This window comes from Tasmannia lanceolata, unplaced genomic scaffold (assembly GCF_043159265.1).
Source record: "Tasmannia lanceolata isolate RefF3 unplaced genomic scaffold, GAP_Taslan_0.1 ptg000018l, whole genome shotgun sequence".
NCBI classification, from domain to species: Eukaryota; Viridiplantae; Streptophyta; class Magnoliopsida; order Canellales; family Winteraceae; genus Tasmannia; species Tasmannia lanceolata.
Window position 1 is genome coordinate 30,707,051 of NW_027518695.1, and position 72,089 is coordinate 30,779,139.

Below are 72,089 nucleotides of genomic sequence, written 5' to 3' on the forward strand. Positions count from 1 at the left end.
GATAGGCTGTGATGATCGTGAGACTTGTTCGATCTTTAGCGGATCAGGATTGCTGAGCTTGATTCTTTAGAATTCCTTCCTGAGCCTATCGTATGTCCCATTTTCTTTTTCCTGGCATTTTTTGTTCTCGCATACCGTTGATTTTTCGATTCCTTTCTTTCCTTACTTCTTTTAGCTTATCACTTGTTTGTCTTTGGTTCCTTGTGTGTTTACTCTCAGCTTGCTTATTCCTCGTGTGTTTAGTTTCACATGCTTATTTATATGCTTAGCTGTAACATTTATCTGCTTACTTATCATGATCATATGCTTAGCTGTAGATATTTACTACTTTCCTGCTTATCAGATCTGCTATATTACTTGCTTAGCTGTAGCTGTGCATGCGGATGTTAGTGCTTTCCTAGATGTGGTGGGTTAGGAGTAGATGCGGTGAGTTAGGATTTGGATGTTTATTTTCTTTTGCCCATCCCCGGGTTGTGCATGCTTAGATAGACATTTTGTCGGGGATACTCGTTCCCATTTCATCTTATTTTCACCCAAAACTCTTCAAACTTAATAATAAATGGCATAAGAGACCAGGTGGTCGCACTTGGGCGAATTGGGGGTGCTCTTCGGATGTTCCTCATTCGTCACCAGACACAGACTTTTGTATCTCTGGTTATCCATTGCGACAGAGTATTGTATGGGATCCAGGGCCCATTTCCTTGGATGGTGACTCTTGTTTGTTATAGGTACATCTTAGTTCCTGGCTAGTCCCTGAATCAAGAAGTATCTCATTTTTATCGCCACCCATGCTGTGAGTGGCACCATTTCAAGAGTTCCATGGTAGAGCTCTCCTTCACATTGTGGAGATCTTAGAGGATTGACGGGGATCTTGTATCCTTCGCTCACTGTCCTTGGGATCGGGGTCCACACTCGGTTCAGCCCCGGTTGACCGGCCTGCTATTGGATAGCAAGTGCTGGATTTTCAGCACTGCTTCCACGGTCGCCAGGGACGCCCCGGTCGACTAGGCCTGTTTTAAAGTTCTTTTTAACATATAAAAATCAGGGGCTTTGGGCCATGGTCTTTGGGCTTTAGTCTTAGGTTTTCAAACACATTTTTGAGTGTATGTATAGTTTTCACATATGTGAAACCTTAAGTATGAAAACCATTTGAAAACCTTTGAAAGTGCAATTTATAAAATATCAAGAGGACTCTAAATACATTCTAAAATGATACCATTGAGTCTTCTTAGAATCTATTCGCTCCTTTGCACATCCTTGGACTTCTTCGGCTTGAGTGAACATCTTGAACTTGACTCGCCTCTTATGACTTCTCCTCCAATCTTCAATACATGTTGAAAGGTGCATGAGGTGTCACCATGGCATGTTCAACTCCAAGCTCTTTCTTGACAACTAGGGGAACTTATGGGATCTTCATCTCGAGCTTCTTGACTTGATCATCTCCAAATGGTTATGTCTTTACTATAGGTGCAAGCTCTTGGTTCCTTTGCTTCTTGATCCACAACCCATGTACTGAGAAGAGTTGTGAAATGGCGATTATGACATGAAATTCCTGTATACAACACAACACCTCAAAGCAACACATTAGTCCACAAATGTTAATCAATTTGGTTTGCTAGCATCAAAACAAGAAGGTAAGGTGAATGATTAACCCATGGGACCCCTTGGGCTTACACTACCGAAGGAGTAGGAATTGAAGAACTGGGTGGTTCCGAAGTCCTTTCTAAACAGGCATGGGTACGGGCCCAGGCTTTTGACTTCTTTGATGCAATGGTTTCAAGTGTAAAAACCTTCTACCACTAGATTGGAAAGTATTCTAGTTTTAGTTTTTATCCATGCAAGGTGGAAGAGTTGTGCAAATTGGAAGAGTACAAACAAAATTTTTATTTATTCATATGTCTGACCAATATTTTACAACTTTTGATACAACAAGGCCTGTGCTAGCCTCACTTCTAACCACCATTTTTACAAGATTTTGCAAAACAAGAAAGAATCTTTGTTATTTTCTGTACAAGAGTAGTCCATAGTCTAGCAGTCCTGAGCTGAACGGGTAGTAGCACGGAACTATACATCTTTTGAGGAGTCCACCGACTCAGTCTCCGGAGGGATGTGCACGATCAGTGTTGAGTAGTAATCAGGATGTATCATTTATGTACAAGGACATAGATGTCGCGCAAGGGGACCACTGTGTGATTTTCCCATGCTGAGTAAAGTGTCCTGCCGAGATTTGAGCTGATTTCCCTTGGTAGGTAGAAACGCATGAGAGGTTCCCAAGGTTGTTGTTTCGCTCCGAATTGACGCATAATCTGGTGAGGGACTTAAAAAGACGTGTGCTCTAAGCCGAGGAGACAAACATATTCAGTTATGGCAGTTTTCAAAGTGAAAAAGTTAGAACCTGGTGCTCTCCAAGCGATATCATAGCTGCCACGGGTTACTAACCATTCAAGCCAATCAGATTCACTACCACAATGGACTTATGTTTTCCATGACCCAAAATTAGAGATACATGGGGTTGTCCGGGGACGGGGGTTTGCTATGTGCAGCTTTAGACATAACCAAATATACAGGAGAGTCAGGCATCCTAAAAGGGAAGGTGAGGATATTTAGAGCTCACTCTAAACGGTCGTATTTTTAAAAACCGTCGGCGAGAGGTTTCCACTCAATGACCTGACAACAAGGTTCCTCGGTGAGGGCCACACGCCCTAGGATCCGATTTAAGTCTTGAAAGCCTATCATTAGTCTCCAGTGACAAAATTTTGCTGTCTCCTTACTTTGGCATTCAAGTGCCTTGCACCCTCTACCAAAGAGGGACATCTGTAGACACCCAATTTTGTCAAGGTAGTATTAGTGATAGGTGTCGCGAGGAAGAACCTTATGATGAGTCCCAAAGCACTAGTTGTGTTTCTCTCAATCCCTCTTTAAGGTATTTACAAAAGGGAATGGTTTCCAGAAAACCTTGTTATCCTGTAGAAAACAACCGGAAATATTGTTTTTATAACACCCACCTTTTTCGGCAACCAGAACGCCTGTTTCTACACAGTACCCGCCTTTTTTCCTGTAGCTTCCAGTAGCCTTCAACTGTAATTACTTTTGCCAGTGATCAAGACGCTGCTTTGAAACTCGCTTTCTTCTCCCTGTTTATTATACCTTCCATTTCGACATCGATCTATTGGTGTGGTCTCCAATCTCAAAACAGCCCCAGCACCACAGCTAGAAAGACCCAGAACTCTCTCTCTCTCTCTCTCTCTCTCTAGATAATGGACTACCCAGCTCCAGCCTCCAAAATAGGATTTGGCTTTCAACGGATTCAAATTTCAGAAACTGTAGATAGGGGATTCAAGGGGCGAAGACACTCCTCGGGATTGGCATAGAAATAGTCCTCTTCCTTTGGTCGATCTGGTATGACTTTTATTCAATGACTACAAGAAATCATTGGTCATAACTCATGCAATTGAAACAATAATTTCAGACATTGCAATAGTCACACTACACTCATCATGTTTCAGGAATTATATAAGGAGGAACTTTGGGACAGTAACTATGGAAAACCCACTTGTAAGCCCAGGCTTCCTCGACTTGCGGGGCTTGCACGTGCTGTAATACCTCTGGGCAAGATTGCCGCCCCACTAAGCAGTGTTGCCACAGGATTGCTTGCAATCTCCCAGGACAGCCCTTAGGCAAGTGCTCCCTAGTGCCCAAGGAATGCAACTGCGATTCATGCAGCTTATGAACGTCCACTGGGCCTTCTCTACTGCAAACATAGATTGGGAATTGACTACCGATAAAAAAAAGATAGGGAATTGAAATAAATTTGAGTCTGTTGAGACCCATATGGATTATTTTTTTTGAAGAAAAAATCATGGATGAATTAGTATACTGTGTTGGCAACTTGGGCTAAAATTAGAAAAGTTTACTAGTTTTGCTCTTGTTCTTAATTGATTTTCATTCATATATCTTTCGTAATATGTGTTGCATGCATTGCATTGAGAGAGTGGTTAAAATCAAAGGCTTACAAATTAATCTCTGCCCTTGACATTAAAATGAAAGGCTGATTTCTGGGCGACTTAAGTGGCACGGAGGTGAAACAACCTCTTTATTATTTAGCAGAGCAGACAAATTACAGAGGGTAATGAATGATAGAATGAAGGACGCTCTTGCAAAAAGTAGCTACTATTAGAAAACTGATGTTCAAATCTGTAATTTAGGATTCGAGAATACCTTATAACAAATTAATCTCACAACTTGAAGACAGAGATCAATAATACTATTTTCTGCAATAATAATCTGTAAAGGAAAAAAGAAATCGTTAGATCACTTATCGAGTTGAGGCACGAAGAATCTTCGTTGTCCTTAAGGCAAATCTCGCCCCCACTATGACGAATCAACGGTGCAGATGGGCGTCTCGGCGTATGCCTCCAGGATACAACAACTCTCGCTCCAGGGGTGTGCACTCACGCAGCCCGGATGCTCAAGAACTCGCTTATATTTGCCAAAAGCCTTGAGCAGAAAACCAGAGAGAAAGCCAGAGAAGAGAAAGAGCAGAAGAAGAATCCGTCAAGGATATCTTTCTGTTTTCTCTAAAAACCGATTTTATAGAAAGGTAATCGATACGTTAGGATGAAACGTCGCACTCTTTAAGTGTGTGAGAGACGTTTTCCAAATGGTCACTAAACCACGATTAAGGAATCTTAAACGGTAAAAAAGAGTTAAAACAAAATAAATAAATTCTTGACCGTTAAAAGAAAAAATAAATAATGAGAAAAGAAAAGCCTTAGGTCCACGCACGCGGCCGGCCGAGCCGAACCGGGCGGCGCGCGTGTGTGGTAAGATCAAAAGCCCACCGGACCCAAGTGGACGATCCGTGCGCGTAGGATCCCCATGACCTCTTGCTCATTCACAAGGCTAAGAGAGTGAAAGAATATATATGGCCATTCTCATCGTCTCACACTTCCCATCTAGGACTAAAGTTTTCTCATGACTTTAGTCTTTTTGGAGGGAAGCCCAAAAGCATACATATAATGACTAAAAACACCCCATTGTAAATTTGAATTACAAAAAGACTTTTTTCACATAAAAAGTCCACAGTCCCCCACTAATTCGAAATTACAAGAAATAAATAAATCATAAATGTAAATAGATTTGATTAAGGCAAGATGTGTTATGCATCAGTAGAGGTGTCTTTTGGACTTGAACCTTTACTTAGTGTAGGTATATCAAGTTTATCAAGTACTCGGTGAACATACATCTTGAACCAAGCACTTTTAGTAATAAACTGAGACAACATACCACACACACAACACAGAAGGCATAAGCAAGTTCATACGGTGTCGCACTTTTCGGCCATGTGCTATGTCCTATTTTTATGAGCGCTCTAGAAAAATTAGCCCATTCTCATAGGAAGCGGCCACACTTCCACACTCATATAGGTGTATCTATCAGGAGTGTCCTGTAACTACGCACCCCACTGACAATCAGCTAGTCAGCTATAGATAACATTAAGAGTCCTACAACTTATCCTCTTTTTTTATTACAGGTTGCACCTACATCATAGGGATAAGCTTAGTGAACTTAATTCACATACAACTTGGTGCAAGACAGATCACTCAAATAACTTATTTTTCCCATTGAACCTACTTCTTGGAATCTCTAGTCAGATAGGTTGGGTTCCTGTTATAGGTGATCTAAACAGTGGGCTTCAGCCCCATCCCCCTCGATGTGCTCATGACTAAATTTTTATTTAGTCCTTTTGTAAGACAATCTGATATATTATCACTTGATCTTACATAATCAATGGTTATCACTCCATTCTTCAACAACTGTCTTATGGAGTTATGCCTCCGACGAATGTGTCGGGATTTACCATTATATACATTATTACCTGCTCTTCCAATAGCAGCTTGACAATCACAGTGGATTGTAATACCCGGTACTGGCTTATTCCAAAATGGAATATCAGTCAGAAGGTTTCTAAGCCATTCAGCTTCCTCACTTACTTTCTCTAAAGCAATAAACTCAGACTCCATAGTCGATCTGGCTATACACGTTTGCTTGGTTGATTTCCAAGAAACTGCTGCACTTCCTAGAGTGAAAACATATCCACTCATTGATTTGGTCTCAAATCCAGATACCCAATTTGCATCGCTATACCCTTCTAGTACAACAGAATATTTAGTGAAATGCAAACCATAGTCTATGGTTCCTTTAAGATATTTCAATACTCTAATTAGAGCTTCCCAGTGATCACTACCAGGATTACTGGTATAGCTGCTGAGTCTTCCTACTGCATAGGCTATATGGCTGGCCTAGTGCAGTTCATCAAATACATTAGACTCCCTATAACTCTAGAGTATTCAAGTGGATTTACTCCACTTCCTTTATTCTTACATAATCTTATACTAGAATCATATGGAGTAGCCACAGGTTTACAATCAAATTGATTAAACCTTCTAAGAATTTTTTCTACATAATGAGACTGAGATAGAATTATTTCTTCTGGGTTTATTTTAATTTTGATACCCAGGATTACATCTGCCATTCCCAGATCTTTCATATCAAAATTATTTGATAAAAATTTTTTAGTGCCTTTAATTACACTAATGTCTGTTCCGATGATTAACATATCAGCTACATACAGACAAACAATAACACCACTATCCCCACTAAATTTGCTGTATACACACTTATCTGATTCATTTATTATGAATCCATTTGATAGCATCACACTATCAAACTTCTCATGCCATTGTTTTGGGGCTTGTTTCAAACCATATAGAGATTTTATAAGTTTACACACCTTTTGCTCTTGGCCTTGGATTACAAAGCCTTCAGGTTTATCCATATAGATCTCCTCATCTAATTCACCATTCAAAAATGCAGTTTTGACATCCATTTGATGGATTTCCAGGTTATAGATTGCAGCTATGGCAATTAAAATTCTTATTGTAGTTATTCTGGTTACAGGTGACTAGGTGTCAAAGAAGTCCATTCCTTCTTTTTGCTTGAACCCTTTAGCTACTAATCTAGATTTATATTTATCTATAGTTCCATCAGTTTTTAATTTCTTCCTAAAGATCCACTTGCAACCAATAGGTTTGCAACCAGGAGGCAGATCTGTCAAGATCCATGTCCCATTACTCAAAATGGAGTCTATTTCACTCTTGACAGCTTCTTTCCAGAATGAAGAATCTGGAAGGGACATTGCCTCTTTATATGTCTTTGGATCTCCTTCTAGAAGATAGGCAATGAACTCTGGACCAAAGTTTTTCTCTACTCTTGCCCTTTTACTTCTTCTAGGCTCTACTGATTCTTCAAACACTAGATGGTCTTTATCTATAGATTCAAAGGGTCTTTTAATTGTGTTCTCACTTAGACTAGTCTTATAAGGGAATAAGATTTCAAAGAATTCAGCATCTCTGGATTCTATTATGCATATCAACATGATCTGACCTATAAATCAAGAACCTATATGCACTACTGTTTTGTGCATATCCAATGAATGCACAATCAATAGTCTTAGGACCTAGCTTAGTACTCTTAGGATCTGGAATCCTAACTTTAGCTAAGCACCCCCACACTTTAAGATATTTAAAATATGGTTTTCTATTCTTCCATAACTCGTAAGGAGTTTTGTCAGAATCTTTAAAAGATATCTTGTTCAGAATATAACAAGAAGAGAGAAGAGCCTCTCCCCATAAATTTTGAGGTAATCCTGAACTTCCTAACATAGAATTTACCATGTTCATTAGAGTTCTGTTTTTACGTTCAGCAACTCCATTTTGCTGTGGACAGTATGGTGCAGTAACTTGATGTATTATGCCTTGGTTTTCACAAAATTCACTAAAAGCATTAGAAGTGTATTCACCACCTTTATCAGATCTTAAAATTTTGATCTTCTTTTCTAACTGATTTTCTACTTCAGTTTTATATGTAATGAATTTATCAAAAGATTCATCTTTATTTCTAATAAGATAAACAGTACAATATCTAGAGAAATCATCTATAAATGTAATAAAATACCTTTTACCTCCTCTAGTTAAAACATTGTTTAAGTCACATACATCACTGTGAATTAAATTTAATAGTTCTGTTTTTCTTTCTTCTACTTTGTGAAAAGGCTTCTTAGAGTACTTTGATTGCACACATACTTCACATTTCTCTACTACTTGATCACTTTTATGAATTAAACCTATGGTTATCATTTTCTTTAAAGATGCATAGTTAACATGACCTAGTCTACTATGCCATAAACAAGAAGAATCAGTAATATAAGCAGAAGAAGATGAAGCTTTATTCATAATGTTCTCAGTTACATTCAGTTTGAATAAGCCCTCACTAGAGTAACCCTTTCCCACAAATTCACCACTTTTAGTGATTACAAATTTATCAGCTTCAAAAACCAGTTTAAAACCTTTCTTGATCAGAAGTGACCCAGACACCAGATTCTTTCTTATATCTGGTATATGAAGGACATCACAGAGCTTTAGAACTTTTTATGATGTAAGTTTCAACAGCACTGTTCCTTTACCCGTCACAACAGATGATGACGAGTTTCCCATGAAAAGCTGCTCTCCATCCCCTACAAGCTCGTAGGAAGAAAATACACTTCTGTCACTACAGATGTGTCTGGTGGCACCAGTGTCCACCCACCAGTCCTTCACGTTACTAACCAGGTTCATTTCAGATACTACGGCCGACAGATATTGATCTTCAGCCACATTAGCCTGAGGCGCATTGTTTCCTTGAGGGTTTTTCTTCTTATCATTTTACCGACAATTTTTAGCATAGTGACCTGCTTTCCCACACACAAAGCAGTTACCCTTCTTTTTTTTGAAATCCTTATTATTTTTCTTGAAATGACCTTTTCCTGATCCAAATGCAGGTTTAGAAGAAGTTTTCTTTCCAGATGAAGATTCAGTGAGATTTGCCTTAGAGTTAAACTCATAGGCCTTAGATTTCTATTTTCTGAAACGATTTTCATCTTCAGTTCTAAGATGAACAAACAAGTCTTGAAGAGAAAAATCATTTCTGTCATGCAATAATGTGTCTTGGAATTTCTCCCATGAAGGTGGTAGTTTTTCAATAATTGCACCAATTTGGATATGCTCTTCTATTTTGATCCCTCTAGCAAGAATGTCAGAAATAATCAATTGGATCTCATTCACTTGATCCATAATGGATTTTCCATCTACCATCTGATATCAAAAATATTTTCCAATTAGATGTTTCTTAGAACCCGCTGCTTCGACTAGGTATTTCTTCTCTAGAGTTTCCCACAACACTTTTGCAGACTCAATTCTGAAAAATACATCAAACGATTGATTACTGAGACAACTCAGTATATGACCTTTACAGAGATAGTTATCTCTTTTTCTTTTCTCAGTGAGATGAGTTCTAGCAGGTTCTTCCTCATCAGGTAATGAGTCAGGATCATTCAAGATATAGTCTAGGTTTAGAAAAGTCAGAAAGAATCGCATTTTTTTCTGCCATCTACCTAAATCCGATCCGTCAAATTTGTCAGGTCTTTCGGTTTGGGAAGCCATGATGATTAATTTCCAATAATCAAAATCCAAAAAATTACAGATCACGGATCGAAGATTTGCCTTAAGATTGTTAGAAAACTGATGTGCAAATCTGTAATTTAGGATTCGAGAATACCTTATAACAAATTAATCTCACAACTTGAAGACAGAGATCAATAATACTATTTTCTGCAATAATAATCTGTAAAGGAAGAAAGAAATCATTAGATCACTTATCGAGTTGAGGCACAAAGAATCTTCATTGTCCTTAAGCCAAATCTCGCCCCCACTATGACGAATCAACGATGTAGATGGGCGTCTCGGCGTATGCCTCCAGGATACAACAACTCTCGCTCCAGGGGTGTGCACTCACGCAGCCCGGATGCCTAAGAACTCGCTTATATTTGCCAAAAGCCTTGAGCAGAAAACCAGAGAGAAAGCCAGAGAAGAGAAAGAGCAGAAGAAGAATCCGTCAAGGATATCTTTCTGTTTTCTCTGAAAACCGATTTTATAGAAAGGTAATCGATACGTTAGGATGAAACGTCACACTCTTTAAGTTCGTGAGAGCCGTTTTTCAAACGGTCACTAAACCACGATTAAGGAATCTCAAACGGTAAAAAAGAGTTAAAACAAAATAAATAAATTCTTGACCGTTAAAAGAAAAAAATAAATAATGAGAAAAGAAAAGCCTTAGGTCCACGCGCGCGGCCGGCCGAGCAGAGCCGGACGGCGCGCGTATGTGGTAAGATCAAAAGCCCACCGGACCCAAGTGGGCGATCCGTGCGCGTAGGATCCCCATGACCTCTTGCTCATTCACAAGGCTAAGAGAGTGAAAGAATATATATGGCCATTCTCATCCTATCACACTTTCCATCTAGGACTAAAGTTTTCTCATGACTTTAGTCTTTTTGGAGGGAAGCCCAAAAGCATACATATAATTACTAAAAACACCCCATTGTAAGTTTGAATTACAAAAAGACTTTTTTCACATAAAAAGTCAACAGCTACAAGGGTGATGATAAGTTCTCTCTCTGAACAAGATAGGCAGGCGTGTATTTTTTTTAAATACATGAGAAATTATATGTTGGGTGCCCGTACAAACCCGTATTTTTAAAAAAATGTGTGGTACAGCCCACGTCTTGGCAAAACTTTACCGTCAAGGAAGTTTAGAAGATGGACCAGATTTTCCTCCTGTATCTGTAATAAAAATGAAGCGAAAAAAAGGGACATGCCCAATGACATTTTTTTTCCAGGATTGTTAGAGATTGGGAGCAACTCACACCATCGTGGTTCCTAAGCCACTCCCGGTCTGTTCCGATTAGGGGTGTCAATGGATCTAGACAGATCGATGGATCCAAATGGTTCGAACTTAATTGGCAGGACTTGGACACATCGACCAGATTTGTTGGCCGGGTACAATTCGGATCCATATGTTAAGGTTTGAAATTGTGCCTGATGGACCCAAACATAGCTACAGAATCCATAGGAGTGCCTAAGATCCGATCCAAGCTTGCTAATATATGAAATTACCCTTCATATTATAGATGTAACAATATTTATGAAGGGTATTAAGGTTTGAAATTGTGCCCGATGGACCCAAACATAGCTAAGTATCTCTTACGTAGTCGTATCCATGTTGGTGTGTTTACTTTCTTGTTTCGATTGCTTACATCTTAGCATTATCTCTTATGTAGTTATGCATACTTGTGTGTTTACTTACCTACTTACTACTTGTCATTATTTATTGTGTAGTCATTTGCATGCTAGCAAGTTTACCTTCCTGCCTTGTACACAATCCATAGGAGTGCCTGAGATCTGATCAAAGCTTGCTAATATATGAAAAATGCCCTTCATATTATAGATGTAAGAGTATTTATGAAGGGCATCTTCAACATGAGAAATTATATGATGAAAGGCCATGAACATGTAAAGGTGTGGTACGATAAAGGTACCACCCTCGATATTTGATTCAACAGTAGCTCCTCAAAAAGCGCACTGCTGTTGGATCAAATATCAAGGATGGGATGATGAGTATGTGTTCATACGGCCTTTCATAATATAATTTCTCTTTCAACATAAAAAAGTCTTAAGTTAATTATCTCTCTAGTTTCTTGCTTTCTCTCGGCTCTTTTTCTAATCTAAACTCTTTACCAATTAGGCATTAACCTTACCGTATAGGATAGATGATTGCATACAATTCATATTAATTTTCTTGTTTATAAATAGTATTTTATTTATTTAGAAGTTTAGATTAGTAGCATATGAGGGGCTGGCACGATTGAATGAACTGTGTAGTTTTTATGTTTCTTTTTTTTTTCTAAAAAAAATTCTTTGTACAATGTTGCTAGAACTAGGACACTATGATTGACTGATAGGATTGAATAAGTGCGATGTTGCCGAAACCTGCATTTGAGTGTGAACGGCCCTGATCGGCTGATACTTCTTCCGAGGGGTATCCGTCCGACCTGTATCCTGCACCCAGAGTCAGAACTCCGGGGGACCCTTTGATACTCAAGTTAGATCGGAATGGAGAGGGTGGTGGCGTACCTGGAGGGGTTTCTTACCCTGACCATGGAATACTAAGGGTTTTTTGTTTGTGATCGAGTTCTTTTGTGTTTTTCCTTGTTGTTGTGTTGAATGGGGGTTCCCCCTTTGTGTAGGCAGGAGTTCCGGTATCCTGAGGGCAATGTTATGATGATATGGATCATGTGTATCACTGGCGAGGTCAGTATGGTAGTGCATGCGTGTACGATCCTGGAAGGCTATTCGATAGGATTGGAGATCAGGTAGTGACAGATTGGCGGCTGGCTAATGCAGCCTTTAGTGCGGCGAAACTGAGATCTGGGGCAAGTCCTGGTGATGTCAGTTCATGATGATGGAGCGTTGTCGGGGGACTTCCTCACGGACGACGCAATGCTGCTCGGGCGGGAGAAGTGGAGGCCAACTGGAGTCGAAATCGGTCATAGAGAGGGCTAGGGGACTCGGCCGGGACGGTAGCACCACGTGTTGTGATCTTGGGCTACGTGGCGTGATAGAATTTTGTCCCCAACAAGCTGTGTGGTTTTATCTTCTTCTTATGTTTTTTGTCTAAACATATTCTTTGTACAATGTTGATAGGCCTAGGACACTCCGATGGATGGTCTGATTCGAAATAGATTATGACCCGGATGCTATAAATGGGATCCGAAATTATGCTGAAAACGATCCGATCAGTAAGGGATCCGAACAGATTCTCAGCTAAGCACAGGTGGGTTTGATCCGAATTGGATCTGTTGACGCCCAGACCATTAGTGGCGATATTTCTAGTGGTGACCTACATTTCGCCACTAATAACAAGGTTTTAGTGACGACAAATAAAAGTCGCCACTAAAATTAAAACAATAATGGCGACTTCATATCTTGTCGCTAATTAAAAAGTTTTTGCCACAAAAGCTTATAAGTTAGTGGCGACTTTATATCTCGTCACTAATCCTACGTAATTGGCTAAGTATAGCGACAACATTTATCTTGTCACTAAACATCTCGTCACTTTATCCGTTGGCGTTTTTCGCTGGAAATGTTGGCGGGAATACTATCAGTGACGACTTTTCAAAAGTCGCCACTATAATGGTATTTCTTCAGTGGCGAAATATAAGTCGTCACTAATAATTAGATTTTAGTAACAAGAGTTTTTAGTCGCCGCTAAAGATTTAATTTAGTGGCGACGTTGTATTTGCCACTAATAACAAGTTGTAGTGATGACAAATAAAAGTCGCCACTAAAATTAACACATTAGTGGCGACTTCCTATCTTGTCGCTGGCGGGGAATTTCTTTCATGGGAAATGTTGGCATGTTTAGTATCAGTGACGACTTTTCATAAGTTGCCACTAAAATGGTCTAATGAAAAATCTTTCTTCAGTGGGGAAATGTAGGTTGCCACTAATAATTAGATTTTAGTGACAAGACATTTTAGTCGCCACTAAAGATTTAATTTAGTGGCCAGTTTATACAGCGTCACTAATCCTATGCAATAGCCTGCAATTTTGATTAAATAATATGATAGACCCCACCCCGGATATCACACAATCCCAAAATCTCATAAGTTGGAAAATTCTAGCCATCATCAAATTGCCTATGAATGGACGGTTAAGACAAGAATCACCAATTGATTACATTCAATAATGTCACTGGGGTAGTGTGTTCAATTACAAGAGAATGACTATGACTTTAATGTCTCAGACCAGGGCATGTATGTACAAACAAGAACGTTGGTCGTGTAGACCCTCACTAGACGACATGTATGGTCTTGATTCCATTCCAAATGGACATCCTATAAGAAAAAAAAGAAGAAAAGGTACAAGATCTATTAGGAGAGACTGATCTTCGTTTGCAAACTTCGTGTATATTTGTAGATCAGTAGACTAAGTAGATCTTAGATAGACCTGGCAAACGGGCGGGCCGGGCAGAGTTTCACCCAACCTGTACGGGGTCTGGGTAAAAAATGACCCAGAATTCTAGGGGTCACAATTTGGTGAACCCAGACCTCACCTGTACGGGCCGTTTGGACCTGCGGTTCACCCATTTTTTTGGCTGTTTTTATTTGTAATTTTTTGTCCACACCATAGGATGATCCAAACCTTCCATTTGATGGGCCACAACGTAAATAGGTTGTGCCCCAAAAATCATTACCATAGGATGATTCTAACCCTCCGATCTAAAGACTGAAGAGTGACTCACTTTATGGAAACTTCTGTAGACCATATCATCCTATGGTACGGCTGTACTACCCATTTTGAAATATACAGAGTGAATTCATCATAGAAGGCGGTGAATTTATCACTGCCCTTTGTAAAATCATGTTAAGGTGTTTTAAAATGCTTGTCAATGTTTGTTAAAAAAGTCAATACATGATCAATATAAACTAATAGGAAAACTAGTATAATGGTTGAAAATATCATTCATGATTTTTGGAATTCAGGGGGTGCATCGTTAAACTAAATAGCCTGGCAGTCCATTCATAAGGCCACACCACAACAAAACTACCTATTAGCAGTGGACATTTAGCGATGGTCTTCAAAACCGCTCCTAAATATGGCGCATTAGATGCGGTAAAATATAGACCGCTGTTATATGACTATAAAAAATAGGGAAATGATGAGATTTTATATGGTGTAAGCCCTTATAGACTATAGTCCCTTATTTTTCAAAAAGTACTTTACCGACCACACCATAGGGCATAGGATGATCCAAACCATCCTGTGATGGGCCATGAAAGAAAATAGTTTTGGCCCAAAAAATCATTTCCATTGGTGTTGATCTGATCTATAGATAAACTGCATATTATGGAAACTTCAATAGATCGGAAGGCTAGGATCATCCTATGGAAATGATTTTTTGGGCACAACATATTTACGTCATGGCCCATCATATGGACGGTTTGGATCATCTGATGGTGTGGTCCTTACGGTACTTTTTGAAAAATTAGGGACCCCGTGTGCGGGATTACATTTTCCACTCCCGCGCGGTTTCATGTTTCCCTCCCGTGCGAAATCTGGTCCCATTTCTTCTCTCAAAATGCTCAAATATTCGAGGGTTTCTTTTCCTTTTATTAACCCAAATCGATCTGCTTTCTTCTCCTAAGAATCTAGGGTTTCTTCTTGGTCCTCTATCTCTCTATCCATCCTATTATCATCTCAGAACTATTTTCCCTTTCTCTCACTTTTGCCCTTTCCCTAAATATTTCGCTCAAGAAATCCCTCGATTTCGGACAAGGTAATCATCTCTGTGGGGTTTCCATCTTTGTTTTCTAGGGTTTCGTTCAGGTTTGGGATGTATATAGTGAGATTTTTGATGGTTTGTGTCAGACCTAAAATCGGTAACAGGTACAGCAGTGATGTAAGAGCTGAGCTGGATGGCTAGGGGAGCTGAGTCCTGAAGGACCGGAGTGAACGAGGAGTGAGGTGGTCGAGAGAGAGAGTCCTGCTATGAGGGCTGAGTCCTGCACAAGGCAAGCGAGGTCAGAAGACCAGACCGGGTTTTACTCCGGACAGGCCCTTCGACACTCAAGTCAGTATGAGCAGGAGTGAAGGGGAGATGTCTAAGAGTTTAGGGAGAGAAGGGATTTTCGCATTACCCATTGGTTTGAGCTTTGAATCCCTTTTTATAGGGAAAACCTGGTGAGGTGTCCTGGACAGGTGTCCAGGACAGATGGCGGCCTGTAAGAGGCTGGAGTTCACCTACCCCAGGACAGGTGGCAGGCTGTGAGTGGCTGGAGTTCACCTACTCTGGGACAGGTGGCAGCCTGTGAGTGGCTGGAGTTCACCTACTCTGGGACAGGTGGCAGCCTATGAGTGGCTGGAGTTCACCTGCTTTGGGGCAGGTGGCAGCCTGTGAGTGGCTGGAGTTTTTACACCCCATCAGTTGCCCCCAATTTTCCAAGTCATTGAGTGACTTGGGAAAGTGTGGTTGATCGCTTATCTGGATGGACAGGTGTTGTGTGGAAGTAAATCGGAGGATTCAGTCTGGAGGTCCAGTCCGGAGTCCAGCTGGAAGTGGAGTCCGGCTGGAAGTGGAGTCCGGAGTCCGGCTGGAAGTGGAGTCCGGCTGGAAGTTGAGTCCGGAGTCCGGCTGGAAGTGGAGTCCGGAGGTCCAGTCCGGAGTCCGGCTGGAAGTGGAGTCCGGCTGGAAGTTGAGTCCGGAGTCCGGCTGGAAGTGGAGTCCGGAGGTCCAGTCCGGAGTCCGGCTGGAAGTGGAGTCCGGCTGGAAGTTGAGTCCGGAGTCCGGCTGGAAGTGGAGTCCGGAGGTCCAGTCCGGAGTCCGGCTGGAAGTGGAGTCCGGCTGGAAGTTGAGTCCGGAGTCCGGCTGGAAGTTGAGTCCGGAGTCCGGCTGGAAGTGGAGTCCGGAGGTCCAGTCCGGGGTCCGGCTGGAAGTGGAGTCCGGCTGGAAGTTGAGTCCGGAGTCCGGCTGGAAGTGGAGTCCGGCTGGAAGTTGAGTCCGGCTGGAAGTTGAGTCCGGAGTCCGGCTGGAAGTGGAGTCCGGCTGGAAGTTGAGTCCGGAGTCCGGCTGGAAGTGGAATCCGGAGGTCCAGTCCGGGGTCCGGCTGGAAGTGGAGTCCGGCTGGAAGTTGAGTCCGGAGTCCGGCTGGAAGTTGAGTCCGGAGTCCGGCTGGAAGTGGAGTCCGGCTGGAAGTTGAGTCCGGATGTGGACTGAATTTTGTCGTCTTGCGGCCAGTCCGGTTCGGACCGGACTGGTTTTTGTCGTTTTGTTGAAACGCGTTATATCCAGTTCGGATTTTCCCGGACTGATTTTTGTCGTCTTGCGGCCAGTCCGGTTCGTACCGGACTGGTTTTTGTCGTTTTGTTGAAACGCGTTATATCCAGTTCGGATTTTCCCGGACTGATTTTTGTCGTCTTGCGGCCAGTCCGGTTCGGACCGGACTGGTTTTTGTCGTTTTGTTGAAACGCGTTATATCCAGTTCGGATTTAAAAATCCAGTACGGAGTGCGGAGCGCGAAGCACGGAGTACGGAGCACGGAGTACGGAGCACGGAGTGGAGCGCAGATGTGAATTTTCATGCACGTAGGAACACGCGCGTGCTTGATCGTATTTTTGAGTGGGAGAATGTGTTCGTCATAAATATGGGACACGTGGCGCCATTTGAGTGTCCTCGAGATGCGTGCATCGTATTTAATGCCCCACCGCCTCTGAAAAGCTATAAAAGGAGGTTTTACCCCCTTTCATTCTTTACTTTTTACTTTTCATCTTTTCTTCTTTTTCTTGCTCTGGGAGCTTCGACTTCTCAGTTCTCAGTTCGCAGTTCGCAGTTCTCAGTTCGCAGTTCGCAGTTCTCAGTTCGCAGTTCCCAGTTCGCAGTCCGCAGTTCGAGTTGCGCAAGGACTTAACGAGCTCCACTCACCGGTATTCCTCTCAGCCCTTCTCTTTACTACATGTCTGATAGTAATTCGAGTTCCGATTCCGGTACAGAGTCCTCCACTAGCAGTAGTTCAGAATTTAGGCCGCCGCAGGAGCCTGTAATGGCTAGGACGTCCGCTAGAGTAGATCTTGTAGATAGTGACGACGAAGGGGACAAGGAGGAGGTGTTTTAAGACTTGAACGCCACTCCACTCCCCACTGTTAGTCTCTCCCGAGCAGAAGGGAGTGTTGAAAGCGACGTTGCTGAGGCGTCTACAACATTCCCTCCTGGTCAGGCGGTGGAGGTAGTCGCTAGAGCGCGGATGGATGCCAACCCAAAATACAACCTGCGAGCTCTAGTCGAAGAGAACTACCTCACCAGGTCCATGCTAGGCGACATTAGGAATAAGTACTGTGTGCCTCCAAGATTTGAACTGAAGGCAGCTATAGAGGGAGACAGAGCCTGTAACGAGAGTCGAGATCTCTGTATTTATGAGGAGTCGATGAGGGCGGGATTCCGGTTTCCTCTGCACCCATTCTTCGCAGCGGTGCTTCGATACTACGGACTGGCCCCAGCTCAAGTAGCTCCGAACTCATGGAGACTACTGACTGGGTTCTTGTATCTTGTCCACGGCCGGTTAGAGAGGAGCGTGAGCTTGTCGCTATTCCGTGCTTGTGCACATCTGAAGAGGCATAAGGAAGGGGGCTGGATCTACATCAGCCAGCGCCCTGAACTCAAAATCATCACCGGTATCCCCTCGTCAATACATTCATGGAAGAATAGGTTCTTCTACGTCGAGGATAAGGAGGTCAGTGAGCCCTGGCCTGTCCCTCTAGTGTGGGACACTCCGGACACTTCCAAATTAAGTCGAAAGCCGCTCCTCGAGAGTGAGGACAAAGAGACTTTCGCCTTGATGCGGAAGGAGATTGAGCAATCAGGCCTTATCCGCTGTGCAGAGTTCGCAAGAGAGGAGGTGCTAGTTGGGCTGGGCGTGAGTGCCGCGACTCCAGAACGTATGTAGCTAGACTTGTCTTTTAAAATATGTTTACTTTTATATGCTTGCTTCTGACTGCTTGCTTGTCTGGCAGAAATGAAGAAACAATCGACTGTCGAGAAGATAAGACAGGGAGCCCAGCCACGGGCACAGGAGGGTGCTGCACAGGCACAACAGGAGCGCCAGAAGAGAAAGGCGACTGTACTGGGGAGTCCGGCCCCGTCACAGGGCACTCCACCCCCATCCCAGAGGCCCAAGACTACGGTGAAGCTAATAGGCCCCTTTGCTCAGGGCGGTGGCTCTTCAAAGTCCGGTGGTGCTTCTACCGGAACCGGTTCTGGGGCTCGTCCTCCTACGGGGCCTAGTGAGCACGTCTTTCGACCCAATTGGGCCGTTATGAAGGATGACACTGCCCTAGGCGAGACCCGAGTAGCAGCAGAGCTCATGAGCAAGTGTTTGCTGCGGAAGGACAAGCAACAGATCCTTTATGAGCCGCCAGCTACAGGAGAGGAGGCTGTGCTATCCTCAGCTTACCAGGTAAGGAAGTGGTGATCCGTTTGCTAACTTTCTACCCATTTCTTCCTTTCGCCATACTGATGCCTGTTTCTTTCTTCAGATCTTGCTCTACTATAATGACCTCAAGGAGAAGAGTAAGAAGTTCTCCCAAGCCATTACTGCATCTGAAGAGGTGAACGGAAAGTTGGCCGCTGAGGTGCAGGAGCTTCAAACGAGCATCGGGCGAATAGAGGAGGAGAGGAGGTTGTTGAAGGAGGATCTGGCCACAGAGAAGAAAAAACTGGCGAAGGCTGCTGAAGCCATGGAGGCTCAAAGAGGAAGAGCCACTGAGAGGCAGGAGAAGGCAGTGAAGGAGGCCACCGAGGCGAAGGAGGCTGAACTTTTCAGCCTGTCGAGCGAGGCTTACAGTCTTGGATACTACGACTGCCTCCAGGAGCTCCAGGCCTGCAATCCAAACTTATTGATGCAGAACATGACTCTCCCTGCCAGGCCGAAGATTACTGATGAGGAGCCAGATACTCCTGCTGATGCTCCTGCTGACATCACCTCTCTTCCAGATGCTTAGTATTATTTTATTTATTTTTGTTTGTTTTGACCTCTTTTTGTAATGGTCCTTGAGACCCTACAGCTCAGCCTTTTTAAGGTGAATTTTGTAATGGCCCTCGAGGCCACACATATTCTGATCAATGAAATCACATGTCTGTCACTGATACTTCTCAACTGAGTGATTTGCTTGACTGTGTCTTTTTAGACTGTCTTTAATTTTGATAACCTGGGACTGAGGCTGTTGATAGTCGAATTGTGACGAACTGGTCTTTTAACAAGTACCCAAGTTCAGGAACAACAAGCACCCAAGTTTTGTGAACTGGGTTTCCAGAAAGTACCCAAGTTTGAGAACTGGGTTTCCAGCGAGTACCCAAGTTTTGTGAACTGGGTTTCCAATGAGTACCCAAGTTTTGTGAACTGGGTTTCCAGTGAGTACCCAAGTTTAAGAACTGGGTTTCCAGTGAGTACCCAAGTTTAAGAACTGGGTTTCCAGTGAGTACCCAAGTTTTGTGAACTGGGTTTCCAGTGAGTACCCAAGTTTTGTGAACTGGGTTTCCAGTGAGTACCCAAGTTTTGTGAACTGGGTTTCCAGAGAGTAAGAGTGAAACAAAGTCTGCAAAAAGATCATTTATTTATAACAACAAATTGACAAATTTACAAAGTCACCTTTTTACGCTGTACATTTTGTCTATTGATAATATCTCCTGAGATTTTTGGAGTTCCATGCGTGAGGTAACAAGTGCTCCTCCAGTGTCTCCAGTTTATAGCTTCCTGGCCGGATAACTTCTTTCACTCGATATGGCCCTTCCCAAGTCGGGGAGAGTTTCCCGACTTTCGTCGGTTGGGAGACGGCTGCCTTTCTCAGGACTAAATCTCCTGTCCTGAATTCTCTGGGGCGAATCTTGGAGTTGTGATAATTTGATACCCTCTGCTTATAAGCGGCGACCCGGATTCGAGATTCTTCCCGGACTTCTTCTAGTAAGTCGAGATTGGCACGGAGCCCATCGCCGTTAAGCTGCTCGTTGAAACTGGTGATTCGGGGAGACGGAGCGCCTATATCGACTGGTATCACAGCCTCAGTACCAAAGGAAAGGTTGAATGGCGATTCACCAGTCGTCGTGCGAGGAGTAGTGCGGTAAGCCCACAGAACGTGATAGAGCTCATCTGCCCAACGGCCAGCTTTTTCGTCCAGCCTCTTCTTTATCCCCTGGAGCAGGATTCTATTAGTTACTTCCGTTTGCCCATTGGTCTGGGGGTGAGCAACCGAAGTGAATCTCTGTTCAATTTTTAGGTCCGAGCAGAACTTTCGAAAGTTCCGGCAGTCGAACTGTTTGCCGTTGTCTGTGATCAAGATACGGGGAATCCCAAATCTACAGACTACTGCCTTCCAGAAGAAGTTCTGCACATTCTGCTCAGTGATCTGGGCCAGAGGTTCTGCCTCCACCCACTTAGTGAAATAGTCGATCGCCACTACCACGAACATGCGCTTTCCAGAGGCCGGTGGGAAAGGGCCTAGGATGTCCATCCCTCATATTGCAAAGGGAAGCGGACTAATAATTGGAGCCATTGCTACGGCAGGCTGGTGGATGGTAGGAGAGAACTTCTGACACTTCTCACACCTTTTAACCAGATCCAGGGCATTCTGCCTGATAGTAGGCCAATATAGTCCTCTGAGCAGCACCTTTATCGCCAGGGCTTTGCCCCCAGATGTTCTCCGCAAATTCCTTCATGAGTCTCTTGTAGTGCATACGCGGCGTCGCTCGGCCTCAGACACTTCAGATATGGGAGAGTATATGACCTTTTGTATAGATTGTCGCCACTGAGGGAGAATCGGGCAGCTCTCTGTATCACCTTACGAGCTTCTTTCTTATCCTCCGGGAGTCTAGCATCGCGCAGATAACCCACGATCTCATCCATCCAGCACGGCTCATCTTCCACCTGCATGACTTCCATGGCTTTACTGTCGATGCTGGACTTCTGTAGAAACTCCATGTGTATGCTTCCGAGAGTGGTATATCCAGAGGCAGCCAGTTTTGACAGCACGTCAGCTTTGGCATTCTCCGTTCTTGGCACTCTGATGACCTCGAAACTTGCAAACCGGCTGGAAAGTTGGCGAACCTTGGCGAGGTACTTAATCATACGCTCGTCTCGGGCTTCGTAGACACCTTGGATCTGATTTGCTACCAGCTGCGAGTCGCAGTATGCTTTCAATTTTTGGGCGCCGGTCTGAATTGTTAGGCTCATTCCGGCAAGGAGGGCCTCATATTCCGCCTCATTATTTGATGCACGGAACCCGAATCTCAGGGCGTAATCCGCAGTGAACTCATCAGGCCCAGTGAGGATGAGGCCAGCTCCACAGCCGTTTTTATTTGAAGATCCGTCGACATATACTTCCCAAGTTGGTGTGCTGGTTATGGAGTCCTGTCCGGCTGAAGGTGGCCTGATTTCTGTCCGAATTTCCTCTGTCATACGCTCTTCAGGGACAACTTTCTCTATAACTGGGAGATGCAATGCTCCAGGGTCGACGACCTGCTGGGGGATAGTGCACTCTGCTACAAAATCTGCCAGTACTTGGGCCTTGATAGCTGGCCTGGGTGCGTACTGAATATCGAACTCGCTTAGCTCCACAGCCCACTTCACAAGTCGCCCGGAGATATCTGGTCGATGGAGAACTTGTCGAAGTGGCTGATCAGTCAAGACCTTTACAGTGTGAGCTTGGAAGTACGGCCTTAACTTCCTGGCGGCCATTACCAGCGCGTAAGCCAATTTCTCGACCCGCTGGTACCTTGTTTCTGCGTCGTGAAGAACCTTGCTAACATAATAAATTGGTTTTTGCTGACGGTGCTCTTCACGGACGAGTACAGCTGCTAGAGCCGTGGAGCTGATGGAGAGATACAAAAATAGCTCCTCGCCCGGCTCCGGCTTTGTTAATAATGGCGGAGAGGACAAATATCTTTTCAGTTCTTCGAATGCGACCTGGCATTCTTCCGTCCAGGGCGCGGTCTTGAGTCCCTTGACCGCGCTGAAAAAGGGGAGGCACCTTTCCGCTGATTTGGAGATAAAGCGACCCAACGCCGCTATCATTCCTGTGAGCCGCTGGACTTCCCTGATGGTTTTTGGGGCAGTAAGCTCCATGACGGCTCTGATCTTTTCTGGATTTGCTTCTATCCCTCGCTGGCTCACCATGAATCCTAAGAACTTCCCCGAGCTGACACCAAATGTGCACTTGGTGGGGTTAAGTTTCATGTTGTGCTTCTTCAGGACCTGGAATGTTTCTCTGAGATCAGACGCATGATCCTGCGCACTTCGACTTTTGACCAGCATATCGTCTACATAGACTTCCATGTTACGACCGATCTGGTTCTGAAAAAGTTTGTTCACAAGCCTTTGATAAGTGGCTCCGGCATTTTTGAGGCCGAAGGGCATAACTCGGTAGCAGTAAGTCCCTTGATCTGTGACGAAGGAGGTCTTTGGTATATCCGACTCATACATCCTGATCTGATTGTATCCGGAGAAGGCGTCCATGAAGCTCAACAGTTCATGACCCGCTGTGGCGTCAATGAGTTGGTCGATCTTCGGGAGTGGATAGCTGTCCTTAGGACAAGCCTTATTTAGATCGGTGAAGTCGACGCAGGTCCTCCATTTCCCATTAGTCTTTTTGACTAAGACTACGTTTGCCAACCAGTCCGGGTATCGAATCTCGCCTTCTTCTTTTATTGCCTGCCGCCTTTCGAAGGCGAAATGTCGTCTCTTTTGCTTCACCGGTCTGCAGGTTGAATCAACACCAAGCCTGTGTGTGCTGATCTCTGGATCAATGCCGGGCATATCGGCGGGAACCCATGCAAAGACATCTGCATTGTCCTGGAGAAAAGTGGTGAGCTGGTGCTGAATGTCGGTGCTGAGGGAGGAACCGATCAGAGCGACTTTCTCACTGTCCTCTGGGCACAGTGGGATGGAGAGGAGGTCTTCAGCAGGTTGAGTCCCTCTGAGCTCGTCCCTTACATCGAGCAGTTCAATTGGCAGTGACTCCACTGCATTTTTGCCTTTAAGTGCCGTTGCGTAGCACTCTCTGGATTGAGGCTGATCTCCTCGAACTTCCCCCACACCATTGGGGGTTATGAACTTCATTTTTTGGTGGTAGGCCGAGGCTACTGCACGGATGAGGTTCTGGCCAGGCCGTCCCAAGATAGCATTATAGACCGAAGTGGCCCTTACTACTAGAAAGTTGACCATGGCGAAAGCTTGACAAGGTGGATCTCCGACAAGAACAGGGAGCTCGATCTGCCCCACCACTTTCACGACCTCTCCGGAGAAGCCAAATAAATCTGAGTTTGCCGGCTTCAGACGGTCGTCGCCTATCATCATTTTCTCAAAGGCGTGGTAGTATAGAATGTCCGCCGAACTCCCATTGTCTACGAGGATTTTCTTCACCTCCCAGTTGGCGACGAGCATGGTTAAAACCAGTGCATCGTCGTGGGGCAGGATAAGATTATCCAGATCTGCATCTGAGAAGGAGATCTCATTCTCCGTTCTCGTCTTTTTGCTGGTTGTGTGCACGGCGTTAACTCGCCGTGCATATGCTTTGCGGGCGGTAGAAGAGGTGCCCCCAGCTGCAGGCCCACCCATAATTGTACCGATGACCCCCCTTGGCTGAGGTTGGGGTGCCTCAGGCTGCGCATTGCCCAGCTGAGGAGTTTTGTCCCGAGCAGGGGGTTGCTGTGATCTTCGAGGGCTGCGGCCCTGAGGGCTCTTTCCTCTGCGCTCTTGGTTGCGGCCGTCAGTTCGAATATATTTTTTCAAATAGCCCCGGCTGATGAGTTGTTCAATTTCCTGCTGGAGTTGCCAACAATCATCTGTGTCGTGGCCGTGGTCCTTGTGGAACCGGCAGTACTTTGAGGGATCTCGCCTGTTTCCCTTGGAGATCATTCTAGCAGGCCACTTCACGAACTCTTCTTCGCTGATCGCCGCCAGTATGTGCTTTCTGGAGGTGTTGAGAGGCGTGAAGTTTTCTTCTCTTCTTTGAGGAGGCGGAGACTTCTCTCTCCTGGGAGGTTTATCCTCCCTGCGCTGCTTAGGGAGATTCTTCTCTTCAGAGGTTATCCTCCGATTTGAATTAAGAGCTGCCAGTGTTTCTTCCACCGTGATGTACTCTTCTGCTCCGGCCATAAGATCCGCTAGTGAGCGCGGATTTTGTCGAGCCACCGCTCGACGGAATTCATTAGACCTGGCGCCTGCGAGGAGCGCATTCATTGCTGCTGAGGGATCTAGATTTGGCACTTGAAGTGCCTCCCTGTTGAATCGGCGGACGAACACCTTCAGAGGCTCGTTGTCGTCCGCCGCAAGGCCATCAGGGAAGCTGTTGTTTTCCTTGGCCTGCGGCTGCTCATAAAGTGGCGGACAAGATCCTCTCCAAAATCATCAAAATTGTTGATGGAGTTCGGTTTGATCCTGGAATACCAGTCTCTTGCTGCGCCAGCTAGCGTCGTTGGAAACGCTCTGCAAAGAAAGCCATCGGAAGCTCCGTGGAGGAGCATAATTGTTCTGAACGTCTCCAAGTGATCCACGGGGTCTGTAGTGCCGTCATACTGAGGGACGGCGGGCATTTTAAACCCTCTGGGTGCTGGGGCACCCAGAACATCATCAGTGAACGGCGTCCTGCTTGAGAACGCCCTGGAGACGGGCCGGCTCTGGTCCTTCGCCAGTTCCTCTATCCGATGATCCATCTCCTCCATTCTCTGTAGTAGCGGATCCGTCCTGTGGTCCAAGGACCTGATCCTTTCCACAGACTGGCTCGCCGTAGAGCCGGACTGGCTCTCCCGACTCATACGGCGAGGTCGGCGCTTCGCTGGTGGCGCGCGATCTTCATGAGCTCGGCGCCTCTGTGCGGAGGGGGAACGCGACCTTTCACGGCGGTGAGGCTCTGTTTGGGCATGCCTCGTCGCGGGGTGAGGGACTTGTCTAGTGGAATGATGAGTTCGGCCCTCACCATGGTGTGATGACTCTCCCCTATGGACGTCTGACCTTCCTTGGACAGATCGCGGAGCCTCTGGGGGAGGTTGAGGGGGTGCTTGGAGTAGTTGCTGGTACTGCCCAACGAGGGCTGTCATCTGCTGAAATAGAGCTCGAACCTGCTCCGGGGTGGGCAAGGGATTCAGATGTTCTGAGCGAGCCGGGCTCTGATCTGCAGTAGCAGAAGCTGCTACTACTAGTGATGCAATTCGCTCGCTCCGGGTCCTGCGGGGTAGCGCGGTTTGGGTAGTCCGCGCCCGCGCAGTAGGCATCCGCGTACTCTTGCGTCCTGCCATTTTTGTGAGTGGGATGTAAAGACAGCTTTTAGTTCTGGGGTCCCACGGATGGCGCCAATCTGTTAGACCTAAAATCGGTAACAGGTACAGCAGTGATGTAAGAGCTGAGCTGGATGGCTAGGGGAGCTGAGTCCTGAAGGACCGGAGTGAACGAGGAGTGAGGTGGTCGAGAGAGAGAGTCCTGCTATGAGGGCTGAGTCCTGCACAAGGCAAGCGAGGTCAGAAGACCAGACCGGGTTTTACTCCGGACAGGCCCTTCGACACTCAAGTCAGTATGAGCAGGAGTGAAGGGGAGATGTCTAAGAGTTTAGGGAGAGAAGGGATTTTCGCATTACCCATTGGTTTGAGCTTTGAATCCCTTTTTATAGGGAAAACCTGGTGAGGTGTCCTGGACAGGTGTCCAGGACAGATGGCGGCCTGTAAGAGGCTGGAGTTCACCTACCCCAGGACAGGTGGCAGGCTGTGAGTGGCTGGAGTTCACCTACTCTGGGACAGGTGGCAGCCTGTGAGTGGCTGGAGTTCACCTACTCTGGGACAGGTGGCAGCCTATGAGTGGCTGGAGTTCACCTGCTTTGGGGCAGGTGGCAGCCTGTGAGTGGCTGGAGTTTTTACACCCCATCAGTTTGGGATGTATATAGTGAGATTTTCGATGATTTTGTTGTTTCCTCTATTGGTTATGCTCTTCTTCTAGGGGGTTTTTATTGGAGGTTTTGATTGTTCTTTTGAGTACAGTAAATATGCCATTAATAGTTTTCCATTTAGTTTTTCTTTTTCTTTTTCTTTTTCCGTTTATCTCTCTCTTTTTCTTTTTTTTGAAGATTGGCTGATATTTTTTTTATAGATATCTGGTTGCTAAGATAAACTTTAGTAGATTGTGATATTAATGTCTATCTTAGGTTTCTGGTTCGATCTATATATTTTTTTTTAACTTTAGGTGTTTTTTCATAGTTGAAGGATTAAGAAAATAGAGGAATAGTAATAAGAAAAAGAGATTACAAATGCCCATGTAGGGTGGATTTTATATATGTTTATGCCTTTCTTTGTTCGTTTCTTGGAAAACAGTTTTTTAGTTTCTGGGTCACGGTCTCCGTGATCTTACATTTCTTTTGCACATCTGTTAAGAACTTGTGTATGGTTACTTTTTTTCTTTTTTTCTCAGCTAATAATTTATGTTTTGTCTCTTTCTTTCCATATAATGGATATGAAATCTATTGAGCCGTAGTTCTTGACTAGCATGATCTTTCATTAGGTGAGCTGCATGTTCATGTTCGTTCTTGAAAATTGATTTCGAGTAAAAAAAAACTGATTATTGGACTCAAAATTGTGTTGATTAAGCTGCTTTTTTGGGTGCTCTCTTCAACTCTTCTTATTGATCATGGTCCTAATTAAGATAGCTGGTTTTCTCGCATACCTTACTCTCGGGGGAAGGAGATGAGAGAAGGATTCGAGCCATGTGAATTTACGTGAAGTTGGTTTGATTTTCTTGCTGAGATATCAACTTCAAAAATCGTAGTCAAAATACATGTTGCATCACAGAAGCTAAGATGTTGATATCTCATTGATTTTGGCATAATTTTAAAACCCTCCTCCATTTACAATGTTAGACCTCTTACAGAAACCTTTAAACATTGATAAAAACCATTTCCCTCTTCGTCAATGAGGATTGATCATCACGCCATTGAAACTTGTGACTGTTTTACTCAGCTCTGTTTTATTTCAAAATGGCCAAAGACTGTTTGTTTTAAGGTCTAAAATATTATTAGGTTTGTGTCTTCTACCTTGGACATGCGCATTAACATATAATGCTCAATAGAGTTTGATAAAGTACATCGTCCTCATTTGATCTATTTCAAGGTGGGTTTCTATTGTTTAGACCTTCATTTCTATTTTCAGGTAGATAGCAGTTGAAAATATAGGGCAGCAAATTCCAACCGTATACTTTGCTGCCATATTCTTGGTTGAATGAGTTCTGCCTTGTTTGTTTTAGCTCAAGTTCCAATCAATCTGTTAGGAGAATGCTCAGATTTTGTTCATGGAAGTAACTTTGGCTCATCTAGGATGTCTTTTGTTGAAACAATCTTCATCAATTGAAAGAGACCATGAGCTTTACATGTTCAACAATAGATGAACCGTAAGTTGTGCCTCTCTCTGAATGGTTGATTGGGATTTCTAATTCTGATTTAGGTTGGAAATTCAGTTTGAAATCTCTGTTTGCATGTTGTATTGGTGATGTGTGCTTGCTTTAATGCTTGTGAGAACTGGATGTCTGGGTGACTTATTGAACAACAACAGAGACCTGTTGGCATGTTAGTGCTGAAATTGATGACCGATACAGCTTAGGTTTGGCCCTCATTCATTGAATTTCTGGGTCACATCTTCACTCACAAACAGGAATAGCAACTACTACCAGCAAAGGGGGTTCCAAGAGCTTAAGTTGATCGAGAAGGCCTCTACTAATGAAATAATATTAGTTCTAAAAGACCAGTTGTAATAACACTTTGAGTTGTTGGAATGGATCAGATATTGCTCTTGTAAGGAAGTCCATGTGCAACTGAATTTTCTAAAAGTTGTTGGTATTATTAAGGTGTCAACACAAAGCCAGTGGTTTGTAAAGTCACAATTTCATCCTATTGTTGCTGCTACTATGGTTGGGATAAATGAGCAAATTTGAGTGACTGTTTGTCAAATAATTCTAAGATTGAACTACACTATTTGAAAGGGGACTAAATTCTTCAAGCATACCCATGCTTGAATACATTTGGGAGATTATAGGAGATGCATTTGCTTTGATGCTAGTTCAGACATCCCACAACCTCTTCACTTGGGTAACACTGATCCTCTCTTATGCAGTTGGCTATTGCACTGGTGTATTTTTGTTGCTCAAATTTGCCTATTGTTACAATTGTTTCGTGTCTTCCTTGTTGCTGTTAGTGCTTGAAATCTTGGAAGCTTGACTACTAGTGCCCAAATCGTGCTACTCAAGCTGAATTGACAGAGTTTTGCTTGAGTAGCCTAGATTGAGTTTTCAGGTTCTTGAGCTATTAATAGCACATCCAACTTGGTCATCTAAAAGGTTACAACACCGTTTCAAGCCCTTGTCAAATTTGTAATTTCTACTCCCGGCTGCATCACCACCCCACTGGAAAGTTAATAATCATAGGGGGTATCTATTGCACTCCATTCAACATTGTTTGTTTGGAGGAACATGCCCGTCAATATCTAATATTTTATTGAAATGGATCACATATTCAGCATTGAATTTCCTTCATTGAAGTTAATTTTGTGATAAAAGTGATAAGTCTACATTTTTTGTCCAATGTTATAACCATGGTTTAAAATTTCGGTTTCAGTAACTGTTTCCGACATTCGGAAAACCGAAATTTCGACCGAAATTTGGTACTCCCGTTCGAAATTCAGGACCGAAATTCTGAAATTTCGGCCAAAATTTTGTAACGTTTTTTTTTTAAAAAAATAAAAAATGCCTTTTCTCGAAATTACTGAAATTACCGAAATTTGGTAAATGGCGAAATATTTAATTTCGCCAAATACCAGTTTCGGTCCCCACTGAAATTTCGGTCTGAAATTTTGGATTTCGGTCGAAATTTTAAACCATGGTTATAACTAATGCTGTAGGCAAATCTCCATTATATTTACTTTATGCCCTATTTAGATTGCAGGAATTTTTTGGAAAAGTTTGGTAAGGAAAAATGTGTCCAAATTTTCCTACTTTTTTCATACTTTTTGTACACTTGAAAAAATGACAACTTGAAACTCATGATTCAATTTTTCTTCAACTCTTGTTTTTATCACTTGCTTCTAGATGGTCGGACCAGGAACACGTGCAGCGGCTCAACGAAGTGGAGGGGACTCATTATTGCAACCTCTGGTTTTAGCATGACCACATGAGCACCGCACGGATACTAGTGCTGGTGGTTGGACACCACCACTTACAGATGAGTCTCTTGTGTCAACAAGTACGGGGAGTGTTCCGACGCCCAAAGGTCATGGCATCTGTAGTGTTGGTACGAATATTTATTGATTTTATTAATCATTTAAGCGATCTGAATTTGTGGTGTTTGCTGCCACTATTGTTATCTTTAATATCGTAATGTGTTTAATTAGATCCAATATTGCTTATGAATTTGTGGTGTTTGCTGCCGCTATTGTTATCTATAATGCATGATATTTTGCAGATGCATCGATATCGAGGAAAAAATGAGGAGCGACCTGAAATGTTGCACTCGCAAAGAAGAAGCAAGTAGGAGAGAGGCTTTCAATTGAGATGCCTGTGGATGGTGGGCGAATAGTTGAGTTGGACTTCCAGCCTCTTATCATTGAGTTATGGTGTCTTGTTCGGAAGCATGCAGATTTTCAAGTCAAAAACTGGTCCAAGATTGACGAGAGAGATCGCAAGAGTATTTCAAATGCTCAGGGTAAGTATTAGTTTTATTGGAAAATGAAAGAAAACAAGACTTGATTCATCAAAAATCTGATTTTGAAGTATTTGTGAAATGAAGTGTGACAACCCAAGAGGGGGGGGGGGTGAATTTGTTAATTAAAAATTTTGGCTTAATTAGTTGGAAGATTAAAATCAATTTTCCAATTTTAAGTTGATTAAATCAAACCCTTGTTCAAATGATGAGATAGTAAAGCTAGGGTTTAGATATAACAATCATTTACCTTTACTAACCCTAGTTCAATGAAACATAAACAAAAGTTAGGGTTAGAATTTACCAATCACTAATGTGCAAAGAGAAGGAGAAGAAGAAGCAACTACAAGGCACAAGATTTATAGTGGTTCGGTCTATCATAAGACCTACTCCACTCTTCCAAGTTTACCTCCTTGGTGACTCCACTAAAAGATGAGATTCTTCAATAGCGAATCTCCAAGCCGTACACCACATCCTCCAACTGCAAAGGGGACATACCCTTTCTGCACAAAGCCGTGTGAGGGGACACTCCCTCTTACAATGGATTCACCTTTGTTATCCGGCCGAATCGAAGACCCTCAATACAAATGAAGAAACTATACATAGTAATTCTTTCTTTGCCTCTTGATAGGCGGATTACAAACAATGTAGCTCACAAACTCTCCAAAGATAGAAAATGTAAAAGTCTAATGGAGATCCTCTTGATAGAATATAAAAATACAAGTTCAAAAAGGTTAAACTTTTGATATGAAAGTTTCAGCTCAAAATGATGGGATTTAATCCTTCAAAAGCTTCTTTAGATAGGTTTAGATGATGAATATATAGCCCATTTGAAAGTATGACCATTTGGGTGTAAAACTGTAAAAAACTAGGTTGAAAAAGTCAACCTGCGCAAGCCCCAACGACTCTCTTGCCAGACTGGAACAGTCGACCGAGCCACCGCGGTCGTCCGCCCCCTATCGGGCTACCTTTTTTATTTTCAAATTTTATACCGTCGCGGTCAACCGGCCCATGGCGGTTGCCCGGTGAGGGCTACCTGTTTGTTCAAAAATTTAGGCTTAAAAACCTATCCGCGGTCGACCGGCCCATGGCGGTCGCCCTCCTAAATCAAGCTGGAATGAAACAGAACCATTTCCGCGGTCGCCCGGCTTACCCCGGTCGACCTGCCCGTTATTGGAATGCAAGTGCTGGATTTCCAGTCTTGCTTCCGCGGTTGCCCGGCACACCCCCGGTCGATCGGCCTTGATTGAAAATCCATTTTAACATATAAAAATCAGGGATTTTGGGCCATGGTCTTTGGGCTTTTAGTCCTAGGTTTTCAAACACATTTTTGGATGTGTGTATGGTTTTCAAAGATATAAAAATTAAGTATGAAAGTCATTTGAAAACCTATTGAAAGTGCAATCTACATAAAATCAAGAGGACTCCAAAATTCAATCTAAAGATGTATACCATTGAGTCTTCTTGGAATGTATCGGCTCTTTCGCACTTCCTTGGATTTCTTCAACTTGCGAGTGAACATCTTCAACTGATATGTCTCTTGTGACGTCCTCCAATCTTCAAGACATGTTGAGAGGTACATGAGGTGTCACCATGTTTGGTTTATCTCCAGGCTTCTACTTGACACTTCCTAGGTAACTTGTGGGATCTTCATCTCGAGCTTCTTGACTTGAAGATCCTCCAAAGGTTGATGTCTTCACTATCAGTGCAAGCTCTTTGATCATGGTGTGTGGATCCGCAAGTCATGTGTTGAGATGGGTTGTGTAATAGCGATTATGACATGAAATTCCTGTATAGAACACAACACCTCAAGGCAACACATTAGTCTATAAATGCTAATCAATTTGGGTTTGCTAGTATCAAAACAAGAAGGTAAGGTATTCACTTTAGAATGTATTTTGGAGTCATCTTGATTTTATGTTTAAATGCATTTTCAATAGGTTTCAAATGGTTTTCATACCTAAGCTTTTATATCTTTGAAAACCATACACACACCCAATTCTGTATTTGAAAACCTATAACTAAAGCCCAAAGACCAAAGCCCAAAGCCCAAAGCCCCTAGATCTTAAAGTTAAAAATGGAATTTTACTCAGGGCCGGTCGACCGGGCTATGCCGGGCAACCGCGGAATGATACTTGGAATTCCAGGGCATCTCGAAAATTATCGGGCCGGTCGACCGGGGTGATCCGAGCGACTGTGGATTTGTTTTTTGAAAATCCAGAAAACATCCAGGTTGGGCTTGGCGGACGATCGCGATGTGTCCAGTCGACCACGATAGTCTTTTTGAGCCGAATTTTTATTTAAACAGATTGCCCTCGCTGGGCGACCGCCATAGGGCCGGTCAATCGCGCCGGTTTGAAGTTTGAAATTTAAAAAGAGAGCCCAATAAGGGCGGGTGACCGCCATGCCTCGGTCGACTGCCGCGACCTGGAAATAGAGCCGTTGAAGCTTCCGCAAGTTGACTTTTTCAACCTTGTATTTTATGATTTTACCCCCAAACGGTCATATTTCCTTGTGGGCTATATATACACTATCTAAACAACCTTTCGAACCTTTTGCAAGATCAAATCCTATCTTCTTGAACTTAAACTTTTACATGAAAGGTTAAACCTCTTTGAACTTGTATTTTTACATTCTTTCAAGAGGAACTCCATAGGCTTTACATTTTATCTTCCTTGGAGTGTTTGTGAGCTATCAAATTTGTAATCCGCCTAATCTAGAGGCATTGCGAGTTCTTATCTTTTTATTCTTCATGGTATTTGAGGGTTTTCTCTTTAGCCCGTTAAGAAAGGTGAAGACATTGTGAGGGTCTACTGTTCGCCCCGTTAAGAAAGGAGAAGACATTGTAAGAGGGTGTGATCCCTCATCAAGGCTTCGTGCGAAAAAGGGTGTGTCCCCTTTGGAGTTGGAGAAGTTGGTGTACGGCTTGGAGATTCGCCCGTTGAAGAATCTCATATTTTAGTGGAGATTCCAAGGAGGTAAACTTGGAAGAGTGGAGTAGGTCTTGTGATAGACCGAACCACTATAATCGTGTGTTCCTTGTGGTTGCTTCTCTTCTCCTTCTTCTCTTGCACATTGGTGATTGGTAATCTCTAACCTTATTTGTGTTTATGTTTTAACTTAACAAGGGTTAGTGAATATATTCTAAAGTAAGATCTAAACCCTAGCTTCCATCATATTGAATATTTGAACAAGGGTTAAACCATATATGCTTAATTAATAACTTAATTTAATAATCCATTTAATTAAGCCCAAAATTTTTAATTGACCAATTCACCCCCCCCTCTTGGGTTGTCACAACTGTTTTTCAGATTCTTAAGTCATTCTTTTAGTGGCGACTATATGACATTTAATGATGATTGCTTCATAATTTGTGGTGACCATTCTTGTCACTAATAATAAATAATTAGTGACAACAATTGTCGCCACTAAAAGCTAGTTTTAGATTCTTCAATCACATTTGTAGTGGCGACTAAAGGCCTTTTAGTGACAACTTCTTCACAAGTTTGTGGCGATAAATCTTGTGACTATTGTATAGTCTTTTAGTGACGACAATCACTAAAAGATATCTATTTAGTGGCGATATGTTAAAGTCATCACTATTATCTTTAGTGACACATCTATAGTGGCGACTCAGTGACGACGAATTTGTCGCCACTAAAACCTTTTAGTGACGACATCAAGATATTTAGTGACGACTATTTTTGCCACTAAAGAGCTTATTTCTTGTCAGGAAGAACATCGAATTTCTTCAATTGATAAGCTAAGATCCTGTATTGCCAACCACACTTTGATGTTCATATAACTTAATAAACTCGTATCCAAGAAGCCAAATCTATAGTCATTTTTATTTTTTTGAGTTTACATCGACTTTCAAATGCTCCATTGATTTTTCTCAGTACCTTTTTTGACAATATGACTTGAAAAGGCTAAGACCCATTTCAACCCCAGGACGTTTATAGTACAAAATACAACACATGTTATAATGCATCAAAGCACCTTTTTAAAGTAGAAGCTTCATTTTAATTATAAATCAATTTTTTTTAGTGATTAGGAGGGATTTATTTCCATACAAAGTGTTTTTTAAATGAGTAAATTTAGAAGAAAAGGGAAAGCCCCACCACCAAGGTGGTTGTAACCATGGTTTTAAATTTCGACCGAAATCCAAAATTTCGGGTTTTGGTCAAGACCGAAACCGAAATTGGGTAAACCCGAAATGTTACAAAATTTTGACCGAAATTTCAAAAATTCGTTTTCCCTAAAATTTAAGGAATATCACCTTAAAATTTGGATTTTAATCATTATTTAATATTTTCCTGAAATTTCAAGCCGAAATTTTAAACTAGATAAAATATTACTTTTTTGATTTCGTCCAAAATTTTGAAATTTCGGTTTCGATGAGGACTGAAACGCATTCCGAAACCTAAATTTGAAACAAAATTTAGGCAAAAATTTCGGTAATTTTGGCTTAAATTTCGGGAAAATATTAAATAATGAATAAAATCCAGAATTTTTGGTGCTATTCCTTAAATTTCGATTGAAATTTTGTAACGTTTTGGGTTTACCCAATTTCAGTTTTCGTCTCGGCCGAAACATGTTTTTGACCGAAATTTCGGATTTCGGTCGAAATTTAAAACCTTGGTTGGAACAACAAAAGAGCACATAACAAAGTAAGCTAAAGTAGAATAAACAAGAAAAATCAAGAGGAAGTGCATAAGAAATCTCCAATCTCATCCTATCAATTCCAAATCGGGCCAGTTGATCCTCCTCGCCATTAGCCAATCTCCAAAATTAGCTGTCGTTTCTGCAATAAGTTTGCGAACCTCTATGCGCGAGGGGTCCGCTTCCATTAATCCACCTAATGACATTGAGGAAATTAATCTCCCTTCACAATTAGCTGCCATGGAAGCGTGCTTACTTGAAGGGATTTGCTAGGGACCATCGTAAAAGGTATTTCGCAAACCGGCTGTTGCTTGAGGAGCAACCACATAGGCTCACTTTTTAACAAATTTGTCTTATTCATGAGGTGCCTGCTTTCGCATGCAACACCCGGCCCTTGAATGCCTTCTGCTATGGTCCCTAGCAAATCCCTTAAATATTTATACCATTAAATCTTTATTAAAACACCTATTTGATAGTTTCCATCTTGTCATCACCTTGTCATCAGCTAAGTATCTTGTAAATAAGGAAAGAGAACATCTTCGTTGGCATTTCTTGTCATCTTATTTTCCTAAATTGAGTGCAATATGGAGGTTTAATTTCCTTAAAGATTTATACCATTTATATTTTTAAACACCCATTTTCATATTTTCCAAATATCAGCTAATTAGCTTGTTGAAAAGGAAAGACTATATCTTCATATATTAAAACTAGTGAACAACCCGTGCGATGTACTATATCTTCCAAGTTTACCTCCTTGGGATCTCCACTAAAGTTAGAAGAAACTAACTTTTATAAACATATGACAGTGAAAACATGCATTCATGGACAGATATTTCATGGCATATACCCATATCTTTCAATGACATATATGGGTCCAGTGTGAGGTTCTCTTTTAATCATTTACTGCAATTATTTGATCTTTTTGATGGGTTTTAAGTAATCAATTCAGTTCTTGATCGTTTGGGTATGATTGAATTGGTACTCACATTCACTGTATTGAAGATTTAATTAGTTCATGGAACATGTAGCAGGATACACAGAAGGCATCCCTTGATACCCTTGTACTCTTGCCTTGTGATTGTTATGAACCATAGGTCCAATAATATTGCATTTATTTGTTGTATAGCTTAACAATGTACACTAGCAACAATCTAGTTTCTTCCTAATCTTGCTACATTATTCTATTGAACATATTTAGATGATAAATATATGTTTTGTTCTTTATCGTTCTCTTGCATGATCTGATCGGATTGTAAAACACATACCAATGCTCCACCCATTTATCTTGTTCTTTAATTAATTTTTAATTTTTTACCATCTTACTCAGCTTGTCGCATCTCATCATCAGGACCATGTGGCGACTCAGCAGGCTTTGACTGCCCTACGGAGCGAGGTCTCCATCCTCCGCCAGGAGTATGGCACAACATTCACCTCTCTCTCAGAGCAGGTTTATGCACTCACCGAGTTGGTCCGCCGCCTGCTGCCCCCTGATAATTAGGCGGCCGTTGCTGCTGTTCAGAGCTGTACATTTTCCCTTTGCTGTTATTTACTTATTGCTTTACGCTATATGGCATGTATATGACCCAGTTATGTTTTGGTTGCTTTTTGGCTTGGAGAGCCTTGTGACTCTCGTATGGTTTGTTTGGTTGTTGCTATTTGTCTGACTTGGATGGATGGTATGTGTAGACACCCCATTTTGACTGGGCCCTATACCCCTTTGTTCGAGTACAAACCCCATCAAATCATTGAATTGGAATCCCAAATTCCACCCTCGGGCAGCTTATGGTCTCATTTAGGTCTCTTCAAAATTTTGTTGAAATTCGTAAAGGTTTGCCTAGCAAACGAGCATAGTTTGTGAGATAGTGTATATATAGTGTAGCAGAAGGGGAGTGGATTATCCAGTCTGGGGGTGGTCCAGTTAGTGTATTTTGCAGTAGGGGGTTGTCCCTGATAACTAAAAGAGCATGAATTTATTCCCTAATTTTTCATTAAACATTTTCCTATAGACCACCCTCATTTGGGTAATCAAAAGCTAGAATACACACATGGAGGTTGTCTCATCAACTTAAGGGGGTAATTAATTAAACAAATTTTCTATAAATAGAGGATCAAGGCCTCATTTTTGCTGATCTAGGATTTTCTTTTGCAATCTTAGAGAGAGAGAGAGAGAGAGAGAGAGAGAGAGAGAGAGAAATCCTCAAAACCCTTATATTTCCCTTTTCTTCTCCGGGATACCTTGCTGGATTTCGGCAATTTTTTCGGCAACTGCTCCAACTAGCCTTCGTCTTTCCTTGCACCTTGTTTGTTTTCTTATTCTCCGTCCTTAGATTTCTTTTAAACTCTAGAGAGAAACCTAAATCCTAGCTTTTCCCTTTTCTTTATACTTTCATCTTCTCTGGCAAAAGCTTCGGCTGATCTCCGTTATTGACAAAAAATCGGTGAGTTCTTTGCTTTCTCCGGTAGATTGCACGATTTTTGTGCTGCATCATCATTTTGTGACAGTCAAATTGAGAATAAAGGGAATAAAAGATCAGATTCAAGGTATTTTGCAATCTCATATTCATTAAATGTTCAAGTATGGTGTTTGATTAGTATTTTTGTTTGAATCGGTATGGTAAGTTAGTGATGAGAGTTCAGATCTGTGTTTTTTTTTTAGTGCTGAACGTTTACACTTTATCTCCTTGTATTGTGTGCTTTAGCTCTTGCAATTGGTTTGATCATCCTGATGTAGTGGATACAAGTAGTGTTAATTAGTAAAAATAAAAGAAAAGAAAAGAAAGAGAAGTATTGATCTTTATCTTTGCTTTGGCCTTGATGCTTAAATTTTGGTATAATATTCGATTTTTTTATTTTAGCTTTGGTCTAGTTTCATGTTCTGATTTTTTGCAATTGCAAATAAGCATGGTAGTACTTTATGTTTATGAACTGATGGCAATTTAATACTCTATGATTATTTGCACTAGGCTAGTCTCTATGTGTTTCTGTCAAAATTCAAGTTGAGAATGTTCCAACAGTTGTCTTCTTTTACTCTGAAAAATTCTGCAACTAAATCTATTTGATGCTACATGTGTGGAGCTGATTTTGATGAGCGTGAAGTAATAATTGTATTGACATGGTCATAGGACTCTCACTGTGTATTGAATTCTATTGGGTGAATTACCTAGTTCTTGTTCAGATCCTTCTCCACCTTCATCTCATCTCCACCTCATTTAAACTCCATCCCTTTTACCTTCAACTGAGCCCTATTCCTACTACCCTTTTGCAACTGGATCCATCCACCTTGATCTCCATTTCACTATCTGACTTCTCCTGTTTCAGTGAGAATAGGATCTGAGTGGGGACTTCAGCCCAAGTTGACCTACAAATTCTGAGTTAATGCCTAAGTGATTGTAATCGCATCTCAAACAATTTTAGAGGTAATCCTTCCATAATCTTTAAATTCATGGTCAATTTGGACAGAAATCATGTTAGAATGGGGTCTGTGAATTACATCTATTGTTTATGGTTTGCGTTCCCATGTCATTAGATTGCTAATCAAGCTTATGGTAGCTTAGGGGTTGGGCTATACCCGTGATCAAAGTCTTTAAGCTTCATTTATTAATAATCAGAGAATCCTGTCATTTCTATCATCTTGAGGATTTTACCCAACCATGTTTTGCCACTTACCTCATTTTAGCTGATCTTTACATATTGGTGGAGAATGATACTAGTTCAATCATGTTTTGATGAATGCACAACCCAATTTCTTCTTTTCTCTTTAATGGGCTTGTGAACTTTTGGGAAATTGTAACAACATTTAATGGTAAACTCATGAATGCTGATGTGGATATTATATTTGCACACTAATTTGGATTTAGATCCCTGATGCTGATGGCGGCATTGAATCATTCATTTTTTTAGCACTAGAAATGATTGATGTTCTGAGAGTAATCTCCATTTGGTTAACTCCTCCTATTTGCAAGTACTTTGGAAAGAAACATGGCTGAGGGCTAACATAATTTTTTTATTATTAATTGCTCCTGTTTGTTCACACGAAATAGTATTAGTTTAGCCACGTTTCAGATAATTGTGTTAAGAATTACTATATAGAGTGCAGATAATAATGTAATACGAGAGGTTATTATGATCATGTTCTATGCAATATATATTTAAATAGTGTACAATAGCTTTATGTGGCTATAAAATCTTATTTTATGCAAATATTATCTCTATCATTCAGTTTGGAATGGATAGAAGCCCTTATTTTGTTGTGTAAACATAGTAATGTCAAATAGCAGTCCTCATTTTACGGAGTAGACATAGTGATGCCCGTTAAGATTCTCTACTGTTAGCAATGGGTGTCATCAAGTCTTGTAAATTATACAGGTTCAGGTTACCTCTTTGGTCTCGTTGTTCAATTAACTGTCATTGTTTTAATAGTTGCTTATCTCTAACTAGCTTTATTCCTTTTGATAAATCGTATCAATTTGAATTAAATTTTAGTAGGTTTTGTGAAATACCTTGAGTATAATTTTAAAATCAACTCATAAAAGTTTTGAAAAATGTCATGTTTCTATAGTAGTGCATTGAAGGTTAGGCGATAAGGTACCTGTGTGTTTTCTCTCAAGACATGATAATATTGATATGTGACACTATTTAGCTTGATCATTGATGGTGTGTAAAAACACCAGCCTCTAGCAGGCCGCCACCTGTCCCGCCACCTGTCCTGGGAGTAGGTGAGCTCCAGCCTCTAGCATGCCGCCACCTGTCCTGGGAGTAGGTGAGCTCCAACCTCTAGCAGGTCACCACCTGTCCTGGGAGTAGGTGAGCTCCAGCCTCTAGCAGGCCGCCACCTGTCCCACCACCTGTCCTGGGAGTAGGTGAGCTCCAGCCTCTAGTAGGTCACCACCTGTCCTGGACACCTGTCCTGGAAGTCGGTGAGCTCCAGCCTCTAGCAGGTCATCCCACGTCATCACGTTTCCCTCTATAAAAGGGAGTTCGAAGTTCAAACCAAGGGTAATGAAAAACCTTCTCTCCACCTTAAACTCTGAGAACTAGCCCCGCACTTCTGCTCATAGTGACTTGAGTGTCAAAGGGCCTGTCCGGAGTAAAACCCGGGTTGGTCTTCTGACCTCGTTTGCTTCTGTGCAGAGCACAGTTCCATCACTTCACTCTAGCTGAACTCAGCTCCCTCACTTCGATTCCTCAGGACTCAGCTCCTCGGGTCATCCAACTCAGCTCTTACATCACTGTCGTACCTGTTACCGATTTTCGGTCTAACAGATTGACGCCATCCGTGGGACCCCAGAACTAAAAGCTGTTCAGATCTCTCACAAAAATGGCAGGGCGCAAGAATGCGCGGGTACCAGCTGCACGGACTGATCAAGCCGTGCTGCCTCGCAGGACTCGAAGTGAGCGAATTGCCTTACTGGTGGTGGCAGCCTCAGCTACAGCTGAACAGAGCCCTGCTCGCTCAGAACACCTCAATCCTGCACCTACTCTAGACCAAGTTCAAGCCCTTTTCCAGCAAATGACGGCTCTGGTTGGTCAATATCAGCAGCTACTCCAAGCGCCTCCCCAACCTCCTCCTAAAGCTTCCCAACCCATACAAGAAAGGTCAAATGTTCACGGGGGAGAGTCAGCTCACCAAGGAGAAGACCAGACTCACCACTCAAGGCAAGTCCATCCCCCCAGGGCCAGGCATGCTCATACAGAGCCACACCGCCGCCACAGGCCGCGGTCCCGCTCTGCACAAAGGCACCGAGCTCATGAAGGCCGCGCACAGCAAGAGAAGCTCCGGCCTCGTCAAAAGAGTCTGGAAAGCCAGTTCGGCTCTGCAGCGAGCCCGTCAGTGGAAAGAAACAGATCACCGGAGAAGCCGGACCGCAGATCTGATCCGATGCTACGGAGGATGGAAGAAATGGATCACAGGATAGAAGAGCTGGCGAAGGACCAGAGCCAGCCTACTGTGCGGGTGTTCTCAAGTAGAACGCCATTCACCGACGACGTCATAGGTGCCCCAGCACCCAGAGGATTCAAAATGCCAACCGTCCCGCAGTACGACGGGACCACTGACCCAGTGGACCACTTGGAGACCTTCAGAACAATGATGCTCCTCCACGGCGCGTCAGACGACTTCCTTTGTAGAGCATTCCCGACGACACTGACTGGCGCGGCCCGGGACTGGTACTCCAGAATCAAGCCGAACTCCATCAGCAACTTTGAAGATTTTGGGGACGATCTGGTCCGCCATTTCATGAGCAGCAGGAGGCCAAGGAAAACAACAGCATCCTTGATGGCCCTGGACCAGGAGGACAATGAGCCTCTGAAAATGTTCGTCCGCCGCTTCAACAGGGAGGCACTCCAAGTGCCAAATCTAGATCCCTCAGCGGCCATGAATTCGCTTCTCGCGGGCGCCAGATCCAACGACTTCCGCCGGTCAATAGCACGCCAACACCCACATTCATTGGCAGATCTGATGACCAGTGCTGAGGAATATATAACAGTGGAAGAGACACTGGCCGCCCTCGATTCAAATCGGAGGAGAACCTCTGAGGACAAGAACCCTACCAAGCAGCGTAGGGATGATAAGGTCCCCGCTCCCAGAAGAGAGAAGTCCCCCCAGAGGAGAGAAGAGAGCTTCATGCCTCTCAACACCTCCTAGAAACACATATTGGCCGCCATCAGCGGAGAAGAATTCGTGAGATGGCCGGCTAGAATGATCTCCAAAGGAAATAGGAGGGACCCATCAAAGTACTGTCGGTTCCACAGGGACCACGGCCACGACACGGACGAATGCTGTCGAGCAGTTGATTGGCCGGGGCTATTTGAAAAAATACGTCCGAAGTGACGGCTGCAAAACAGAGCGCAGAGAAAAGAGTCCTCAGGGCCGCAGCCCTCGACGATCACAGCCGCCACCTACCCGAAAAAAGTCCCCGCTGCCATCCAGTTCGCAACAAGAGGCACCGCGATCCCAGCCAAGGGGGGTCATCAGTACGATCATGGGTGGACCTGCCACCGGGGGCACATCCTCCGCTGCTCGCAAAGCTTATGCGCAGCGAGTTAATGCCGTGCACACAAGCAGTAAGAAGACCAAGACGGAGAATGAAATCTCCTTTTCAGACGCAGACCTGGACAACCTGATACTACCTCACGACGATGCACTGGTCTTAACCATGCTCGTCGCCAACTGGGAAGTGAAGAAAATCCTTATAGACAACGGGAGTTCGGCGGACATCTTGTACTATCACGCCTTTCAGAAAATGATGATAGGCGACGACCGCTTGAAGCTGGGGAACTCAGATCTGTTTGGTTTTTCAGGAGAGGTTGTGAAAGTGGAGGGGCAGATTGAACTCCCAGTCCTTGTCGGAGAACCGCCCTGTCAAGCGCTCACCATGGTCAATTTCCTGGTAGTGAGGGCCACTTCGGTCTATAACGCTATCTTAGGACGGCCTGGCCAGAACCTGATTCGCGCGGTGGCTTCAACTTATCACCAGAAGATGAAATTCATAACTCCAAACGGTGTGGGTGAAGTTCGGGGAGACCAACCCCAGTCCAGGGAGTGCTATGCAATGGCACTGAAAGGCAAAAATGCAGTGGAATTGCTGCCAATTGAGCTACTCGATTTGAGGGATGAACTGCGGGGGACTCAGCCCGTCGAAGACCTCATCTCCATCCCGCTGTGCCCAGAAGATAACGATAAAGTCGCTCTGATCGGCTCCTCTCTAAGTAGCAGCATCCAGTGCCACCTCACCGAGTTTCTTCAAGACAATGCAGATGTCTTTGCGTGGGCTCCCATTAATATGCCTAGCATTGACCCGGAGGTCAGCATACACAGACTCGGCGTTGACACAACCTGCAAACCGGTGAAACAGAAAAGAAGGCATTTCTCTTTCGAAAGACGGCAGGCGATAAAAGAAGAAGTGGAGAGGCTTTTAAAAGCTGACTTCATTCGGGAGATTCAATATCCGGACTGGTTGGCAAACCTAGTCCTTGTCAAGAAGACAAACGGAAAATGGAGAACCTGCGTTGACTTCACTGATCTGAATAAGGCCTGTCCCAAGGACAGCTATCCGCTCCCAAAAATTGATCAGCTCATTGACGCCACTGCAGGCCACGAGTTACTGAGCTTCATGGACGCTTTCTCCGGGTATAACCAGATCAGGATGTATGAATCAGACATACCAAAGACTTCGTTTGTAACAGATTAAGGGACCTATTGCTACCGTGTCATGCCCTTCGGTCTCAAAAATGCTGGAGCCACTTATCAGAGGCTCGTGAACAGACTTTTTCAGAATCAGATCGGCCGTAACATGGAAGTCTATGTCGACGATATGCTGGTCAAAAGCCGAAGTGCACAGGATCACGTGTCTGATCTGAGAGAAACATTTCAGGTCCTGAAAAAGCACAGCATGAAGCTAAACCCCACCAAATGCACCTTCGGCATCAGCTCAGGAAAGTTCTTGGGGTTTATGGTAAGTCAGCGAGGGATAGAGGCCAATCCAGAGAAGATCAAGGCCGTAGTGGAGCTCACTCCACCAAAAACTATCAGAGAGGTACAGCGGCTCACAGGAATGATAGCCGCGTTGGGGCGCTTCATCTCGAAATCCGCAGAGAGGTGCCTACCCTTCTTCAACGCAGTCAAAGGACTCAAGACAGCGCCCTGGACAGAGGTATGTCAGACCGCGTTCGAAGAGCTGAAGCAATATTTGTCCTCCCCGCCACTATTGACAAAGCCGGAACCAGGCGAGGAGCTACTCCTGTATCTCTCCTTTAGCCCCACGGCTCTGGTAGCTGTCCTGGTTCGTGAAGAGCACCGCCAGCAAAAACCTATTTACTATGTTAGCAAAGTTCTCCATGATGCAGAAATCAGATATCAGCGGGTCGAGAAATTGGCTTACGCACTGGTAATGGCGGCCAGGAAGTTGAGGCCGTATTTCCAAGCTAACACTATAAAAGTCCTGACCGATCAGCCGCTCAGGCAAGTTCTCCATCGACCAGACATTTCAGGACGACTCGTAAAATGGGCAGTGGGGCTAAGCGAGTTCGACATCCAGTACGTACCAAGGCCAGCGATAAAGGCTCAAGTGCTGGCGGACTTCGTAGCTGAGTGCACCATCCCCCAACAGACCGCCGAATCTGAAGTTGTTCACACCCCAGTGGTTGCGGAGAAGTCAATCACGACTGCGGAATGCACAACAGGGGGGACTGAAGCAGAAGTCATCCCCTCGCCAGCAGAGCAGGATCTATCAACCCTCGAACCACTGTGGGAAGTGTACGTTGACGGGTCTTCGAACAAGGGCGGCTGTGGTGCCGGTTTGATTCTCACTGAACCCGACAGCTTCATCACAGATTATGCCCTAAGGTTCGGATTCCGCGCATCCAATAATGAGGCAGAATATGAAGCCCTCCTCGCCGGGATGAATCTCGTCATTCAAGTCAAGGCCCAAAGGCTGAGAGCATACTGCGACTCCCAGTTGGTCGCAAACCAGATCCAAGGGATCTATGAGGCCCGTGACGAACGCATGGTCAAGTATCTCTCCAAGGTCCGCTGGCTAGCCAGCAAATTCCAAAGTTTTGAGGTCATCAGAATTCCCCGAACAGAGAATGCAAAGGCAGATGTTTTGTCTAAACTAGCCGCATCTGGATACACCGCTCTCGGAAGTATCTGCATGGAGTTCCTCCAGAAATCCAGTATAGAAAGAGAAGCCACTGAAGTAATGCAGGTGGAGCGCGAGTCGTGCTGGATGGACGAAATCATTGAATACCTGCGCAGTGGTAAACTTCCTGAAGCTAAGAAGGAAGCCCGCAAGGTGATACAAAGAGCCGCCCGGTTTTCCCTAGATGGTGAGAACCTTTTCAAAAGGTCTTACACCCTCCCGTACTTAAAGTGCCTCCGGCCAAGCAACACCACCTACGCCCTACAGGAGACGCACGGCGGAATTCGCGGGGAGCACCTGGGGGGCAAGGCCTTGGCAATCAAGGTGTTATTAAGAGGGCTGTACTGGCCACCTTGAGGCGAGACGCACTGAGCCTGGTGAAAAGGTGCGAGAGGTGCCAGAAATTCTCGCCCCTTATTCATCAGCCCACTGTATCGATGGCCCCGATCATCAGCCCACTCTTCTTCGCAGTATGGGGAATGGACATCCTGGACCCATTTCCACCGGCCTCCGGAAGGCGCGCGTTTGTAGTCGTGGCTATTGACTATTTCACCAAGTGGGTGGAGGCTGAACCTCTAGCCCAAATCACAGAGCAAAACGTGCAAAATTTTTTCTGGAAATCAGTAGTTTGCAGATTCGAGATCCCCCGTGTTCTCATAACAGACAACGGAAGACAGTTCGACTGCAAAAATTTCCAAAAATTCTGCCTTGACCTGAAGATTGAGCAGAGATTTACTTCAGTAGCGCACCCCTAGACGAATGGGCAGACAGAAGTGACGAACAGAACCCTGCTCCAAGGAATTAAAAAGAGGCTGGATGATTGAAATAAACAAGAGGGGGGGTGAATTGAATTTTAATACTAAATTTGCCCTTTTGAAAATTAATTATGAACCCTAATTGAAGTTTTCTTCACTTGATTAAATATATGGTTAGTGCAAATATAATTAAAGACACAATGAAATGCCAAACCAAAAAGCAATAATGAAAGTGCAAGAATAAGAGATGACACACCGATATATAGTGGTTCGGGCAAAGCCCTACTCCACTCTTCTTAAGATTGTCCTTAAGGATTTCCACTATTGAAGACCTCCACGATGCCCGGCTCCGAGGCGGTTACACTTCCAAGGGATATTAAATAAGGATGCCCTTACACCTTTACAATGACTCTCCTTGTTCGCCGAGTTCTAAGCGATTGCTCTCTAGGGAATTAAAACTAGGATGCCCTTACACCTTTACAAGGAATGAAAGTTGAATAGCTTAGCTTTTTCTTGAAAGCTTGATGCTCTTTGAAGTCCCTTGATTGCTCTTCAATGATGATTGCAAGTGAAAGCTCTAAATCCAAACTCAATAGGTTTGCAAGTGCAAGGCAAGTTTGGGAAGAAAAAATCTTAAGCTTGAAAGGATTGCAAGTTTGCTTGAATGCTTAAGGGAGTTTCTCAAAAATGATCAAGAGAGAGGAAATAATCCTCTAGCATGAGTATATATAGTCTCTTGCAAGAATATGACCGTTTGGGGGTGGTAATAACAAAAATCACAAGTTAATTCAAATCCCAACGGCTATATTCTCAGCTGTCGCGAGGTTCTTGGAGCTCCGAGAACCATTCTCGGAGCTCTGAGAAAATCTCGGAGTTCCGAGAGAACGGCGAGAAAATGGAATTCTTCTACTGGACCATTTCTCGGAGTTCCGAGAAAATTTCTTGAAGTTCCGAGAAAATGGCCAGAAGCTACTGGACCATTTCTCGGAGTTCTGAGCTCGGAGCTCCGAGAAAAATCTCGGAGTTCCGAGAAGCCTAAAAATCAGCAGTTTTTGACTTTTTATTGCTTGTTTGATTTTTGGCTTTTGGAACTTAACTCCTATGATTATTTTGGAATGTTTATGAGGGTCCCAACATGTTGGTCCACCACATAACCATTCACTAATCCATTTTAAGTTCTTAAGTCTTTTTGAAAACTGTTTTTAAAATATTTTGCCTTGACTTGAAAATCTAAAGAGAAGGGATGTACAATGATACCTATGTAGCTTTCAATTTCTCTTTAGTCTGGGTCTTTAATTGATCTTCCATCTTGTGTATGCTTGCTTGAGAGATGAGGTGAGCTTCACTTAGCTCCTTTGACTCTTGTATGGGACATCTCCAAGCATGACCATGTAGTGTGTTGGTTTCTTCAATGATCAATCCTATCTTAAACACAATACTTCAAAGCAAATTGATTAATATTCAATAACATAATCAATTATGTTTAGAATCATCAAAACAAGATAGGAGAGTAGACCCTTGGGCTTACAATCTCCCCCTTTTTGATGATGACAAACAAAATTGATTATGAGGTGTGTGTGGAGTGACATAGTAGGCAAGTGAATGCTAGAACTCCCCCTCAATATATGCACAAAAAAAAATGATAGCAATTAAAAGCATATGGTGCATATAGTCAGTTGAATAGATAATCAATTTCAAACTTCTCCCTCTTTTGTCATCGACAGAAAAGGGTGTAAAAAATAAAGCAATTTAGGAGTAAATAAAGATTGAGTTAGGTACTCCCCCTAAATCAATGCTTATGGTATAAAAATATATAAAAATATATATAACCAAGTAATGCACATATACCTGTTCATGATCGAGATGTTGACATATGTCAAAATGTTAGGTATTTTAATTAAAGTGAAAGTACCTCTCCAACTTAGAAAACTAAGAAGGCTAAGAGTACCAATTGAGTGATTTTTAAGATTAATATTTGACATCTCATTCATGCAGATACTACCAAACAAAGATGATATATATAAATACTATATAGATAAGCTGGTGAAAGGCACAAAGTATTTATTTGGCAATTTCTTTGACTTGATCCGCACTCCAAATGTTTAAGGCACTTCGGATATAACAAATTCTATCATCACTAAGGGGTTTTGTAAAGATATCCGCTAATTGATCTTCAATGTTGATATACTTTAAGCAAATATCCCCTTTTTGTGAGTGATCTCTAATGAAGTGGTGCCTAATCTCAATGTGTTTTGTTCTTGAGTGTTGTATGGGGTTCTTTGTTAAGCTTATAGCACTAGTGTTGTCACATTGGATGAGAATATTTTTCATTTTAATGCAATAGTCCTTCAATGTGCTTTTCATCCATAGGACTTGAGCACAACAAGCTCCAGCTGCCACATATTCTGCTTCTGTGGTGGACAGAGTTACTGAATTTTGGTTCTTGCTAAACCATGAAACAAGTGATTTACCCAAGAATTGGCAAGTCCCACTAGTGCTTTTCCTATCTACCCTACATCCGGCAAAGTCTGCATCTGAATATCCGATGAGAGTAAAGGAAGATGATCTTTCATACCATAGTCCTAGACTTTGGGTTCCTCTTAAGTACTTGAAGATCTTCTTGACTGCCGATAGGTGAGACTCTTTTGGATCCGATTGAAATCGAGCACAGAGACAGACAGTAAACATAATGTCTGGTCTGCTGGCTGTCAAATAGAGTAAGCTACCTATCATACCCCTATACATCTTCTGATCCACAGATTTGCCAAATTCATCCTTTTCTAGCTTAGCAGTGGTACTCATGGGAATTCTTGATGTCTTACTGCTATCCATGCCATACTTCTTTAATAACTCCTTTGTATATTTTTCTTGATTTAAAAATATTCCATTTTTGTATTGTTTAATTTGGAGTCCTAAGAAATAGGTTAACTCACCCATCATGCTCATTTCAAATTCATTTTTCATTAAAGTTGCAAATTCATCACACAATTTTTGATTAGTTGAGCCACATATGGTGTCATCTACATATATCTGGACAAGGAGGATATCTTGATTTTCTCTTTTGATAAATAATGTTTTATCCACCTTTCCCATCTCAAAACCTTTTTCAACTAAGAAAGTGCAAAGCCTCTCATACCAAGCTCTAGGAGCTTGCTTTAATCCATATAAAGCTTTATCAAGCCTGAAGACATGATTTGGGTGTTTGAAGTCTTCAAAACCTGGAGGTTGCTCAACATACACTTCCTCTTGGATATAGCCATTTAGGAAGGCACTTTTGACATCCATTTGATATAGTTTAAATCCTTTATGAGATGCATATGCCAAGAGTATCCTAATGGCTTCCATACGGGCAACAGGAGCAAATGTCTCATCATAGTCTATTCCCTCCTCCTGATTGTACCCTTGGGCTACAAGCCTAGCTTTGTTTCTAGTGATAATTCCATTTTCATCCAACTTGTTTCTATACACCCATCTCGTGCCAATAACTGGATGATCACTAGGTCTAGGCACTAGCCTCCACACCTTGTTCCATTCGAATTGACTCAACTCTTCTTGCATAGACATCAACCAATATTCATCCTTTTCGGCTTCCTTGATGGTTTTAGGTTCTAATTCGGATAGGAACGCCAAATTGTTACTCACACTACGATAGTATGATCTAGTTCTTACCGGCGATGTGGCATCACCTAAGATTTGGGATTCAGGATGATCTACCAATGTTCTCCTATCCCTAGGCAATGAGTTATCATCTACATTTTCTGCTTCCTCACTAGGTAATGTATGACTTGTAGATGCATGAGGAGGAGCACTTAACTTAGGTAAGAGATGTTCATTAGGTTCATCCTCATCATGTGGCATTTCTTGAGGTGTTGGCTCTCTCTCATCAAATGTCACATGCATGGGTTCTTCGACAACTAGGGTTCTTCTATTAAATACTCTATATGCCTTGCTATGTGAAGAGTACCCTAAGAATATTCCATCATCCGACTTCTTATCAAATTTGTGTAAATTATCTTTAATGTTTAAAATGAAGCATTTACATCCAAACACTCTAAAATAGCTTATATTTGGTTTCAAGTATTTCCAAAGCTCATAAGGTGTTTTCTTAGAAATTGGCCTTAAATATACCCTGTTTATGATATAGCAAGCGGTGCTAACCGCTTCCGCCCAAAAATATCTAGGGAGATCATTTTCATGCAACATAGTTCTAGCCATTTCTTGGAGAGTACGATTCTTTCTTTCTACAACTCCATTTTGTTGAGATGTTCTAGGTGCGGAAAAATTATGTTTTATGCCATATTCATTACAGTAAGTGTCAAAATGTACATTTTCAAATTCCGTTCCATGATCACTTCTAATGTAAGAGATAGCAACACCTTTTTCATTTTGTATTTGATTGCACAATGTAAGAAAGTTTTCATAAGTTTCATCTTTGTGTGCTAGAAATATGACCCATGTAAATCGTGAGTAGTCATCCACAACTACAAACACGTACCTCTTTCCACGTAGGCTACTTGTCTTCATTGGTCCAAAAAGATCCATATGAAGTAGCTCCAAGGGGTAGGAAGTTGAAATCATATTTTTAGGTGCAAATGAGCTCTTCAATTGTTTTCTTAATTGACAAGTTCTACAAATGTGATCTTTGGAGTATTTGAACTTAGGCAATCCTCTAACAATTTCTTTTGAGGAGAGGGTCGAAATGAGTTCCATTCCGGCATGACCCAACCTCCTATGCCATAGCCAAGAATCCTCACTAATGGCATTAAGACAAGTCACATTTTGGAGTCTAAGATCATCTAGTCCAATTGTGTAAATGTTATTGTCTCTAGAACCTATGAATTTTACTTTTCCATCTATCTTATTTTTAACAATGCATTTGTCGAGACTGAAGACTACTTCAAACCCATTATCACATAATTGACTAATGCTAATAAGATTATGGGACAAGCCATCAACAAATAGTACATCATGTATGGGAGAGGTAGAGTTACCTATGGTGCCTTCACCTTTGACTTTTCCTTTCTTATCATCTCCAAAGGTAACGTATCCACCATCCTTGAGTGATAGGGATGCGAATTGAGTAAGGTCTCCTGTCATGTGTCTAGAGCATCCACTATCAAGGTACCATGTGTTCTTCTTGTTATGGCTTTTAAGGCATACCTACATATGAATAGGCAAGTGAGATCCCTTAGGTACCCAAATCTTCCTAATCTTGCTATATTCATTTATTTTCACTTCAGAGTTCAATTTGATTTTATCTTGTTTAGCATGCAAGCAAGAAACCTTGTAATGACCTTCTAGACCACAATAAAAACAAATCTTGGTACTACTAGAAGAAGCCTTTTCAAGTTTGTTTTTATAGTTAGATATTGTAGTATTCCATTTATGTCCAAGTCCACTTTTGTCACTTGACATTCTTTGTATATTAACAAGCTTATCCAATTTCAATGAACTATTTTCAAATTTTTCAAAAAGTTTCTTTAGTTCATCATATTCAAAAGATAGTTTACCATTTTCATGATGTAGCTTGTTGTTTTCATTAGAAAGTTCTTGTCGGTTTTCATTTAAGATTTTGATAGAAGCATTTAACTCATGAATTTCTACTTTGTATTTTTCATTTTTATTATCTAAAAATTCATGATCTTTCTTTAACAAACCAAATTCTTTTGTCATTTTAGCAAGAGAATTTTCAAGTGATGCAATTTTATCAAATTGAATTTCAAGTTCATCATTTGCATTTTGTAATGAATCTAGAACTTCTTTTAAGACAATGACATCATTTAAAGTGTTTACCTCATTATTATCGTTTGTTGAGGCCATGAAGCACACGTTCCTTGCTATCAAGCAATCTTCGCCATCATTTTGTTCGCCTTCGCTTTCAATTTCCTCATCCCAAGTGGCGGTCATTCCTTTATTGCCTTCTCTTCTCTTGAAGCGGTTGGTTGAAGAAGGCTCATTGTTGAGTGGACAATCCGGGCGAATGTGTCCAAGCTTCTTGCAACCGTAGCATCGGGGTTGAGAAGATCCATCACCAAGTTCTTCTTTCTTCTTGAATGGAGGATTGGTCCTTCTATTTCTCATGCCTCCCATATTCCTTTGCAAGAATTTGATCCTTCTTGTTAGGAGGGCAACTTCATCTTCCATGTCTTCCTTTGCATCTTCATTTTCACCTACATTACAAGCAAAAGCAATTCCTTTTTCCTTTTCCAATTTTAGTTTCAATTTCGGGTGCTTTTGTTTTAAAAATCATCTCATGGGTGATCAAGGACCCTATTAGTTCATCTAGGTTTAATGTATTCATGTCCTTGGCTTCCGTGATTGCGGAGGTTTTGGATTCCCATGACAAAGGTAGGGACCTAAGGATTTTGGTCACTAAATCTCTATTAGAAAATTATTTTCCAAGACCCCTTAGTCCATTTACAAGATTGGTGAATCTAGTGTACATGTCGGCAATTGTTTCATCGGGTGTCATTTGAAAGAGTTCATATTGCCGAAAAAGATGATTCATTTTAGATTCTTTGACTTGATTGGTTCCTTCATGGGTGACCTCTAAGGTATCCCAAATTTCCTTAGCCGAATTCAAATTTGATACTCTATTGAATTCTCCGGGAGATAGAGCACAAATAAGGGAATTCATAGCTTTGGCATTATAATTTGAAGCTTGCTGTTCGGCTTCGGTCCAATCATTTAGATTTCTTGTGGGTAATGTGTATTCATTATTAATTGCTCTCCACATTTGATAATCTTGGGTTAAAAAGATTTTCATTTTAGTTTTCCAAAAACCATAGTTTGTTTCATCAAAATAGGGTGGCCTAGTGTTTGAGTAACCTTCATGGTGTTGAGGGTGGTTTGCCATTTTAGAATCTTTATTCTAGACCGGTTAGGGTTTTAAAAAATTAAAGACGAGGCTTTGATACCAATTGAAATAAACAAGAGGGGGGTGAATTGAATTTTAATACTAAATTTGCCCTTTTGAAAATTAATTATGAACCCTAATTGAAGTTTTCTTCACTTGATTAAATATATGGTTAGTGCAAATATAATTAAAGACACAATGAAATGCCAAACCAAAAAGCAATAATGAAAGTGCAAGAATAAGAGATGACACACCGATATATAGTGGTTCGGGCAAAGCCCTACTCCACTCTTCTTAAGATTGTCCTTAAGGATTTCCACTATTGAAGACCTCCACGATGCCCGGCTCCGAGGCGGTTACACTTCCAAGGGATATTAAATAAGGATGCCCTTACACCTTTACAATGACTCTCCTTGTTCGCCGAGTTCTAAGCGATTGCTCTCTAGGGAATTAAAACTAGGATGCCCTTACACCTTTACAAGGAATGAAAGTTGAATAGCTTAGCTTTTTCTTGAAAGCTTGATGCTCTTTGAAGTCCCTTGATTGCTCTTCAATGATGATTGCAAGTGAAAGCTCTAAATCCAAACTCAATAGGTTTGCAAGTGCAAGGCAAGTTTGGGAAGAAAAAATCTTAAGCTTGAAAGGATTGCAAGTTTGCTTGAATGCTTAAGGGAGTTTCTAAAAAATGATCAAAAGAGAGGAAATAATCCTCTAGCATGAGTATATATAGTCTCTTGCAAGAATATGACCGTTTGGGGGTGGTAATAACAAAAATCACAAGTTAATTCAAATCCCAACGGCTATATTCTCAGCTGTCGCGAGGTTCTCGGAGTTCCGAGAACCATTCTCGGAGCTCCGAGAAATTCTTGGAGCTCCGAGAAATATTCTCGGAGTTCCGAGAGAACGGCGAGAAAATGGAATTCTTCTACTGGACCATTTTCTCGGAACTCCGAGAAAATTTCTCGGAGTTCCGAGAAAATGGCCAGAAGCTACTGGACCATTTCTCGGAGTTCCGAGGGAACTCTCGGAGTTCCGAGCTCGGAGCTTCGAGAAAAATCTCGGAGTTCCGAGAAGCCTAAAAATCAGCAGTTTTTGACTTTTTATTGCTTGTTTAATTTTTGGCTTTTAGAACTTAACTCCTATGATTATTTTGGAATGTTTATGAGGGTCCCAACATGTTGGTCCACCACATAACCATTCACTAATCCATTTTAAGTTCTTAAGTCTTTTTGAAAACTGTTTTTAAAACATTTTGCCTTGACTTAAAAATCTAAAGAGAAGGGATGTACAATGATACCTATGTAGCTTTCAATTTCTCTTTAGTCTTGGTCTTCAATTGATCTTCCATCTTGTGTATGCTTGCTTGAGAGATGAGGTGAGCTTCACTTAGCTCCTTTGACTCTTGTATGGGACATCTCCAAGCATGACCATGTAGTGTGTTGGTTTCTTCAATGATCAATCCTATCTTAAACACAATACTTCAAAGCAAATTGATTAGTATTCAATAACACAATCAATTATGTTTAGAATCATCAAAACAAGATAGGAGAGTAGACCCTTGGGCTTACAATGATAAAGCTGGCCGATGGGCAGATGAGCTTTATCACGTTCTATGGATGTATCGCACCACTCCGCACGCATCAATTGGAGAATCACCATTCAACTTGTCCTTTGGAACGGAGGCAGTGATACCCGTCGATGTGGGCACCCCGTCTCCCAGAGTCACCAGCTTCAATGAACAGCTCAATGATGACGGGCTCCGTGCGAACCTCGACTTATTGGAGGAAGCCAGGGAAGAATCCCGAATCCGAGTCGCCACTTACAAGCAGAAAGTATCCAACTACCACGATTCGAAGATACGCCCCAGAAACTTCCGTACAGGAGATCTAGTCCTGAGGAAAGCTGCCGTCTCCCAACCAACGAAAGTCGAAAAACTCTCCCCGACCTGGGAGGGGCCGTATCGAGTAAAAGAAGTCATTCGCCCAGGAAGTTATAAGCTGGAGACACTGGAGGAGCATCTGCTACCCCACGCCTGGAACTCAAAGAACCTCTGCCGATATTACCAATAGAACGCCCAATGTAAGTAACTTGTAAATATGTACATATTAAATATGAATGACAATTACTCTTTTGTAGCTCTTCTGTAAATCTCCGCGCACCATATGGAAACCCAGTTCACCAAAACTTGGGTACTTATGTCTGGAAACCCAGTTCACCAAAACTTGGGTACTTATATCTGGAAACCCAGTTCACTAAAACTTGGGTACTTATATCTTGAAACCCAGTTCACTAAAACTTGGGTACTTATATCTGGAAACCCAGTTCACTAAAACTTGGGTACTTACATCTGGAAACCCAGTTCACCAAAACTTGGGTACTTATATCTGGAAATCCAGTTCACTAAAACTTGGGTACTTATATCTGGAAACCCAGTTCACCAAAACTTGGGTACTTATATCTGGAAACCCAGTTCACTAAAGCTTGGGTACTTATATCTAAAAACCCAGTTCGTAAAAATTGGGTACTGATTATCTATTTGGAACCTAGTGCTTGGAGACCTAGTTTATCAAAACTCGGAAACTCGCCAGTTAATTTACTTCAAATATCTGCCATAGCAAGAGATCAAACAATGTTACTATTCAGAAGCAGACAGATAAAGAGCAAGTAACACACCAAGGTATGATTTCTGTTCGTAAAAGAGTAGGGCCTCAAAAAGCCATTACAAAAGATGAGAGCCTCAAAAAGCTGCTACAGAAGTTGGGTCTCTAAGGACCATTACAAAAAGAATCAGATAACATGACTCAAGGGGCCTCGTGGCTGTCATCTCGTTGTAACCCCTCTTCCGGAACCACTACGCCAGCGGTGGTGACCGGCTCCTCGTCAACGAGCGTCGGGGCTTCAGGAACGTTCAGGCCAGTCGGGTTGGATGCTTTGACCTGCTCGAGACAGTCAAAGTATCCAATCTTGTAGGCCTCACTGGACAAACTGAAAAGTTCGTCCTCCCGCTTTTGTACGGCCTCCTTAATGGCCTCTATGTGCCTCTCCTTGGCTCTCTCCCTCTGAGCGTTAAGGGCTTCAACTGCTTTCTGCTTTTGAAGGGTCAGCTCCTCCCTAAGCAGCTTCTTCTCCGCCTCCACTATTGTGATGCTTGTTTGAAGCTCCTTAGCCTCCATCGCCAGCTTTCCATTCTCTGTTTCTGACTCCGTGAATGCATCGGAGAATTTCTTACTCTTCTCCTGAAGATCATTGAAGTACACTCCAATCTATAAACACCAACAGGCCAGTGTTAATACAAGCAATCAAAGCAAAAGAAGGACAGAAAATAAGCATACTCGTTGCCCATCTTACCTGATAAAGCGAAGAGAATACGACTTCTTCGGCAGTAGCTGACGACTCGTGGAGAACCTGTTGTTTATCTTTGCTCAGGATGCATTTACTCTGAATCTCAACAGCTACTCGGCTCTCACCAAGGCCGGTATCATTTTTTTGAACGGCCCAGTTAGGCCGGAAAACATTGTCTCCTACCTTCGCCGGGGGAGGACGGGCTGCAGCTCCAACGGACGTACCACCAGCCTTTGAAGGGCCGGTTCCTTGGCCAAAAGCACCAACCAGCTTCACCTTGGTTTTGCCTTTGGGAGGCGGTGGAAGCGTAGTGTCATGGGTATTAGCCGGAGTCGCCATCTCGGCGGCTTTTCTTTTTTGGCTCTGTTGTGCTACCTGTTGAGCCCCCAGCTGAGCCCTTGGAAGAGCCCCTTGTCTTATTCTCTCAACTATCGATTGTTGTTTCATCTCTGCAAGTGAACATAAACAGAGCAGTCAGAAGCAAAAAGGCAAGAAAAACAAATAGGGTTTAGAACAAGGCTAGCCACATACGTGCAGAAGTCGCAGTACTAAGACCGAGCCCGGCCAGAACTTCTTCCCCTGAAAAGTCCGCACAATGAATAAGGCCTCCCCGTTCCACCTCCTCTCGTATTAGGGCGAACGTTCTCAAATCTTCGCCCTCGAGAAGCAGTTTGCGACTCAGTGAAGTTGTATCAGGGACATTCCAGATCAAAGGAACCGGCCAGGGCTCGCTGGATTCCCTATCTTCGACGTAGAAGAACCTATTCTTCCACTTGTGTATTGAAGAGGGAATGCCAGTGATTATTTTCAACTCAGAGCGCTGGCTAATATAAATCCAGCCTCCCTCCTTATGCCTCTTCAGGTGAGCACAAGTGAGGAATAGCGGCACAGACACGCTCCTCTCCAGTCGACCATGAACGAGATACACAAATCCAGTCAGTGACCTCCATGAGTTCGGGGCAACCTGGGCTGGGGCCAGTCCGTAATATCGAAGCACCGCGGTGAAGAACGGGTGCAACGGGAACCTGAGTCCGGCCCTCAACGACTCATCATAGATACAGACATCCAAACTTTCATTACAAGCTCTATCTCCCTCTATCGCCGCCCTCAGTCTAAATCTGGGGGGCACACAGTACTTGTCTCTAATATCCTTCATCGTGGACTCATCAAGGTAGTTCTCCTCGACAAGAGCCAGCATGTTGTACCTAGGGTTGGCTTCCATCCGGGCCCTAGCTACGACTTCAACGGCCCGACCAGGAAGAAATGTTGTGGACGCCTCAGTGACGTCACTACCAACACTCCCTTCTGCTCAGAGACTACCCGTTGGGAGTGGAGTGACGTTCAGATCCAATATCACATCGTCGTGATTCTCTCCGTTGTCGCTATCTACAATCTCTACTCTAACGATTGGACTTTCCATTACTGGACTCTGAATTGGACTAGACTCTGAGCTACTGGAGGAAGACTCCGAGCCGGACTCGGGACTGGAACTGCTATGAGACATGTAGTAGAAAAGAGAGAAAGGCTGAGAAGAATACCGGGCAGAGTAGAAAGCTCCTAAATCCGCGCATGACTCCCACCAAGCACCTCGCAAACCGAACTGGCAGAGTAGGAAAGGAGGAGAAGTAAAAAGAGGAAAGTGAAAAATGAGAAGGTAAAAACCTCTTTTTATAACCTTTTACCCAAGGCGGTGCGCATTCAATGAAGGGCACACATTCCGAGGATGTTTTACTAGGTGCCAGTGTCTCCCATTTATGACGGACACGCGCATCGAGGCGAAGGCGTAAGTGAAGACACGCGTATCTCCAAGGAATTAAGGGCATCCGTTAAGTGCTCGTGCATCAGTCCGGCCCAAGCCGTACTCGAAAGTCAGTCCGGCCCAAGCCGGACTGGATATGACGCGTTTCACAAAACGACAAAAGTCAGTCCGGCCCAAGCCGTACTGGATATGAGGCTCCGTTAAATGCCAGTCCGGCCCAATCCGGACTCATTTCCAGCCGGACTGACCAATTTTCGGACTGGATTTCCGGACTCATTTCCAGCCGGACTGACCAATTTCCGGACTGGATTTCCGGACTCATTTCCAGCCGGACTGACCAATTTTCGGACAGGATTTCCAGACTCATTTCCAACCGGACTGACTAATTTCTGGACTAGATTTCCGGACTCATTTCTAGCCGTACTGACCAATTTTCGGACTGGATTTTCGGACTAATTTCCAGCCGGACTGACCAATTTCCGGACTGGATTTTCGGACTCATTTCCAGCCGGACTAACTAATTTCCGGACTGGATTTCCAGACTCATTTCCAGCCGGACTGACCAATTTCCGGACTCATTTCCAGTCGGACTGACCAATTTCCGGACTCATTTCCAGCCGGACTGACTAATTTCCGAACTGAATTTTCGGACTCATTTCCAGCCGGACTGGATTTCCGGACTCATTTCTAGCCGGACTGATTGATTTCCGGACTCATTTCCTGAACAGATTGTGCCCATTCAGGGATGTAACTCACCACACTTCCCCAAATCACCACAATAACTTGGAGAACTGGGGGGCAACTGATGGGGTGTAAAAACAGCAGCCTCTAGCAGGCCGCCACCTGTCCTGGGAGTAGGTGAGCTCCAGCCTCTAGCAGGTCACCACCTGTCCTGGACGCCTGTCCTGGAAGTCGGTGAGCTTCAGCCTCTAGCAGGCCACCACCTGTCCTCGTGCAGGTCATCCCACGTCACCACGTTTCCCTCTATAAAAGGGAGTTCAAAGTTCAAACCAAGGGTAATGAAAAACCTTCTCTCCACCTTAAACTCTGAGAACTAGCCCCACACTTCTGCTCATACTGACTTGAGTGTTGAAGGGCCTATCCGGAGTAAAACCCGGGTTGGTCTTCTGACCTCGTTTGCTTCTGTGCAGAGCACAGTTCCATCACTTCACTCTAGCCGAACTCAACTCCCTCACTTCGATTCCTCAGGACTTAGCTCCTCGGGTCATCCAGCTCAGCTCTTACGTCACTGTCGTACCTGTTACCGATTTTCGGTCTATCAATCATGTTAGGGGGAATTAGATCATTTTACACTTTTTTAAGATAATCTTATGGTACTTATAATGATATTTTGAAAGCTTCAAATGATAGAAGATAAGGTAAGGCAGTGACCAAAGTTACAAGTCATGTGTGCACATTAAAATGGCTTGCATCAACGTAGTCTCTGATAGGCATTTGGGGTGATCAATGATGGAATTCAGCTGTGTGTTTCAGATGTGATATTTTACTTGTTATTTATCATAAGTATCTGTATTCTAATGACATATGTAGCATACATTCATTATTTAAATAATGCTCAGTGGAACAGGGTTCTCATGGCTGAAATTAAGATTTTTCTTACAAAAACAGGTGTTGTATAAGCTTTGAAGTAGTTCATAATGGTTTTGTGAATATATGATTCATCATTTTTATAGTCTTTAGCTTATGGGTTTGAACTATGTATGATAAACTTTGACCAATGATTTATCTTAAAAAGGTGTAAGCAGAATTTCTAGCTCTAATGAATACCAGGTCACTTAAATTAAAATCTATCTAGTATGATTTAGCTTCACGATGATTGAGGTTTTGCATTAATATGTAATGAATTTAGACTAAGGTCATACGCAGAAATTGATATTTTAAATTACTTATACCCATATGATTATTATGGTATGAAAGGTTATTCTATTCCTTTGATTTAAGTTAGAAGAGGGTCATTCTGTTCTCTGACTGTTCCAAATGTTTGGAAAAATTATAGCCCTGTAAATGCATTTTTTTCTTTCTATTAGAGATTTGTTTAGTTTGTCGGTTTGTTTTTCTCATTCCAATGGCGATGAAGGCATTAGCCCAAGCCCATCTTTAGAGGGACATACCGGATCATGATAGTACCCCCTGTCTTCTTTCCTCCTCTTTAGAAGAAAGTATTTGGCCTTATAGATACCCTTGAACATTAGCAAGCCCTATTCATTACAAGGGCGATGAAGGCGATAGCCCAAGCCCATCCTTAGGGGGACTTAACACATCATGGTAGTACCCTCTGCCTTCTTTCCTCTTCTTTAGGTAGAGACCTCTTACCCTTTTAGGTACTCTCAGAAATGAATAGTCCTTTCATTGCCAGGGCAATGAAGGTGTTAACCCAAGCCCATCCTTAGGGGACTTGCTCGGTCCAAGTAGCACTCCCCTCTTTATTTATAAGACTGGCCCAGTCTTTTAGAAATGTATACCCTTAGACATTAGATAGCCTCTGTCATTGCAAGAGCAATGAAAGAGTCGTCTAGAGCCCCTTTAGGGAGACATGCTTTGTCTCATAGAAAAGCTTACCCTTTAGAAGACAAGGTATGTCTCAGTAGAAAATCATATCATTTAGAGACAAGCATTGTATCATTAGTGAGTCACCTTTAGGAGACTGCCTAAGTCTCACAAGTAGGAACCCCCTTCTAAGTTAAAGACTAACTTAGTCTGTCAGTTACCCTATCCCTTTTTATCCTTGTAAGGGCAATGATAAGGTTACTTGGAGCCCTCCATAGGAGACATTTAGTGTCTTATTAGAGTTAGTTGTTCTTCCTATAGGAGACAAGCTTTGTCTCATTGGTCATAGTTGTCCTCTCTTTTAGGAGACTTGCCCAGTCTCACATGCATCCTTATTTATCTCCCCTTCTTCTAAAAGACAAGCTTTGTCCAGATATCATCCCCCTCTTAGAGTATAAAGTTTAGGAGTTAGTCCATTAGCATAGGAGTCTGTCTTACCTTAGGAGTTTGTCCTACATTCATAGAAACACAGGAGTCTGTCCTATCATCATAAGGAGCTGGGATTCTGTCCAGCCTTTCGTAAAGTCATGGGATTCCGTCCAACCCCTGCAAAGTATAGGATTCAGTTCAACCTTTGCAAATCTTCTGAGCCTGTCATGCCCTTATAGATGTTTAGGAGTCTATCCATTTCTTTTATGAGTCTGTTTTGAGATTGGAGTTCTCTTTTAGCTCTAGGGATTCTACCCTTAGCACTGACACTCTTCCATGTTGTGGATCACGGGGTGTAGACATATGGGTTCCCTTTGGCTAAAAGGGTGGAAACACTTTAAAAATTAAAAAAAACATTGGAAAACTTAAAATAATAAAAACATAAAAAACATATGAAAACCTAAAAAAATATATTTGAAAAGTCTTGAGTCATTAGGAGTAGTTAGGAAAGTCGATTTCAGAACTACATTGGCTTCATCCCCTTCCACGGGGTACGTAGGCAGCTTGGGATCCTTATCCCAAGTCCAGTCAAACCTTCAAAAATAAATCATTTAAATTTTTTCAAAATGCAAAAGTTCTTCAAACAAAGGGAAATGATATTTACGCCCCTTTTATCACCAGGGACACCCATTTGCCAGTGTACTGTGCAATCAAAGCCTCTGAATTTTTCTGACATAAAGTACATGAGCCCCCTTTTTGCCATTGATACACTAATGCTGGGTGTCCCTGGTGATGAAAAGGGGCGTAAATATCACTTCCCTCAAACAAATCATGCAAACTGTTTTCGAAAAGATCTTCCCCTAGAGTTAGGAGTCTGTCCTAGATATTTGGGGTGGCCTAGAGTTAGGAGTCTGTCCTGGATGTGTTGATGCTTTGTGTGTTTTGTGTGTGAGTATCCCTAGAGTTAAGAGGCCTCGAGTCATGGTCAGTGAGACACTTAGTCGAGCTGATAGCTAGACTAGGATGCACTTAGTTAACCTATTATTTTTCTTACAACGTACCTAGTTGCACATAGGATGTATGGCTCACCTGCATTAGTTGATGGCTAACTTGCATTAGTTAGGGCATATAGGGAGTCTTAAAATCCACAATTCACTTGAACCTAAGTAATCGTACAAGAAGCTTTAAAACTAGTCGGGTCTAGTTGATCGAGTCTAGGATAACGGTCTTAGATGGTTAGGCATCGTAGTTTAGAATAGGCCACCGAACTACGTTGACTCTGATTCTTTCCGAGGCCGGAATACGTAGAGCAGCCATGATGGCCATCCTGGTCCGAGTCAAACTTCACATTAGAGTCTAGGGCTTGTCGTGTCGTATCGTATGTAGTGTTGAGTCATGTTGTGTGTTTTGTTGTGTTTTCTTACTTTCCTGTAAAGACTTTATACCTTTAGTTGTAGCATAGATGTGTTTGTCCACTAGAACTTAGACATCAATTAGGCATGACACTTATAACCTAGCTATGCTTAGGTGACACTTATTTCACTTATTTTGTGTGTGCTTATTATTTTTATCCCTGGGTCATGCATGCTTAGGTAAACGTTTTCTCGGGGATATTTGTTCCCATTTCACATGATTTTCGCCCAAAATTCTTCAAAGTTAATAAATAAATGGCATAAGAGACCGGGTGTTTACACTCGGGCGAATTGGGGGCGCCTAACACCTTCCCCATTCGTCATCAGGCACGGACTTTTGTATCTCTGGTTATCCGTTGCAACAGAGTATAGTATGAGATCCAGAGCCTACTTCCTTGGATGACGACTCTTCTTTATTTTAGGTACGTTCTGAATCAGGGCTAGTCCCCGAATCAAGAGGTGTCTCATTTTACATCGCCACTCATGCTGTGAGGGTACTCTTTCTAGAGTTCTTTGGTAGAGCTCTCCTTCACGAGTGGAGATCTCAGAGGACTGACGTGGATCTCATATCCTCGCCAGTTTTCTCTGGATCGGGGTCCACAGTATGTTATTATGGTTGTTATGAATATTATTGATTATCTTTAGCTATAGTTGTTTCAAGTAGAAAATGTGTATGTATTCAGGCTTGGGCGTTTTGCATTGTGGGGCCTACCCAATGCAAAAAATCCAAAACGTTTTCCACTTTCCCAATTCTATTCAATCTCTTTTTTATTCAAAATCCATATTTATTTAAATCACAAAATCTAAAATACAAAATCAGCCCAAAAGATTGGTGGACTGATATTCCATTGGTCCCACCCAAATTCGTCCCTTATTATATTTCACTTTGATTTTGTTATTATATAAAAACCTGTTATTTAATTCTCCAATTAAATAAAATAAATTCCTCACATCAAATGAGATAAAAGCTCCATCTATATTTTTCATAGTTCCTAAAATACCCCTTAGTTAACAATTACCTTTTGGGTAATCCAAATGTGTCCTATGGTATGTATACACCCAGGAACTACGTAAATCTTTTTCCACACATCAGATACAACGAAACTAGTATGTCTGTCAGTCCGTGCACTCTAGTAAATGCGGGTCCCTTATCCAAAAGATATAAATGTGTGTGAGTATGTATGTGACGATTGATGATTCCTAATTGAAATGGGAAACAAGTGAGAGATAATCCGTGTGTGAGTGTGTATGTGACTGAGATGAAAAACCGAAAAGGAAAACACAAAAATAAAAAACCCAAAAATGGGGGCTGTTGGGGAGTGTGTTGACGTTTTAGCAAAAATGTTAGAGAGAGAGAGAAGAAAACTAGGGTTTTTTCTTGGGTGCTCTTTTGCGGGTTTTGTATGGAATCAAAACCAAGGATTTTGAGCGTTCTTCTTGAAGATTTTCACCGCACCGTTGGATCCTCTCGTTGCACGGAAACTTCATGAGGATTTAGGTTTCTTTGACTTGAAAATCGAAGTGGGTATTTTTTTGTGAGAAAGTGGGTTTTGTTGTTCGCAACGAGGTAACCCTTTTATCTCTCTTATTTCTTGTAGTTACTCAAGTTTAGGGTGAAAACTTGAGAGAAAGCCGTTGCATTACGTATTTTGATTAGTAGATATTTTTTCGGATTTGCCCATGGTTTTTCCCTCTTCGTAGGGTTTCCCATGTAAATATTTTGTGTTCTTTTGTGTGATTGCTCTCTTGATTGCTTGGTTTTTTAAATCCACATATTTATTTGCTTCGTAATTGGATTTTCTTCGGCGAAAAACTGTTAGCCCAAGGTTCCCCATGGGTTCAACTAATCACCTCTTCCTTGTTGTTTTGATGCTAGCAAATCTAAATTGATTAGTTATTATGGACTAATGTGTTGCCTTGTAGTGTTGTGCCTTAGACAGGAACTTCACATGTCATATTGCCATTAGCACATTAGCACAATATAACACAACACATGGCTTAAGGATCAACAGGCACAAATAAACCAAGAGAGCTTGCACTCAATGAAGACATCATCCATGGAAGGTGTTCAAGTTAAGAGCTCAACTTAAAGATCCCACTAGCATGCCTTGCACAATGACAAGAGGAGCTTGAAAATGAACTAGTGTTGGTGACTATCTCTAGCATTCAAAGTGAAGATGACTCAATAAGAGAAGTCACATGTACCAAAGCAATCACAAGTGTTCACTTACAATCCGAAGAGCCCGAAGAAAGATATTTGAAGCCAATACAATCAAGGTGCTAAGTAGTTTTACATTTCTAGATTATATCGGAGATCTTTTTCATGTGGTTGAGTTTTTCATTCCTTTTTCAAAACAATCCTTGAGACCCAATTGTATTTCATAGCCCAATAACCAAAGCCCAAGTGCCAAGTTGAGGTAAAAATGAAATGGCATTTAATTAGCACTTGAATGGTGGACCATAGACCTTAATTCTACTTTAATGGGTCTAAAAAAATTTTAAATATTTTTTAAAATATTTTTAGCAGATAGATCTCATTATTTCCATTCAAATCAAGTATAAGAGCATCAAAATCCAAGAAGAAACGAGTGACATATGAATTTTACAAAACTGGCAGAAAAATTAGTTTTTTACAGGCCCGATCGATTGCCACACCTCGATTAACCGCGACACTAAAAGATCCATTTTTTTTTAAATTCCAGCATCCCACCTGTGGGCGACAGCCATACCCCGTTCGACCGGCTCTGCACGAAAAACTAGCCGTTGGGGTATAACGGCTAGCTGCTTTTTGACCATTTTTTTTATCTTTTCTTGCCCAAACTACCCCGAAACATTGATGAATCATTGCGAGCTATAAATATATTATTTTCTCATAGATTCAAATACTTTTTCGACCTATTGAAAATCTAACTTGTGCTTAAAACTTTCAAAACCCATTGTTTTCTTCAAGAGCTTTGAACTTGCATATCCTTTTGAAGAAGATCTCCATAGGGCTTTATATTTGTAATCTTTTGGAGAGATTGTGAGCTATTCTTTTTTTGTATTAGCCTATCAAGAGGCATTGAGTGAGTTTCATCTTATTTCTTTTCATTGTAATCGGGGTCTACGATTCGACCCAACAACAAAAGTGAATCCGGTTCGCGAAGAGAAGTGATTCCCTTGGAGGCGGCGTGCGAAGAGGGTTGATCTTCTTGGAGGCAGTTGCGAAGAGGGTTTGTTTCCTTGGAGGCTGTGTACATTGTAATGCTTGGAGATTGGGCATGTGGAGTCTCATTTTAGTGAAGGAAAATCCCAAGGAAAGACCAAGTACTTGGGTAGTGGAGTAAGTCCGTTTGTGACTGAACCACTCTAAATCTCTGTGTGGTCTCATTGCTCTCCTTCTTGCCTCCTTTGGGTGTTTGGTAACATCTAACCTTCATTTATGTTTATGCTTAATTGAACAAGGGCTAGATTTAAACTTATAATGTTTTCAAAATCTTAATTAAATTTGATTAAAAATTTTAACTACCCAATTCACCTCCTCTTGGGTTGCGTATTGGGATTTCAAAACCCCAACAAGTGGTACAGAGCTGAGGTTGTTTGGAAGCATAGTTGTTTGTGTGGTATGAGATGTAAAGTTTTTCATGAACCATGATCAAGTTGACTGGATCAAATTCGATGATTTGGAAACCAAAGAAGGAGGATATTTTTTATTGTAAGGTGTAGACACCCAATTTTGTCAAGGCAGTATTAATGATAGGTGCCGCGAGGAAGAACCTAATGACGAGTTCTAGAGCACATGTTTTGTTTCTCTCAATCTCTCTTTAGGGTACCAAACGATTTCTGAAAGCCATTTTAAACCCTAGAAGCTTGTTTTAACACAGCACCCGCCTTTTATTGCAATCGGTAAGTTAACTTTAGGTTAGAAACTTCTGTTTACAACCAAAGGACACTTTGTCTCTTGAATACGTACAATACTAGATTCATTGGAAAGCTCATGGAACAAGGAATTCAACGGATCTGACCGCGTATGCATCAGAGTTCAATCGGGAAAGTTACGATTGATAGAAACTAACCGACAAAAAGACGAAACCATATAAAACAAAACCGGAGAAGAGACGAACTATCGCGCAAACCGGGGATGACATCATCTGGGCTTATCCAGATGATGTCATCGCAAATTTGCCCCAGGTGAATTTGGAATTTGCCTGGGGCGAATTTGGGTTCGACTAAGATATTTTTTACCCCCCAACTATAAATAGGTGGGGGAGGGTAAGAGGTTTTTACACCTCTCTCTCTCTCTCCCCCCCCTTTTGTGGTTTTTACACCCTTCTTCGGTGTATACACCCCCTTTCAGTGTATATCAAGCCCCGAACCCCTGCGAAATTCAGAAAAAACCCTAGTTAGCTTCTATTTTAGAAGAGAGAAAGTAGAGAAACACTAGGTAGCTCGAATCAGGCGTCGGCAGTCCATCGAATTCCGAAGGTTCGGAGCAACGTTTTTTCCTTTTACGCCGTTGTTTTATCGAATTTGGCAGAACTACAAGCTGCTTTTCAATAGCAGCGCTGTTGTTCTGCTGAAATTTTGACAACTTCGGAGTTCTTTTCGGCTACATAGTGTCGTTACTCCGCAACTCCGGAGCCTTCCTCATCAATACAACGCCGTTGCGCTGCTGAATTTTGGAGAACCTAACGCCCTATTATCCAAATAGCGTTGTTGTTCTATTGAAATCTCGGCAAATTCGAAGCCTCTCCCTTCCAAACAAGCTCAGTTACGCTGCCCGAATCTCCACTGGTAAAAATTACATCTTTTTCAATGTAATTTTCTTTTCCACGAAAGGTACGAGGGGGTGGCATAAGATCTCCGGCTCATGTCTGGCCCCCGGATCTTATGTTATAAACCCATCTGCCTTTCTCTTATTTTCTGTCTTTCACTGCTTTCTGTAATTTCCTTTTCCAAGAAAGGTATGAGGTGGCGACATAAGATCTCCGGCTCATGTCTTGGCCCTAGATCTTATGATATAAACCTTTCTGCCTTTCTTTTACTTTCTGCACTGTCTTTTTTCGTTTGATTTAAGGGAGCCTACTTGAGATCAGTTGTAGCAATCCTTTGGAGTTTGTAACATATGATCTCAAACAGGATCGAACCGAACCTCTTATTTTCGATTTTTTCTGTAAATTCATTTCATTTACATTGCGAAATTAAGCATAACCTAACAAGGGATAAAAAGATCAATTATCTTGTTTCAAATCCTTTGAAAAAATGCCAATCTAAGTTAAGAGATCGGATTAATTCGGGCAAGAGGGGTGCCTAACTCCTTTTCCGATTGTAACCACAACCCTTACCCAGATATCTATAAGGACCACGTCTTAAAACAGAGAAAAATATACAGTTCAAAGGCCTAGAGCAAAAGGACCCCTTTGGTTACTATTCTTTCGATGAAATTCGAGCCCCAATGCTCATTTTCCTTGAAAGAACAGGCACGGGTCCTAGACCTAACCTAGATGGCGACTCTGAATTCTCTATCTCCCAAAGTTAGGACCCCAGTCCCGAGTTCGTAAGATACGCAGATCAAATAACACCCCCCAAAAACCCGATGTGGTGATCCCTTGCCATCTTGCTTAATGAGGGAAAAAACTGGCTCCCACAGACTGGTGACTCTGCTGGGGAAAGAGATTGATCATGATAAATCCTCTCAGTAGGTCTGTTTATCAAAATCAAAAGGTTGTAACTCTGTATAACTAAATTGGCATTTTCGAAAGAATTCAATCAAATAATTGAACCTTTTTCTCCTTTATTAAGGTTATACTTAACCCGATGTAGCCTTTAGGGGTATTCGCAATTTGTGAACATTTCGTAAATTGCGAACGCTCCCGACAAGCGAAATGAAACAAGTGTTAAACTTACTTTCCAGTACATATACACTTGCCACACATCTTCTGCAGGGATTGCTAAGAGCCAATGCTCAAAATTGCCGCAAAAAATTGCCGCCAATTGCGTGAAAATGCCCAGGGAGGCACCTAGGCTTACCTTTTTTTAATATTTTCACGCACACACCATGGGAGTTCATCGCCCACTTGCATACCTATTTACTAGGGAGTGACTAGCACTTGGAACGGATTCAGTACCACTTGGGATTTCATCACCCGAAGTGCAGCTGGTCTCGCCTCCATTTGATGTGAACGCACTACCTCTTTGTACGTCACCCTTGTGGTGGCGTTAAATCGATGATGTATTAACTTTCCGCCGCGTCCGGGCACACTGGTCAAGGGATTGTTTAATCCATTGGCAAGAGGAACCTTCAAGCCTTCATCCCCTGCGTAGCCCTGCATACTACGCACTTAGATGTTATCAAGCCCTGTCTAAGGGCATGCTGAGCTTAGAGTTAGGCAAGCTTACCAGTTACTCTCGAGAGATGTGAGCGTCTTCCAAAATAGGGATACACCAAACCTTTAGTCCACTGCGGGCATGTTGAATGAGTCTAGAAAGGTGTCTCCGGGTTGCCTCAATTCTTGCTAGGGATGTCACTACGCTAGCCCGATGCGAAAACGGTCGCAGTTCAATTACCCAAGAATAGAGGTTATGTCTAGCCTTTAGTTTTGTCCAGAGTCATGCTTGCAAACCCATATCATCAAATTCTTTGGATAAGCAACCATTGTACCTTGGAAGGATGTTCGTCTTCCGGTTAATGAGCTTAACCAAAAGACCCTCATTCTGGTCTCATCTTTCAAAAGCTATTTCAATCCCTCAATCAACTTTTTCCTGGACCGTTTTGGTCTCAGCAACGTCAGGCTCTACTGTTTGTCTCACTTCAATCCATCCTGACTATCATTATAGTAAAGATGGCGAAGCCCTGTTTAAATAAGTCTACCTATCTTTAGACCTGTCCTATCCATTTTCGGCCAATTTCCTCTTTTCAAAAGTTATCTCTCCACACAGAGATAGACCATCCTTGACCTCTTTTACGGTCAAGAGCGGTGAAGCTCTACCCAAATGAAACCGTCTTCTTTTACAAAGACGACCTTTTCATAACCATTGTTATGGTCACAATACCCGAGCTCTGCTCAATTCCAATCAGTCTTTCCGAAAAGTTAGGCTCATTTAAACCCCTTCTGTGGTCGAAGGTGGCGAAGCTCTGCCCAAATGAACTCGCCTTCTTGTACGCAGATGACCTTGTCATGACCATTGTTATGGTCACCATACCCGAGCTCTGCTCAATTTCCAATCAGTCTTTCCTAAAGGTTAGACTCATTCCAAACCATTTGTTATGGTCTGTGGCGGTGAATCTCTGTCATGATCATTGTTACAATCACAGTACCCGTGCTCTGCTCAAATCCAAGACAGTCTTTTTGAAAGGTTAGATTCATTCCGACCAGCCTGTTGTGGTCAAAACCAGGGTAGAACTCTGCCCAGTTTATCATTATCATCTTTTGAGAAGATATCTCTTTCTTGGTTTACCTTGTTATATTCAAAGTGTCCGGAGTCTGTCCAAATGAATGTATTTTCTCATAAGAAGGTATACCCAGCAAACCTTTGTCATAACCAAAATATCGAACCTATGTTACCTCAGAGACCAGGGTCAGATCTTTATCTAAATCCTAATCAAATTCAATTCTTCTAGGGGTGTCCTCCCAATTCTCAGATCGCAGAGGCAGACGTTGCTCTCAACCCCTTGCTTGTTTAGGAGCCGACCGAAAATTTGTAAAAATTACAAAAAAAAAAACAAAAATACAAAAACAAATGTTTTACTGGTCATTTTATAGTTGTTTTACCGTGTTTTTGGTTCTCTGTGTCCCGTAGAGATAGACCATGGACCCGACGAGCTGCTCTAATGGATGCAGCGATTTTACTCCCCCGCGAGTATGGAGCACGTTGGATGGATAGTAGCCCCAATGAAAATTTTATCCCCCCTCCTACCCACCATTTCAGTAGACGAGGACTTCCTTAGACCAGTCACTACATTTTGAGACCCCCATTACCATGTTTTCCGTTCCGGCTTAGAAGAAATATGCCCGACATACGAAGAATTATGTGCTTTGTTGAGGGTATCACCTGAAGGACCTATGGTCGTTCCTATGGTAATAGGTCACCGTCGGGCAACTGTTCAACGACTATTTTGTTGGAACCATTTTGAACATTCCACTTTTCAACACAATGGAGGCATTATTACCAATTCTGTCCTCCGTGCATTTTACCCAGATGGAAATTTGAGGGATTCTACCTACCAGATGTACCGGTATAATGGTCTTCTGTTTTGTGTATGTGCCCAATACCTCACTACCCAAAATTTTGAGATAGCCTCCCCGAGCATCCTCCACCTTGTTGATCAAGTTCCATGTGGGTTCAACCCTGTTTCTACTAGTTTAGTGGAAACCCTTAATGGCCTAGATGCAGTCTTTGCAGATCCAGATCTACCCTTCTCAGGATCCCCCATTCTGCTGTACATATGGCTCACCCTTAAACTTGGTGTCTTTATCCCGGGATCCTAGTATAATATCTCCATTTTCAATTTCAACTCTTGGGCGTTTGGACCGCGTTGATACCCAGTCCGAATGGAAATCCTGGTTAGGTAGTCGCTTGTCAGGAGACATATTTTGGAAGTCAGATGGGCATGCATCCTTCTCCATGACAACTCCTAAATCCAACCATGTCGATATTCTGGCCTTAGAAAAAACTTATTTCTATATTCCAGACCGTATTAGGCGTCAGTATGGATCCAGACAAGAAGTTCCTAGTCCCCTTTATCGATTATGTCCACCAATAATATTCAAGCAGCGTACAACGAACAAAGTCGGTGTCATATGGGAAAAGAGAATAATCATCTCCAACCATTGTGTCTTTGAAGTCCAAGGAAACGAGGTGTCGCCCGACTACTACCTCGCCTCACATAGAGATGTCGCTAGCATAATGTTGATTCTCTGTCATTGATCCAGCTTGCGTAGAAGACAGAGAACACCATTTTTTTTCTTTTACCGGTTTTTGCCTTGTAAATAGCATGTTAAAGGCCTCTCTGTAAAAAAAAAAAGGTGAATAAATAAAAATTATGTGCATAGGTATTGTATCAACCTTTTTGTGTGTCTGAAAATTTTCTTGTTATCTTCTGTATGGAACAGACCATGTCTGCAGAAATGATGTCCGAATGGATACAAAGTTATGGGGAATCAAGAAGCTACTTATGGTTCAGTCATCTCACAGAGCATGAGCAAACTTTCCCCTTTATGATTCCATCCAAATAGATTGGAACCTCCTCAAAGCCGTAGCCAAGTGTTGGGATTCCCGCTACCATGTCTTTCGTTTTGGTCTTTAGGAAGTGTGTCTCACTTTCAAAGAATCCTGCACTCTTGTGTAGTACCCTCAGAATGGATCCATCATCCTCCCTGAAATGAGGTACGGAGTGAACAAGATTACATGTCAACAGCTACTTTGTGTTCCAGATCAAGACCCAGAAGATTTCATGTCTTCCGATGGCCTTTACCTAGATAGGGTCATTGACACCTATGCCCTGGAAGGAGACCTAGAGGACTTGACGTTTCAAGAACGTCATTATCAGGCATATACACTTTGTGTATACGCCAAATTCCTTATGTGTCAGGAACATGACGTGCTTACCCTTGCTTTTTCTCAGCGTGGTGGATCGGTTGTCACGAGATGCCAACCCCATACCCACCATACTTGTTGAAACCTTCAGGGGGTTAGACCTGGAATGGACGTCGTTACTAACAGGCAGGAGGGTCATCTGAAGTCAGATTTAGGATACTTGACTTAGGAAGGGACCTCTAGGTCAGGCTAAGGACACATGATTTGGGGAGGGACCTCGGGAGATGTCATTTTGACATCCAGTGCGGACACTGATGACAGGAATGCCAACTTGGCACCTGGTGATTGATGTGATAGATTGTATGCACGATCTTGATTTGATACTGTATTTTAAACAGTGCTTGATTTCGATGAGATACCGTGTACAAACGGACTTGCTCGGGCTTTGATTTGATTTGCAGGGTCACTAGATGGAAACATACCAATTTCAATTTGGAGGTTTACTGCGGTGAAACGGGCTTGCCCTGGAGGGCTAACGCGTCGGAACAGGTTTGGCTCAGATTAGATATTGTGTTCAAGGCGGGTTTACTCTGGTTTGAAAATATTTCGAAAGACTCTTGCTGGGGATGATGCCTCATGGGGCTTTTGCTGGTTTTGAATGCCTGATTTAGTAACAAACTTTGTTGTGGACGTGGGTACAAACTTTGCTGGGGATTTGGGTACAAAGTTCGCTTGGGATGTGGTTGCAAACTCCGCTGGGTATATCATGTTGGAGAATCTGGGAACATACATTCTTTGTTTAAGGTTCGAACAACTTTCTGGGGATGTGGAGTATTGGTGATAATAGGACCTATGACAGCGTGTTGCCTCCACCCTGCTAAGGAAGACCGTTTGAACTATAGGAGCTAGTAAGGTTCCTTGGATGCCGTAAATTGGCTGAGAGTCAATCAGGATTGATTCTGATGATAGTGATCTTGACTATGTAGAGGGAGCTGATGTTATACCGACTGAT

The 72,089-nt window shown here is 42.6% G+C and overlaps 2 protein-coding genes and 1 long non-coding RNA gene across 3 annotated transcripts; all 3 read left to right on the forward strand.

Moving 5' to 3' along the window:
- Window positions 1–15,038: 15,038 nt before the first annotated feature.
- Window positions 15,039–30,302, forward strand: LOC143851396 (uncharacterized). Its single transcript, XR_013236312.1, has 3 exons — window positions 15,039–15,270; window positions 29,591–29,792; window positions 29,964–30,302. It is a non-coding gene; the product is annotated as an uncharacterized LOC143851396 (long non-coding RNA).
- Window positions 30,303–43,414: 13,112 nt separating this feature from the next.
- LOC143850282 (uncharacterized) lies at window positions 43,415–44,857 on the forward strand. The gene is made up of 2 exons (XM_077359541.1): window positions 43,415–44,156; window positions 44,238–44,857. Exons 1-2 carry the CDS (start codon window positions 43,415–43,417, stop codon window positions 44,855–44,857), a joined length of 1,362 nt encoding a protein of 453 aa, XP_077215656.1.
- Window positions 44,858–53,727: 8,870 nt separating this feature from the next.
- Window positions 53,728–54,180, forward strand: LOC143850283 (uncharacterized). Its single transcript, XM_077359542.1, has one exon. The coding sequence runs from the start codon at window positions 53,728–53,730 to the stop codon at window positions 54,178–54,180; it is 453 nt and encodes a 150-aa protein (XP_077215657.1).
- Window positions 54,181–72,089: the final 17,909 nt, after the last annotated feature.

Excerpts from the sequence above, each read along its gene's own strand:
- LOC143850282 (XM_077359541.1), top strand. The coding sequence starts at position 43,415 with ATGATAGCCGCGTTGGGGCGCTTCATCTCGAAATCCGCAGAGAGGTGC. Across the intron at positions 44,157-44,237 it reads CAAGGGCGGCTGTGGTGCCG|AATATGAAGCCCTCCTCGCC; the intron begins GTTTGATTCTCA and ends ATAATGAGGCAG.
- LOC143850283 (XM_077359542.1), top strand. The coding sequence starts at position 53,728 with ATGTATCGCACCACTCCGCACGCATCAATTGGAGAATCACCATTCAAC.